A 70,808-nucleotide genomic window follows, 5' to 3' on the forward strand; every position below is an offset into this window, starting at 1 on the left:
CCCCAACACACAGCTCCCACACCACCAGGTGATGGGATGTGGCCACCTCACTGAGACAGCTGCAAGCTCACCCTGCCTCAGGTGCCACCAGGAGCTTCCCAGGATGGCTGAGTGACTTGCTTCTGTCTGATGGGACTGCTGTTCCCTGTTGGCATAGCAAGACAGAAGGTTAGCCAAAGGCCTTTTCACCTGCATACGCTGAAGTCTCCCACCTAGGGTCCATGTAAAAGGCTGCTCCCTACCTTTCCCATCCTATCCTGGCCAGGAGCACACCCCTCTTTGCTGCTCTCACCCCAGCTCCTGTCTCCTGGGCGAATGCCTCTTCCACAGGCCAGCAAGCTCCCTTGGTGGATTTTGAGCCAAATACACGCAGAGGCCTTGAGAGAGGGAGCAGGACCATGAGCATGACTGCTGGGGAAACCTTGGCTGTGGTCTCCAGTGCAGCGAGAATTTGGGCTTTTGTGCAGGATGGGTCTTCTTCAGCAGCAGGGATCCCAGCGTGGACTCATGCACGCAGTTGTACCTGATGCAGTGGTGAATGTGTTCCTGCTCTGCAATGGGAAAGAAGGGGGCAGAAAGGGATTTGTGCATCCCCCCCTTAATGGGGGCATCAGGATCAATAAATGTGTCACTTCCCATGCCTCACACAGGTGCTGACGTTGCAGCCCAGCAGGCACACATCTGAGCACAGAAGACGTAAGGTCACAGCACTGCCGTGACTCTCTCCCCACCCCCTGATGTGGTGGGAATTGTTGCCTGTCCACACTGTTGTGGGATAAGGAATCCTCTTTGGTAAGGGTGCAAAGGAGAAGAAATCTGCTGTGCCTAAGGCAAGGGCTCGGGCTGCTGCAGCCTGCTTGATGAGAGGAGGAGCTTTGCTTTGTGATGTACTGGTGAAGGAGAAGATGTTAGATGGAGGGTCACCTCAAAGAGTGTTTGAACAGAAGTGACTGCTCCCTGGACAGGAGGTTGCTAACATGCCCCTTCTCAGGGCTTCCCCACTGCAAGCCTTTCCCAGCTCCCGCTGACAAACAGGGACTGTTTCCAGAGCAGGGAGCTCATCGGACAAGTTTAATTCTGTTTTCAGGCTGATATCATGCTATTCTTCTCAAATTCTCATTCAGTTACATTAATTCCTGTGGGAGCTCACCATCGTAGAGCAAAATTTGTTCGGATTCGTAAAGAAGGTTTGCTCAGGTTTAAAAATATACCTACATCCATGGCTAGAGGAAGAGAAACTATGGCCATTTAAAGACAGGGTCATCTAATCCTCTACATTCATCAAGAGCTTCAGACTAAAGACTGACACAAGCCAGTTTTAATTCCATGTTGAAAACAACCCTTGCATAAAACCCTTTACTGTGCACCTATACCAGAGAGGCAGAACATATATTGCAGACACACGACAAAGCATTACTATTTGCATCCCATGTCACCCTTTCCTCAGTATGTGCAGACTGGTGGGCATCAAACCTACCAGCACACACGGTGCCAAGGCCAGAAAGGTTTCGACTCTAGTGGGGAGCTCATCAGTCACAAAAATAAAAATAAAAATAATATATAAATAAATAAATAAATAAATAAATAGAACAAGAAAAACTGACTCCTTATAACCACCTTTCAATAAGTGAGTATAGACCCCTCACATATCCTTAAATTATATATCATTTATTGAAATATAGAGATCTTAATTTACAGGATTTTTTTTTTCAAAGACAAAATATCAACAGGGGCATTTTGTAATACATTTTGTGCCTACCATCACTCAGGCCAGTTTGCCCTTCTTCAAACATTTCACAACAGCCACCATTTTGGAAACACTTCCTTTTTTATTATTCTAAAATATAACTTTTGGACATTCAAAGTGCAACAGTTAACGTGCCTGTGGAATATATCACAGTAAAAAAAAAATATAAACAAAGGCAGTGATATAGCTGTCATAAATGTTTTGGCAGTATTCTAGAAGTCTATATAAAAATACTTATATACATATTGATGTATAACATCACCATATCTCACGTCCTTCATCATGAAATAGGACCTTTTTGTACAGTTGAAGACCACACTGTAAGGGATTGGTTGGCCATTCCAAATCAAAAGCTGTGTTTCATAGGCTAATGTTGATTGTCATTATACAATTACCCTAGAAAAAGGTTTGGGAATATCTCTTCCAGTGGCTTCTCAAAAATTAAGCCATAAAAGAAAAAGTCGGTAGTACTGAAAATGTTGTAAAACTAAAGGAATCATCCTCCGCCTCTCATTCTAGTTTCCAGGCCAGCTTATCTGATTCCACTCTGAAATGAACTGGGTTAGGCTAGACCCCTGTCACAGATGAAATTCATGTACACAATATTCATGAGAGGATGGAAAATTATCATTCCCATGCATTGGAAAGTGAGCTGGCTCTGGTTCGCTTCCACTGTTTGGGTCTAGCCCCAAGATGTGTTGTGCGATACAGAATGAAACCAGTGAGGGGAAGGGGAGACCACATGAAAATGTCCTTGTATTCCAGTAACTGGTAAATAAAATGTGCTGGGCCTGATTTTCAAACCCTGAAGAACACTAGGCCATGTGCAAAAATGCAGGTGAAATTGCTTGCCTAATTTGAGCATGTAGTTGTAACGATTACACATGCAAATTAAGGCACGTGTGGTCTCAAGTGGCCATTCAGATATCTGGGATATCCAATAGACAATTTGTGTTTCCTCAAATCATAGTTCATAGCTGGAGGGGGGCTTTACATCATCTTGTGTGTCCTGGCTATATCAAGAGTCTTTATGTTTCACAGTTGTCCCCATACAGAGCTCAGTGGCGTGTTTGGCTAAAGCATAGCTCCCAGAAAGACACTCAGTCTTGGTCTGTTGACTACAGGAAATGGAGGATGCGCCATTGCTCTTGGTTCATTCTGATTGTCAGCCATCACCAGGGTTGGAAATGCAGGTGCCTCGCTTCAGGTCGTGTTTCCACATCTGCAGAACATTTGTACGTGGCCTCAGCCAGGTGACGTTTTGAAACCCAGGTCCAGAATTATTTGCCTTTAACACTGACAATATTACATTTGCTTTCGTTTGATCCACAACCATTCACAAGCGAAGCCAAGGGGAGTTGTGTAGCTTTCCTGAGGGCCATTTCAAGCTAAACTTTAGTTTGTTGTTCAGATCCAGGCAGCATGTGCTGTAGTCACTGCTGGTCCATTTTTCACACTTACTAGGAAAAATGCTGCAACACAGGGATGAACTTACACCACATTTGCATTGATTGTGTCATGCCAGATGCTGAGCACTCCTGTGAGGTGCTTATCACACTGAATTAGGGTTAAGTTTGAAAGCTGAGCACAAGAAAGTATGGGGCCCTTTGCAGTGATGTACCTTTTTTCACATGTAAGTCTTCCAAAACATCATATATCAATAACACATTGTATAGTGATAGCAGTAATCATAATACTTTGTTCATATAAGTGGTGTCAAAAATAACTATTGCAGGCTGAGATCAGGTTCATTTTCATGCACCTTCTTCCAAAAAGCACACTTGGAAGCAATTACCATTTGTAATTAGTCTGCAAAGATAATAAATCAGAGATTTCTGCTCTTGTTTAAACCTGAAAACTAAGACAAGGATACTTGTTGCAAAATTATTTCTGCTTATTTAATCTGGAGCTCGAGGCTGGGAGAGATGTCTTTGTTCCTTGAGCAGTTCAAATATCAAATTGATTCTTCACAGCTAAACCCAGGATAAGATTTCTTTTGAGTACACATGAAATGCTAAACAATGGGAAGTTGCTGGTGGTTTACGATAATTTCCATCCTGGAAATCTGGCATAAATTTAAATTAAAAAAAAAAAAATAACTTCACTTAATTGCAGGACAATAACTGCTTCTAGTACATCTGATTAGAAAAGCTACTCAGTTCATGATAAAAAACTAAATCTTAGTGTACTATAAGATCCAAATTTTTCTCCGTATTAAAGTAGTTTTAGCTAATCAGAGCAATTACCATACTCTGCACAGCCAGATAAAAGGATTGTTTCATAAAATTTTTCAGGTCAGATTTTTTTTTATCGTACTGTATAAAATTTCTTGAGACTGTGCTTTTACTGAAGGACAATGAATTATAAAATACACACTTAGTGTTACTGAAAACAGTAGTAGTATTATCATGAAAACAGCTATCTTCTATAGTTAATAAAGACTTGCTAGGTTTCTAACACCTATTATAGACTGTTTTTTAATTATTATTATTATTATTCCCCTTGCATTAATGGTTAAAAGTAACATGTTTTTAGTACTGGTCAGTTTTTTTGTGGTTTCAGACCCTTTTGGTCCAAAAGTGGTTTTTGCATGTTCTTCAATTCACATGATAGTTCAACAGCAGCTGACATTGAGATTGAGGGAGGAAGTACACAAAATTCATGAGCAATCTCTTCTAAAATCCATGGAGTGTGTTCAATGTGCACCTCAGAAGATCCTTGAGTAGACAGTTATTTACATAATTACAATGGTGAAGTATTGCTGCAGTGGAAATTCTATACATCAAAGTCACAGGAATGCCCTTGAAACACAAAACTGGTCTGTTTGTGGCCTTTTCCTTCTCCCTCCTACCAGTTTGAATGGCAAACAACACTGAGATGCTAATGAAGTACTGCAAGAAGCAACAGTAAAAAAATCCATCTTCAACACGTCTCTCTCATTCACACTCAGGCTGATTCCCGTGCCCATCACTGGGAGTTTCTCTGTACAAATCCATCTTCTCTTCACATCCTTGACATTGCAATAAAGTGGTTTTCTCTGTGGAGCAGAAGTCTGTAGACAGCACGGCAAGCTTCCCCATGTGCAGAGTCAGAGGGTGTCCGTGGGATTACAGGAAGCTGTCCTCTACGAGGTCTGAGGAGTCAATCCCGATGTCATCCATCATGTCAATGTCCTCAATGGTCTCATCCTCTCTCTTGATAAAAGTAGAGCTACTGGAACCAGTTTCAATGGCACTTTCTTCAGATGTCTGGGAACTGGAAGAGACAAACATCTCAGAGTTAAAACATGCAACAAATGTGGCCAGGTAAGTGCCCAATTCCTAGCAGAACTGAACACTACCTCCCTGTGTGCTTTCTGATGTATGGCACAATCTTAGGTGACTCTGACCACCTGTTTCCTAGGTTGTGACACACCTCCTATCTCAAGAGTAATGAACCACCTTGGAATTCAATGGAGGAGGTTGTTAATATATTCCCCCAAGCACTTTCTCTCTAATTAAGAAAATATCATTACGATGATGCTGGGACAGTTAGGTAAATCTAGAGAGGTCAGGTGACAATAAGATAATAAGACTAATAGATTAATACTGAGTATAAAAGATACAGGTAATAAATCTTAATCTCATTGGTGTTTTATTAGAGACTTCATTTGCCCTGTTACTGAAAACAGTGCAAAAATATCTAAAAAATAAGTTTTTACGTTGTTAGTTTTACATGCAATGCTGCTGAAAAGTCAGTGGTGAATTAAGTCACTGTCATTCACAGTTGGGGTTAGACAGTACTGTGCTTTAGTGGAATCATTCATATACATTGATTAAGAAGCAGAAAACAGTCCTGGACAGACTGCTGTCAATGAAAAAATATTGTAAAAGATGACAAAAACTTCTGAATTTTGGAGTTGGTCTCACGCAGAACTAACCAGTCCCTTGAGACCTGAAATGCAGCTCCAAAACATTGAGCTGTAGGGACAAAAATGTGCCCACAGAGCAGACAGCTGCTGTGACTTGGCCAAGCTAGCAAGAGAGTCCCAGTGACACACAGGAGCACCCTGTGTCCCTGGCAGTCACAAAAGAGCCAAAACAAGGTATTTCCCATTGAAAATATTGTGGCTAGTCATATTGCCATAGTTACATGGGACTTTCCTTGTCAGTAACTCCAACCGAGCCGAGGAAACTATTTATGGAACAGGATGCTAAAAAGCATTAATGCACATCACCAGAGAGGACCCAGAATGGTGACGATGGGCCACCTGATCTGAAAATCACACCCACCTGTGCCGGTTCCTCTTGCCAAGCTCATCTTCAGAAACAGGGTCAATATCAGGCAGGGGGATGATGTACCCGCTGTCAGCACTCAGCCTCTGCTCATCAAATCCACTCTCCCTGTCCTTTAACTTGTCTTCGTTCTTGTAGGTGACACCAATGTAAGCATTGTCACAGTCCCCTCTCATGCGTGTGACAGCTGGGTGATCGCTTTTCAGAAAGTCCAGGTGAATCTTCTCATAGCTCTGAAAATATTCATTTCAAACCCCTCATTAGATGTTATTCACTAAGACCGCTTTTCTTCAGCTGGGTAACTGTGATTCATTAACCCACTCATTAATTTATTATTTGCCCTTTGAGCCTGCAACACTGGATGGAGAAGCCCAGCATCTTTAAGTGACTGGGAGTTTGAACTGACAAGTTGATTTTAGAAGATGCAGGAGTGAGCATGGCAACACAAAGCAGTCAAGTAGGTGTGACAGAGGGGTGGGGAGAGAGGGAAGGGATTGAAGGTAGGTTGGGAAATGAAATTAAGAAATGAAGCACTAAAAGATGGAGCAGGCAAAGCTTTTAAAGAGGTGTTAGAAATTTGAGAGAAAATCTTGCTGGTGAATGGTGGCAGGGTCCAAAGAGGGAGAGAGTGAGGTTGTACACATGGGCCAAGTAATTCCTTTTCTGGAATACTTTCACTGCCTAGAAAATCCCGTGAAAATACGTAAAAAAATTCCTCCACTAAAAACCTTGAGTCAGTAGGGTTTCATTGGAAATAGAAAGTTCTGCTTCCCACCTAAAACTGCAGAATTGCTTCTTTTGGTAACCTCAGCTTCATGTCCCCAGGACATGCAATGCCCCTGCCTGAATCACATAATTCATGCAGGTTAGGATGTGTCAGTCCAGTGGTTCTGATGGCTGAACAACAGTCGCATCTCCTCTAAAAATATATGCAGAAAACACAAACCTTTTTGTACTCTCCAGGCAACAAGCTCTCCACAATTTCACTCAAGTGGTAAAAAGAGGGTCTTTTCTCAGGTTCACTGTTCCAGCATTTCACCATGATCTCATACCTGCAGATAAGATGGAAACCAATTTAATCAACTGCGAAGGAAAATGAGTTATCAAGTGAAAATTAAAGCCAAAACTGTCCAGGCTGTCCAGGCATGGGAAAGCCAAATACGCACTTACACTTCATTGGTAGCATGATCGGGTTTTGCCATTCGGTAGCCACTCTTTATCTTATTGTAGAAAGTAGAATCAACCATCATGCCAGGATACGGTGTGCCACCTGCAGACAAAACAGAAGAAAAAATACTATTCTACATTGTGTTAATGCTTGCAACCTTGGAATAAATCACAGCTTATGACATTAAAAATGTTCACAAATCCACAAATACCAATTAGTGGGTGTTTGCTGAACTACATAAACATGCTGACTTGGAGAAAACCGCACAATTCATTTGTCTGGTTAATACTCCACTAGGGTGTATTTTAAATTTTAGAGAGTGCTGAGGACACACAAGAGTTTAGATGAGTGAGAAGCAGCTTGGTTTTAAAGTCTTTTTAAGAACTGCTCAGACACCCATATATCTATTCCAGTTATTGATCATTTTATGTTTTGTGATGTGAGATAAGAACTGTTAATAAAAATGATAGCTAACAAGCCTGGAAGCTGTGTGCAGGCTTGTGTGCCTACATGTACAAAATATTCTTTCCTCTCTGCAAGGGTGTAATTGCATAGAACTGAAGCTTTCTAATTCATTACTTGCAATGTTAAGTGGCTCTAAAGTGGAACCTGCTTATAGAACTGAAACATTGACCTTTTCTCCAAATACTGACTTGCTGCTCAGGCCAAAAAGTGTTAATGCCATGGTTTGACATGCCATTAAAGTTAATGAAAGTAAACTGAAGTAGACAAAAAAAAAAAGAATAACTGAAGTACATTGTGTTGCATCAGCTGCAATCTATTTCTGAAATGGTCTGATGTGAAACATTGGCCAGGAAAGATTGAAGTGGGAACCACTTAAAAAAAATACTTTTGCAGTGTTTCTAAAGCGTATTGACTGGGCACAGAGTCTGAATGACACCCGGATCGGGTCATCAGCCTGCATTTGACAGACCTAAGGTCACTGCTCTGCTCTGCCACTGGCTTTCTGTGTGACTTTGGACAAGTCCCTTGCTTGTGACTGTGTTTTGCTTTCCAAGAAAGAGCAACTTTCTTGGGTGCAGGCATGCATGCTGTAATATTTACTCCAAAGACCTCATCCCTTTCAAAAGCAAGGTTTTCACCTTAAAAATAGGCTTCAGACCCTACCTTACAAGCAGGACAACGAAGCACAGACTTAACTGTGCCTCGGTTCCCCATCTATACAGTGGCATTTCTGTGTCACCCAGGGATGCTGGTGAATGGATAGTACAATGCCCAGAGATTACAGTAATTAATACCATAAGTAGTGGTGCAATTGCTGTGTTGTTTTGTTGTTTTTTGGTGTTGGTGGTTGTTTGTTTGTTTGTTTGTTTGTTTTTTGAGAAGCAGCTACATGACAGCTTATTCTAGAAAATAGCATTAAGCTTGAGATTGCCAAGGGGCAGCAGTAGATACCATATAGGCATGATTAATTCTGCTCTGAGTAAATCTGGGCAAAGCACGCTTGCTGAAGCAGGCCAGCCACCCACCCGGGAGGCTAATTAATCAGCCTGAGTCAAGAGCCAGGCTGTTCCCAGCTGGGAACTGTACATTGTCTCTAACTGCTATACGTTGTCATAACCACTTTACACTGCCATAAACCAACTGTGTGAACAGTGCTGACCTGGAAATGAGAAATCAGTGTCCCAGAAGATTGACATTTGTTTCTGTTCAGTAATGGGGCTAAGACAGGATCTTTTGAAATGTATATGAAGAGACTGCTTCAAAACAGCCACTCGGCTGGGATGCAGCCGAGTCTCCCTGATGCATGGGGGAAGCTTGTTCCTCTGCATTTTGGCGAGAAATTTCATCTTGGCCTGGAGACACCAATATTTTTCCACAAAATCTTTCCAGTCAGTGCTTTCAGTTTTCTAGCAAAAAATGTTTAAAAGTATCTTGCAAAAAAAAAAAGAGAGAAAGTATGGACTTCTTACTTCACACCTAATTCTGGGACCTGAAACCCCATATAGAAGAATAATTAAAAGTTGATTTCATGCATATATTTCTACTGTAGAATTTGAAATGCTTTATGGAACAGCTTGGACTGAAAAAGTTTAATTATGGCACGTAAGAAAGTGTTCACAGTACATACCAAGAGAAAATATTTCCCACAGCAGAATGCCATAAGACCAGACATCACTTAATGTTGTGTACAGATTGTCAAAAATGCTTTCAGGTGCCATCCATTTTACTGGGAGGAAAGTCTGTAGCAAAAAAAATAGACCCCAAAGCACACAGGTTAGTCATTAAATAAATACTTCCCATTACAGTTGTTTGATAGCCAGGATCAGCTTCTCTTTTGTAAGAAAACTTGTGTTAACATGGCTAGTATTTATTTTTAATTCCATGTCACACAGAGGTGCTAGGATTAGAAGCAATTAGAGCTACTCTTTGCTCCCCAAAAGAACTGATTAAGCTGTAACTTAATTAAGCTGTAACTGTATTCGTTTTATTACTAGCGAATGACCAGGCTGATACAGTGCAAAGGGTGGCACTGATGATCTAGATTTGATATGTCATTGACTGATGTGTTACTACTCTACATATCACAGTAACAGTTCCTTAATCCATCCAGTCACAAAACTTGCCAGTTAAAATTTAAGCCTGTGAAGCACTAAGTGTGGCCAAGAGCTTTCCAGCTTTCAAGCAGACTTAGGAAAGTTCTGTGAATTAATGAACTGAAGAAAAATTATTCTCAGGAGTGCTCATCACAACAGTCAATTAGTGTAACCAACACTGCTAACCGACATTTAAGGCTGACACTTCTCATTGCCATTAAAACAGAGCTCGGGAGATTAAGAAGTACATACGCTGCCCTTGGAGACGTAGTTGGAATCATGCATGATGTCTCTAGCCAACCCAAAGTCACAGATCTTCACGATTTTTCCTTGAGCCAGAAGGACATTACGAGCTGCCAAGTCACGGTGTACGCACTGCACGGAGAGAAATTAAGTAGTTCAAGGACGTGCTAATTCCAGGAGGGCCACTTCCCTTGCCTAGCCCTCTAAAAACATCCAGTTCTGTTGGCTTTCTGGGCACGGTCTTAACAAGATCTTCTAATGTACAGACACCAGTCCTGCCCTCTAACAGGGGCATGGAGGCATGAGTCCCCAGAGACAGCAGGGGCTCATGTGGGTTTACTGCAGTGGGGAGGATGCCACTCTTTCCCCCTCCACCCGTCATGTGCTAATGATACGTCTGTGCTTCTGAGCATGCTGGCCTGTGGCTGGATGGATCCTCCACCCAGACCCTGCCTAGGTCCCCCACCTTCTCCAGGACTCTGACTCCACAGATGCCATGGGCTGCAAAGGAGAAAGAGGATGCTCCTTTGATTTTTCTAACAATGGTGATCTCAATTTCCAGGTAAGTGAGAGAGCTGTCCAGAACCCCAGAAGAATATTACACTATGTCATGTTTTCAGAATCTAAATTGAAACTCACAGCTGAAGACATTTTGACACTTTCTTACACGTTTTATTTACTTACATTTTTAGAAGCCAAGAATTCCATTCCCCGTGCAACCTGGTAGGTGAAGCTCAGCAAATCCAATAGGCTGAGGCCCTCTGAACTGTCATCTGAAAGAAGGTTTTTGACTTCTGATTCTATTGAAAAAGAGAGAAAAAAATATGTTTGTGCTGTAGAGTGTGAAAGCAACATTCATTTCCCCCTACCTATCATGATTCTGAGCTGATGACTTTAACAGAGCCATGACCAAAACAGGCTTTTTATAATAACTAAACACGTCTGATGTCTGCATCAGCCACTCACATGCTGCACTGTGTTAAATATAAGGTTTGTTTTTTCTCCTGTCTGCATTTTTTCCACCACAGAATGGCAGAAAAGGGAGAAATTAAAAAGGCCCAGCGAAGTGTTATACAAGTTGTTTGCAATACCGAGCGTGCAGTTCAAAAATATTTATTTAGAGGTGGTACCTCTGTCAGGTTTTTGTGTATGCATGTACATTCTTATCCATTTACTGTTGCTGAACACTGTTATGTTTTCCAGAAAGTATTCACTGGGACAAATCCAATACCAGCAAAATGGGTCAGGAATTCTATGGCAACAAGTTTATTTTTTTATGAAAGGTGTCAGCAAAAAAAACAGTCAAAACTCAGTGATTCATTTATCCCTACTGTCCGAGAGCACAATATGAGTACATTAGTCTGCCTGGTAAATCTGGGACTGGATATGCTTCAGTTCCTGAGGCCTAGGGCCAGAAGTGACTGTGCCTATTTTTAAAGCAAAGCATATTTAGTTTCTGAGAAAAGGGACAGGGAATGGGATGCATTCATTATCTTCATTACATAATTCAGGAAAGTATTTGGGAGTGTTCTGCATTTGGTAAGTGTCAGCTAATGTGAAATGTAAGTGGAAACAGAGCGATATGAATTACTATTGTTATTGCTCATTCCTATTGCTCAAAATCTTGCAGAGTACACAACTAATGAAATCACTGCCTCCAAAGACTGTCGATAGCCCTGCTGCAGAACACGGCCCCTCAGCAATTCAGCACAGAAGGAAATATGCAGCTCTATCCCTTCTGCCCCAGGAGCATGCACTCCTGTCACCAGCAGTGACAGTCTCAGCACCAGCTTTTAGCTTATAGCTGATCCTCACACACTTACAGAACACAGCTGAGTGGTTTATGTCCATATCATAAATGGCAAAAATAAGAAACGTTTATGCAAGAGTTGTTTAAGAGTACATGCAGAAGGGACAATTCTACGTTACCTGACAAAGATTTCTTCTTATATGAAGCCGGCCGATCATACACAGATCTCTGAATATCAGAATATTTAGATCCCTCCTTCCTTTCCAGCATTGGCACGTACTGGGTTGTATCAGCTTGTTTCATGTCCATGTATTCTCCAGTGTTTTCAAATGATAAAATCACATAACTGAAAAAAAAAAAATAAAATAATAATACAGTTGTAACAGTTAGTATTGCCCAGTCTTCCCCACCAGATCCTATGCATCTGACAGTTCTTATGGCATAGAACTTTATTGCTGTGAAATACAAGGGTATAAGAGCTGGCTTCTTGATAGAGAACGTGTAGGGATCCTGTATTACAACACAGCCATGTATTGCCACACATGCATTACCACATATTATTACTACATGTTACCATGGATTACAGTAGTCAAACAAAAGTGCCTCAAACTTGTCCTTTTGTCAACAGTCAGGTATGCAAAAATATATTGTCTAACTTCCAAAAATCCCACTGAATTCAGCTATTACTACCTCAGCTGTTCAGTTCAAGGATTTCCAAAGGATAGATGTAGTTTATTCACTCAGTTTGCATCAAATCCAGTCCAGCTGAGCAATCCCATGCTCGGATGAATGTTTCCGGCTGCATTTGGCTACCAAGTCAGTTGGTCTGTTTGCCTGCATGATTTTTTGAGGGAATCTCTGACACCTTCTAAATCCTGGCTAATGTTATGACATTGCTTGATTGTTGAAAGTACAATGACAAGCTTCCTCCACCATCATCTGGAAAAATCTATTGGAAACTGTTGAGACTAGCTGAGCCTTTGGTAGGTAAAGGAGAATACTTGGAGAGCAAACTTTGCCAGGTTGTTTGAAGGGAAGGAGTTCTAGACAGTGGAAATTCCCCAAACAAGGAAACAGAAACCAAGTAGTGGTGTTTTACTTCTAAAACTTGGATGCGTAGAGGCAAAAGGACATCTATAGAGAAAGGAGGAACACTGGACCATGCTTTCTTAATGAAGATGTTCTTTGGGACCTCAGGATCAGGTAGGGAAGAGGGAATGGGTCTTGAGGAGAGGGGAGACTGACTGTGCTCCAGAGACAATGCTGTAACAAGGCAGCTGTGGGACTGCTGGGGTCCTGTAAGGATGTTAACTTTTTCTCTAGATCCATATATCTCTCACACTACCTTGGGCAGAGTGGAATTTGTTTAAAAGGTCTACAAAATCTGTATGTTGTGCTCTCCCATGAGTACATGAGCATAGTGTTTGGAAGGAAGGTTCTAAGTTGCTGGTGTCAGTGGAGAACACACAGCAATGCTGGGGCTGTGGGCATCTGCACAGAGGAAGCATGGATCTAGGATACATGTCAGGAAGACTGAACAAAAGATGCTGAAACCTTCCCAGATCTATGAAAACTAATAAATGAAAACCCATTGAGAAGAATTAGGGAGAGCTCTGAATCACGGAATGAGAGGAAAGGAATAAGGGTTAGTAATCACATTCCCTTATGTTGCAGGTCATACTTTTTTCCCCCTTTTTTCTACCTTCTTGTGCTTTCATCAGCTGGGTTCATCCCAAAGATATCCAAATCTTTCTTGGGCTTCTCTGGGTGGCGGCTCAGGAAATTGTCCCTGTTCTTGTGCAGATAGTTCACCAAATCACCATAAAAGCAGTATTCGGTGATGATGTAAATAGGACCTGATGAAATTGTGAATTGATTTGAGATTTCAAAGACAGCAGAAAATCAATTCTAAAACATAAAAAGTACTGGGAGTTAATGCATTTCGATTTACTAAGTTATGACTGTAACTCCTGGCAAATAACAAGTAGGTTTATGAAACCTTTCACTTATTTATATTTTATGTTAAAGTACTTTACTTGACATTTGTGCATTTTTTTGTGGAGCAGCAAACCTCCACTCTGTCAGCCAAACTCACCTGATTTTGTACAAGCTCCAAGCAGGTTCACAATATTCAGGTGGGGCCCGAGATGTGTCATTATCTTCAGTTCAGACATGAGCGCCTGTTTTTCACTGGATCTAGCTGTAGCTGTTGAAAAAGCACACCAACCACTTAGCGAGAACAGTCACCTTCTTCACAATAACAACCCATCTTTCTTTGCTTGCCTCGGTAGAACATTTCTCCCATGGTGTCTTGAAGAAGACTGTGTACTTTGCTTGACAAGGAGATCTCTTAAGGCTTGGAGAAGAGTCACAAATCACTAATAAAGGACTCATTTGATCCATCTCAAGAGCTGACACAGTCTATTTGCCCTTTTCCAGGGGTATGGTGGGTTGCCTGGGTGGCACAGAGGCACTTTACAAGCTGCTCTTTTCAACACAAGAAATCTCCTCGTGGTTCCTGGGCAAGTTATGCAAACTGGCTCCACACACACTGTAGGTAGGTTTGAAGTTTCAGATATGGAGAAACTATTTATATACAAGCAGTGTTTAAATAACCCCATGGGAACATGCACTGCCTAGCACGGGAAATGAAACGGTGATAACTTACGTTTCAGCATTTTCACAGCTACTTTCATCACTGGTTGAGAACGGCTCAATCCATACGCAGTCCCTTCAACCACTTTTCCAAATGCACCAGAACCAAGGATTCGACCTGAGCACAAGGGAAAGCATTATTTATTCCAGAGCAAAACAGCAATTAGCCTCATTTCCTGCTGCCATTCCACTTTGGGCTGTGATTCTTATGTGGAATGAGCACGCTCACTTAGCCAGACCACTGGCATTATTATTATCAGCGTTGTTAAGCAGAAAAGGCAAAAATATTTTAAAGAAATGTTGTAATTAAGAACAATTCCTAAATAAAAGCAAACAAGCAAACATCAGGAGCAGATCTGTACAAGGGCACTTGTAGGAAAGAAGCTCTGAGGAATTTCATTTAATTCAAACTTGTCTCCTAACCTTCCCTGCCACCCTCACTTTACCCTTCCTAAACATTGAACTTCCAATGTCTAAGCTGACTTCCTTGCCTCAGTCAGTATCTGACTACAGCACAATTGTGCTCTTTACTTCAAATCTGAACAGGATTCTCTAGCCGTAGTTTCAGGCTGCTGTATCTGTGCTGGATACATCTAGCAGCAAGACAGGCTGAAGAGAATCAGCAGCACGTTTAGGAATAGACAAGCAGGGCCATCAGTGATCTGAAGGAAGCTGAAATACATGTTGATCACATATGAGGGGAAACTCCTCTGAAGTTTAATGTACAAGTGTGCTTCACATGTTTGAATAAATTTTATTGCAAATTTCCAAATGCTATAATGAAACAGCTAATGTTTATACACACTTTACTCTTCCCGCAAATCAATTTAGACAAAAATTTTGGATTATCATATCCTGTCTTATGTTATGGATATAGTGTGCAGAAGAATTGTGTACAGATTGAGCAAGATTTTAGAGAAATATAAACTGCACAAACATGATCCAAAATACTGTATTTCATAGCTTCCATATTGGACAGAAAGCTCATTAAGGCAACGTTTATTCAGTGAACAAACCCGTATATGAACTCCAGATGACACGACATTTTCATATTCCCAATGAGCCTGCTGCTTCATTTCATGTTATTTTTTAACTTCTAACACTGGCAGACTAAGTAGTGGCTTTTACTATGGAGATATATGGCATTTTGTCTTTGACGTTCACTTGCAGTTTGAACTTGCCGCTTTTTACACTTCTGAAGGTGTTATCTGGCATGCAGTACCATATGTTTCTGTTATCCTGTGGCTACAGCCCACACTTTTATTGTATACACACTTTTAGAAGAAAGTTTTCAGCCAAAAAAAAAATATATATCAGCACCATTAACAAGCACAAGAAACAGTTAAAGCATGAGTAGCTGAGTTACCATTGAAGAACTTCTCCAAGATCATGACAGTGTAGTTTGTCACGCACACAAAAACTATCCAATTTCTTTTCAAAATTCCTGTGTTCCAAAGGTTATTTTTCCCTGTCAGGATGTGAGAAAGCTTCCCACTAAATTTCAAACTAATTCAAACAACCCGAGTCTGAAATTTGGCCCCTGAAATTTTTCAGCCCAAAGGTCTGGGAGCCACATGGCAGGATGCAGCCCTTCAGAAAGTGATGGCACTCACTGATGCTCCTTGATCTTCTTGTCTTCACAAGCCAATTCCTCCCCAGACCATATTGTCGACTGAGCTCGAGACGCACATCTCCTTCCCCTGCACCTCGGCCAATCCTGGGCGCATGTGGAGGCAGTGAGAGCACTCCTGGAGCAGCAGGGAGCTATTGCTGCTATTTCCCCTTTTCACCCCTTTCCATATACATCCCATGTGTCTTACACCTGGAACTTGGAGCCAGGTGGGAGCTGACTGCTTACAAGTTGGAGGCGTCTGTAATGCAACCAGCTCTGTCACTTTCTGGATGCCAAGACCTGCACTGGAGCCCAAAATTATATCGTGGATTTACTTTTCTTAGTATAAAGGCATGACGGGGATCTGCCCACTGGAGGAACAGGACTACTTCTCAGCAGCAGCTCAAGGCTCCTCAGACTGGTGGAGGAACTGTACTTGGGGGTGAGAGCTAACTTCAGTTCAACCTTGGCACCCACCCGCAGAGCTTATCTGCCGAGACCAGTGGAGAGATGCCATGTTCTGCTCTAGGGGACACAACTACAAAAGTGAAGTCCCAGACACAGCCTTCTCAACTGGGCTCTCCTTTGGCTGAAATTGAACTGGAAGGATCATCTAACCCCAAACCGAATCATTACTTTCTTAGCATGTACGAAAAGCCAAACAAAGGACAAGCTTTATAATCTATATCCAGCTTCTAGACTCGTAAGAAACTAAGTACCACGCCCCTAAGTGCTGAAAAACTTGAACCTTAACTTGTCTTTTGCAAGCTGCAAGTGGGGATGGGTCTGATTCTATGTGTCAGACCAGCATTTAATTCATCAACTCCACAGTGTCAAATGGGTGTTTTTGGGGAAGCAATGGGAGCAACTCTGCAACCTCTACAGCCATCCCAAAATCCTGAGATCCAGCAGCACTGAGAGCCCTCTTCTTGAAGGGCCCTGCCCTCTGCCGTCTCAGGATGTCCTGCAGGGACAGCTTCTCAGCAGTGCCAAGAGAAAACAGTGGCGCACAAGCAACTCACTGTGTTATCCAATTTCTCATTCTGTTGCACATCCCCTAGTCTTGTGCTGGCTGCTGGCTGCTTTAAACAGAGCACTACCCATATTGTGGAGAGGGGATAACAAAGGGAAATGAGCAGTGTAACCCAAATTTATCAATTGAAACTCCAGCCAGCAAATGTTCAGAGTTGGCATTTAACATAGCTCTGCACTCCAGGCATTACTAGCTCAGGAAAAAAAAAAAAAAGAGAGAGAGAAAAAAATGAATGCCAGCTGGCTTACTCAGCTAGGGTGGGAAGTGCTCATCTGAATGAGCCAAAATGTTTTTGCATCCTCTTTCAGAGCCTCCCTGAGCTAAAGGTGCAGTTCCTTTGCTGCCATCTCCCACTCCAATAAGAGAAAACTCACACAGACCAGAATCATCAAGCCGAGGAACAAAACGGTCCTCGTCAGCTGGAGAGGAAGCATTTAATATGGCAAAACGGCCAGCAGGGAAATGTTAACTGTGTCAAGAAGAATGCTTTGCGCAATCCTGTTTGCTAAAAGGACATATAGCACCCCTGACTGTCGTGAATGTACTTGTAAACAGGAAAGCACTGAAGTAGACTGGTGCTCATGAGTCAGAGGGAGACAAAGTCACAGCGGTGGTCTGTTAACTCAGATCTGACAAATCCTATTTAGGCATATAATTAAAGTCGGGGCTGTTATAAAATAATTCCATTAAATATCCACCCTCGCCTAGTTTTCAATTAGCAAGATGAATTTAATTAAAGGATATCATTCCTGAACCAGAATTTTTTTTTTGCCTCTTCTTTCAAGAATTAATATCAATTCTTTTCCCGCAGTAGGGGTAGGAGAACTACACCAGGGGAATGCATTCCTTAAACAGTATCAAACAAAAAAAAACACCTTTCAGTTTTCTTCTCCTGAATTTTTATATACAGCTTGGTGCACAGATACCACCAAGAGAGGGATGCCTCGTGCATTTAAAGCACTACCTGGACAGAATATTAAAATCACTACAATTTCAACTGATATAAATGACAAATTGGGCCAGCCCTGAAGAAGTAATTGCTAATTGAATTCTGTATGAACACCAATGCAGGAAAAACAAAGCAAGAAAGCAAAGGGGGAAGGAAGAAGGGCAGTAGCCACAAAAATAAGTTATGCAGTTACTCATCAATGATATATGCACATCGTGGATTAATAATTTAAAAAATATTTTAATAAAACTACATAACTACTTGCAGGTTTCCCTTGGCCTCTCCACATAAATAAAGAAATGTCTTGCAAATTAAAACTGCTAATTTGCTCCTTGTGGATGCTTTAGCAGCAGTGAATGTTGGAACTGGAGTTTAACACTGGCAGGGGCCACCTAAGCCACATTGAGGTGGGCACTGCACACAGAGCATGCAGAGCTGGAATGAAGGCGTGGGAGACACTAACATGAGTTGCTCGAGGCTAACACCACTGCAGGAGAAGAGGATGTGGAAGGAGAACCAAAGAGAGCAGATAAAGAAAGACTCTGGAGTTCATGGCTATGAGTTACGTCGCAAATGCTGGTACTGGAGACCTTAAAGTTGTCATTAATTGTCCTCCCAGGAGAAGGATTGGATTAGCCCCTTAGAGGAAACTTACCAAGCACTAACCCATCTCGAGGAAACTCCCATCTGGAGTCATAAGGCAGTTGCATTGGGTCCACATAAATGTATTCATGGCCGTCGGGGCTGATAGACTCAATGACTCTCCATCTTATCTCATACCTTGGCTTCTGCAAAACATATTGAATGCAAAACCAATCATTAGTCCTGTGCCTGACTTGAGATCAAAACCCAGCAGGGCTCAGCATCCAAAGTGAAAGATTTCTTTCTAGGTTACCTGCTTCCAGATGATGACCAGGACAATCAGTGAAATTATCACAATCACTAACAGTACTAAGACTGCAGCAGCCACCGTCAGTTCTGATCGCAAGGCTGTGGAGTAACAAAACAGACCATATTTTCCTCTTGAGACATGAGGAACATGACACATGCACAAGACACCCCTCTCCCGCACCGCCACAGTTCCCATGTCTTGCAGATGTGGCAGGAGCGCTCCCTGGGGCTGGTGACTCTTAAAGCCTTTCCAAGCCCAGAGCTATTCTGCCTTCCTGTGTCAAGACCAAATGTGAAGATTGTCTGGAATAACATCCCATAACCAGTGGTAATAAGATGATTAAATGAATCGCAGAACCACGTAATAAGCAAAAAACAGATGCACCATAAAGACCTGTAAAATGCCTCATCTTCAGATGTCCCAGGGTGAATAAAATCAATTTTCATTTATCTTTATTTGCAGTAATTTATGTTTTTATCTATTAAGCATTCTTCCAAACTGAATTGATGTGTGTTAAAGAGAGTTCAGACTGGCTGCTGTAATCTCACAGAAGGACAAAGCAAACTCACTGGGAGCCACAAGTTTCAGTTCCCGAGTAACAGCACCGAGGTCGTTTCTTGCCACACATCGCACAGCCAGGGTTTCCTCTACTTTCTGGAAGGTCACCTGGCTTTCCACCATGTTCTTCTCATCCAGATGGGCTTCCATGTGTATATCAGAGATGTTATTAGTCAGAAGAGTCCATGAAGTGTCATTGCTGCATCTGCAGAGAAGAATAACAGTGGAAACAGGGGCTGGGTGTAGATGTGGATAAAGAAGAGTGAACACAACAGGAATCACCTTTCTCTATAATCTTCTTCTGACAATGATTATTTTAAAGACCAGAAGTACTTAGGACCACCTTGGTGAAAAGCCTGCATCTTTCTTCCATCAGAATAATTGGCCTTCTGATGCTCATTACTGCTGCCACTTTGAAGGCCTGATAATGCAGCCCAGAAGGTCCAGTGTAGATAGATCTTGGTGTTGCTAAGTATCGTGCATAGTTACAGTAGTGGATGGATCTCTACATCTCCCTGAATCCTTCATGGTCTGCAAGGCTTCTTGGGGCAGGGCTATGAGGTCAACTATCCCACCAGGCAGGAGGAGACTTTAGCACAATGAGAGCAGAGCACAGCTGGGCTATGCCCAGGGCTCCCAGCATCCTTCCATGTGTGGTCTCCTTCTGCCTGGTGTACAACCTCCCAGGGACAGCCCAGCCCCCCAGCAGCTACAGCAGGAATCAGTCTAGAACCAGCAAGATAATTGCTACATGTCTAGAATACTTTGAAGGTGAAAATTATAATTTTGGGGAGAAATAATTACAAGTGAAAATTTAGAAGCACACAAGAGTGTTAATGAGGCAGACTGAGCTAACTGTGAAATGATAGGAACTCCCTGAATGGAAGGGCAGGTACTCTTCAAGATCTGCTACATTCACTTATTGAACACAAAGCTTTTATCAGAGCTAAATCAAGGCATCATGTATTCTCCTACAGGATATAATCACTAGGAAAGGTACTGACAACCTCTCAAAACATAAGCAATATGCCTCTGAGAAGACAGATCGGATTTATAGCTTACTGGGCCTTGATGAGGACAGTGTGGTATAGTAACTAGTAATGGTAAGCTAGTCAGTGAGAAAAACAGTCATATTTTAGATCACAAAGCACCCTGTCTTACCTTTTAATGTCCTTGCAAACCAGCCATTCCACATCAGGAAGCGGGGTCCCCTCTGCCAAGCACCTCACTGTCTGTCCCCCTGCAGAGCCATGGTGGTCATCCACAAGGTCTAAGATCAAGGCTGGAACTGGAAAGCAGTCAGAAGTTTGTTAAAATATTCAGCAAGGTCTAGAAAAGAGTTTAAAATTTCAAATAAAGCAGGGCAGGTATTATTTGGCCAACAAATTAATTGGCAGCTAGAGACTGGGACTTGGCCAAGGAGGTCCTTGTCTCCTGAAGGGCAGAAGGGATCCCAGGCTAGAGCCATGAAAAGGAAGTGTGGCGGGTATGCCACGTCCTCATGTCATGTTAAATGAGCTATCGTCCCCGCTGTCAGCTGGAATAACTTAGGCAGGAGGATAAAGTTTCTTTCTGGCACAATGCCAGTGCAGAAGTCAAAGCCAGGATCAGCGTACAAGAGCTCCAAGGGCTCGGCAGGCACACATGCACTCCTCCGGACACCCTAATTCACGCTTTTCTTATCTCAATAGTCTAGGCAATCCAGTGCTCAGTGTTGACCCTGTGTGTAAGTGGATCAAATCTTTGCTGTGGGCCATCAGTTGTGGTGAGCTAGGCTTTGGGACTCCTTACCTTGTATTAGCAGTGAGAAGGTGTATCTTTTAATCTCATCTTCATTTTCAGCAACCAAAGTATAAGATCCACTATCTTCTTCCTTGGCCCGGATCAATTTTAGTATACTTTGAAACCTGCAGAAATGGGAGGTCTGGCTTGTAAATTTCTGTTTGTATTTTGCTTGTATTTTTAAAGGAGGCATAAAAAAAAATGTGTTTCTATGCAACATGTAATCTGGGTATGTGGAGATTATAATGTGCTGACATTTGGCATTTCTAGCATGCCTTTGCACTAAAATCATTTTTCATACAACAAATATCTACCAAAATACAACTGAGTAACAAGTGGACATTATTATATTCTGCATGGCTCTGACAAAGACTCTGATATTATTGGAAGTAGCTAGAGATTACTGGAGTGAAGATTTCTTGGAGGGACTGAAGAGGGCTAGTGCCCAGAAACCAAGGTTTGTATGTTTTGGAGATGTTAATGTTATCAAGGGAACAAAAAAGGCAGAGTAGATAACAAAGTAGATAACCACTAAGTAGATAGAGTAGATAACAAAGGCTTTTTAAACATTACTTTAGAAGAAGTAACGAACTGAAGTAGAAAGATAGAGCAGGAGTAGTTCTCAAGTTTCTAGGGGAGATGGCAAAGTAAGATTCATGAGAGTATTTTTACCTTGTTTCCTGAACTCTGCTTGAACTAGTAACAATCTCAGTAAGATTTTCAATCAGAGTCACATTATCCTTCAACCAGTACATTTTTGGAGCTGGGTACGCCTGCACATCGACGACAAAATTTTTGACTTCATGTAGATTGACAGCTTCCAAAGGGCTAAACTGAGGCTCTAGATGAATGAACCCTTTGTCTGCAAATGAAAAAGCCATGCATGAACAATGCTGTGCAGCATTTTTCAAGAGTAGTGTTTTCAAACACGTTAATAATTTTTGGACACTGAAATCAGACTATACCATGAACTGTAATGACTACTTTCTTATTTTCCTTAACCTCCTTGGTTGCATGCCGAGCAGTACATTCATAATCCCCTGTGTCTTTCACTGATGCCTCAGGAATGGTCAAGGTGTAAACCAGCTTCTGCGATGGGACTTTGATATCATCAAGTTTTATCACACCTTTTTCTTTCTGTAGTTTGGAGAAGGAAAAAAAAAACCTTACTTAAGTAACTAAGCTGAAAGTAGACCATTGAGGATTTATGATGCCACTGGAGTGAGAGTAACCATCTAAACCCTGTATGGCAGAAGACTTGTTTATTCAGTCAAGGATATATTTTCAAGCCACAGGCACAAAAGATGTGTCTATAAAAATACATCCTTCTGGGGGAAGTCACAGAAGGGTGAGGAGATTTAGAGCTCATATTTTGTTCACTTGAAACAAAATACCATTCAAAATTTGGGTGAGCAGTCTGAAAGTGCATTTCACTGCTTATGCTACCTTCTCCTCGGACAGAAAACCTGTGGGGCTTTATTTTGAATTTTCTTTGTTCAGTTCCCATGAAGTATAGGGTGAAATTTTATCCCCTCTACCAGACAAAAAGTAACCAGTTACTAGATGATTTGTTCTCTGTGCTCTAAAACAAGAATAATTTATCAGCAAGGAGAAGACTCTTGCAAGAGTAAGGATGGTGAGAATGGTCAACCATGTTATGAGAAGCTGGAATAAAAAATACGTTGGAGATAGTTTGGAAAGATGGCATATAGCAGGGGCTTTAACGTGTAAAATAGAAAATAGATCAAAATCTCAAATCATTTTTTTCACTTGGGCTCTTAATTTGCTTAAATAAATCTGCAATTTGGGGTCACAATTAGGCAGTCACTTCAACTACTCCATGCCCTCAGTTACCAGACATTTTAGATGGGATATTCTGAAAATTTGTTTTGTCAGGATGCTAACCTATTTTCACTGAATAATTTTTTTTTTACTGCAGAAGGATGTTATGCAGGTTTGAAAAGTTCTGAGGTTCTCTGAAAGTTTTAAGGTTTTCTTACAACTTTTTTTTCTTATATGTTCTTTTTTTTTTTTCTTTGAAGTTCTCATTAGTGAGTAATTATATTGATTGCAAGAGTCATTTTAATTTACACCTGCACATCTAGGAACAACTAAGACTCTGAACCTCATTCTCCATCATCCTTTATTATGCCAAAGAAGCCAGGGTTTAAGAGAGCCATCTTTGAGGTTCATACCCTCAGCAGTAGCACTATGCACAGATGTCCAACACATTCCTAGACCTTTCTATTTCCACAACATTTCTTTTTTTGAACTGGCAAAAGACCTGAGAGGCAGCATTCCTCCCTCAGTGCGTGGACTCCCAGTCACACCTCACCTTCCTCTCATGCTTTGCATACTTACTAACAACAAAGTCTAACTTTTGGTACTGACTTTCTTTTGTGTTACCTTAGAAGTAAAAGAAATTACTTTGTTTTTTCTCCTCAGCTGTCCTCATTCGGAGAAGAGATGAATATTTCACAACCCCACCTTCTTCCCCAACGAGTAACTACAAACATGCAGACCGAGAAAGAGAGAGAGATTTACCACTTTCCCAGGATAATTCCACTGTAAATTAACCACCTCGTTGTCAAAGACCACACAAGTTACTACGATGGTCTCGCCTGTTTTGTAGACAGTTTTAAGAGCTTCAATTTCAACCGGCAGCTGTGAAGTAGCTAAAGAGAGAGAGAGAGAGAGAGAGTACAGATTTAGTTTAAAACTGTATGCAATTTTCACATTGTGTAATTTCAGGGGGAGATTTCTATTTCACTTCCTCTGTTGAGGAATTACCTGGAAAATTCAGTGAAAGTACTGCTGATTTATACTGATATAAACATGTGTATTTAAAGGATGATATGTGCAGGAATTGAGTTTAATCAATTCAATTAAGGAAAGATCCATGCATAAAATTTCAATTAACAGTTCCTATCTCAAATGCCCCTTTGAGATATTTTACTCACTGCGCTTGGGATAAAAGTAATTTTCCATTTTGCTAATCAGTGGCTGTCTTTGAAAATCCACTACTGGTCAATAAAACCTTGTTCTCAAAATATTTGAATTATGTTGTTTTTTCCAACTAACCAAAGTTCTATCATTTGAATCCACTAGGGAACGCCAGGCTTTTAAGTTCTGTTTCAACAAACAGGATGAAAACAAATGGATTACAAAAGACTTTTGCAACCATTTGAGAGAGGAGGTAAAGTTAAGGGCATTTTATTCTCATCAGAATTGTATACAAGGTAGTTTGCTAGGCAAACTAGCAACTAACTGACTAGCAATATTGCCACAGGATCAAGGAGCTCATCATCGGGGTAATATCTGATATAACCCCATGATGCTGGTGTTAATATGACTCTACAGTATGAGAAAAGAACTAGGCTGCACATTACTGCTTTTTTTTATTAATGAAAATAAATAAATACCTCTTAAAATATAGATGAGGAACACATCAGACTTGAACTCCACACCTTTAACTGTTGTTTTGCATGTGTATGATCCCGCAAGGAAGTTTCCTATGAAGCCTTGCTTGTTGTCATAGAAAGCATACACAGCCTTGTCTAAACTGTTAATTAAAGTCACTTGAGCATTTGGGTCACTCGTCCGACATGGGATAATGGTGGGATCACCTTCTTCTACTAGGATGAACTGATCTTCTGGTATGGAAGGAACAAAAGGCATGTCTGGGTCTGTAAAAAACAAGAGGTACGTTTACACTACCTTGTTTGTAGGAAGTCCATATGCAAGAACTGGATATCAATGACCACCTACAAGTCTTAACTGAAATCAGTACAGTTCATGACTCCGCTTGTTCAGAGACTGCAGGTGAGGCATGCTAACAGCATCTTGGTTTTGCTTTCTGGTGTGTCATGTAGTGAGACATTTGACCTAAGCACAAAAGAGGAAAGGTCTCTGGCTCCTTCCTGACAATTCAGGATGCAGAATTGGAAATGCAAAGGACTCCAAGAGAAAAAAAGCTAAATATTATTCTTCCCATTAGACCTGGTTCTGATATATTCCTACAGTGAGGCAAAAGGCTATTAAGTGACACAAAGCATGAAAAATAACTAATGGGTATGAAAACATTTATGCAGTTTCTAGGGATTAAAGATGACTTCTCTTTCTCTGTCATAAACAACTCTATCAAGACATATATACAGCAAAGATCTTAGGGATGAATTTGGACTTACACATCTAACTTTTAGGACAAAAGATTTTGTGCTCAAGTGCAACTTTCACTGAAATAAAAAGAAATATAATAAAAATAAAATAAAATGAATGTACCGATAATATTTTATTGGAACAAATCACTCATCTTTTTCAGTTGGATTTTTTTCCTTCTGTAATAGTAGCTGCCCCATAACCAATACACAAAGAAAAGAAAAAAAGAAAAAAGAAAAAAAAAAGAAAAAAGAAAACACTCTTAATCACAAAAAGTAGAAATCAATTTTGGTGTTGCTTATGGCTAACACCATTAAAGCCACATTTCATCAAAAATAATTCAGGATACTTATCTTTATGCATATCTAACATGTCCAACATTGCAGTTATGAGACATAGTTAATTATGGTCACAACATGTGGTTTCCAGACTATGGTATTTGACCATAAAAAAGCAAACAAACACCTGGTAGTTTTAGTTCTTCAAAGTCAACAAAATGCATGCCAACTTTCCTATCCAGCCAATCCAAAGTCTGAGTTCAAAACATAATTGCATAACATATCAAACATAAAAAGCAAAGCCCTTAAATTATCTACACTTGGCCATTTGGAATAAACAAATAATCTCTGCTAGCCTGAAGCTTCTGTGCAAAGCTTTATAATGAAATTTAATAAATAGCAATACAAATCCCTCCAACAATAGAATTTATGCTGCACTGGCAGGCTCTTTGTAGCAATAGTCCAAACACAGTCCTCTATCCCAAACACGCTGCCAACTCCATGTATTCATTTTCCCAATTTAATTTAAAACAGAAACGGGATTCACCTAGTTTGGTTTTCTCTGTGCTTTTAGTGAAACTGGGGTATTGCGTGAAGTCTCAGAGTAACCCTCCTTGGCCAAAGTGGGTTGCTGCCACCCATTGCCCTCCTAATTCATTGCAGGAAAAACAATTGTAAAGACAAAATTTATAGTGGAAACAGAAACATTCTCTATAATTTGGAGAAAAGGATATGTTTCTGCATTTATGACATCCTAATGTTTAGTGAGTGGAAAAAATTACAGGGTGTCTCTGCTTTGCAAATGTGGTAGGCTGAAATCTAGAGGCATTTCAAAATCAAAACAAAATGCCCTCTTCTTGAAGAAATCTTCTACCTTTTGCCCTTCTATCCTTTTTCTGAGTAAGTTACAAGCCCGTTTAACAGCAAGAAAATCTTTTGGTGATTTGGCTAGAGCTGGTTGGAAATTGACATATGTGTGCCAAAGCCTCTGCTGAAACCTCTTAGTGCTTCAAGAATGAATACAAATGCATTAAATTTGTTGTGGGAAATGTAGAGAAAGTCTTGGAAGAATCACCGTACTTGAATCACACATCATGAACTGCAAAGAATTAATAACACCGTAAAATAGCCTTTAAAAAAGCCTCATTAGTCCTTCCTGCCCTTTTCCCCTTCCACAATCCTCCTTGCAGTTCCAGACATCATCTCCTTCACAACTTATTTCAGTTTTGCAGGATGATTTACAATCCCTTCTTTTCTCCTTCATTTCCTGCTCAGACTATTTACTGCAAATGTCATGGCTTGGTCTTCTCTGGCCCTGCCATTCTGCCACTTATCCCCTGAACACCGAGGAAACATCCAGACAGCGCTTTGCCAACGCAGCCAGCTGTGGCTCAGTCTGTGGTGCCTATTTCAGCCACAGAAAAATAAATAAATAAATAACTTGATGGATAACATGGGAATCCTTTAAAGGAATTTTCAGCCAGAACAAGGGGGTGGGAGGGCAAAGCTGGTGATAGGAACTTCTGAAAAGAAGGGATATCATTTCTTCTGCGTCCAGCAGATTTTCCACCACTACAGAGAAAGGTGGCACGGGGACTGGGAAGGCTGTGTTTACTTTGAAAATTATAGGGCAGTGCAAGAAACGCTGCGTAGAAACACCATATTTTTAATCTTGCCTCAGACTGGTCAGCAGTAGCATTTCTCGTTTCATCCTTCCTTGTAACAGCCACCTCAGGACAACTCTGCTGCTTCCTGCTTCCCAGGCCCTCTGCACATGTGAGCTTTTCCCCTTTCTGTTTAAATCAGGTTAAAAACAAGACCTGGCCTTCCCCAGCTGGCAACTGCTTTAGTGTCAGACGTGGCACTGGTTTGGGCAACACGTGTCCCAAAACATCCCTCACAGTCACCCTGGAAAGGGGGTCAGTCACCCTGTGGCACCCCCACTTACCAGGCACATAGATGTAGATGTCCTTCCCCTCCACTTCCCCATCCTCCACTTGAGTGTGGTTGTAATAGCAAACATACAGGCCCGTGTGAGCAGCTGAGGCATTTCCTACTTCCAGCACTGTCACGAAGAGGCCACTGTTGTTCTCTTCATGTCTGATGTCTATCCTGTGGCTTCCCTCGGTCACTGGGTACTGCCAGCTCACTTCGCTGTCTCCAGAGCATTTGAGTGTGAAATTGGAATTGAGCTGTACAACCATTTCATTTCTGTTGGGAACAATAGTCGGCAGAGGAAGCTGGCAAAATGTTAGGAACGGGCCTGGAAAAAGACACAAATAAAGAGCACATGAACACACAGCCCCTCCTCAGCACAGGGACGGGAGAGGGTGCGGAGTGGATCCAGAGCAGGCATCTTTATGGCCATTTCAGATGTGCTGACATCCCAGGAAATTTGCCCTTGTTAAAAGCCAGAGCTGTTCCCAGTGGAGGGCAAATGGCCTCCCTTTGAAATGCTAAGCAGAGAAGTGTTTGCTCGCTGAGCCCTGTTTGACAAATCCAGAGGTGAAAGACGGAGGTGAAGTTAGGGATGGCTCCCAGTCCACACCTCAGCTTCTGGGCCCCAAGTCCCAGCCCCAGCCCCTGGCTCCTGGTTCATGGGCACCCTACAAGCCGGGCTGCAGGTCCTTGCAGCAATGGCCGGGAAGTCAGCAGGCCTGTCAATTTTCGAGGAAGCTCACCACTGAAAGTTAGAAACCACTTTCCAAGGCCAACACCTGCACTTTACATCTGGCTTCTATTTCGGCAAAGGGCCGTGGAAGGGGCCTAGATCCAAAATTTGTGCATTGGGTCTACCTCTGGCCAAAATGTACAGAAAGTTTATGGCCAAATAAAACTGTAATTCACTGAACTAGATGTTGTAGATGGCACCACTTTTCAGATGCAGTCTACATTTATGGGGTCAGACTTGCAAGCCTAGGTAATTTGTAGGTGGGCTGGTGCAGGTCCAAGTCCCAGAAGGAAAATGAGAGGGCCCACACCCTAAGCTCCCGAACAAGAAAATGGGGAATTCACCAGGAAAACAGTGTGAAAGTGGGCCCTGCACAACAAATCAGCAGTAGGAACCCAGGCTTTCTCTGAAACCAGTTTCTCACGTCTGCACGTGTTATCTCAGCCTGCAGGGCCCTTTCTATATTTGGCAGCCCTGTGGCAAACTCTGCCCTCCCCTCCCAGCGCCATTCGTTCTGCAGATGTGGGCAGCCCGGCGAGTGCGGTTATGTGGTGGGAAGGGGGAGGATGCTGGAGCCCACACAGGCAGCCCAGCTTGCTCCATGCTGCCGGAGGTGCTCCAGCGTGCCAAGGGTGGGACAGCTGTAGGTAGGCCTTGTGTTGGCCTACCAAAGGGAAGGACGGAAAAATAGAGGCTGGAGGCAGCTGGCCAACCATTTGTTATTGTGGACACGACGAAAGGAAACTTAAATACAGGTTTGTGAAGGAGCAGAGATGAGGAGGCTTAGAGGACTGAGGAATATTACCTGTGAGGAAACATCCCAGGATCAGGAATGTCCCTGGGGAAGTACCCATCGCTACCGACAACTGAAACAGAAAGAGGGCAACACGGAGCCAGTTAATAAGCTGACAACAGATACAAGAGCTCACAGGACCACTCTCCAACAGTGCCCTTTGCTTGCACCCTGCCGAGGGCAGGAGCACCCCCAGGACCCCATCTCACACCCTCATCCTGGTGAGACACCCACCCACACCACCCACACGGCACGTGAGGCCACAGGCAGACCACCAGCATGGGGAACACAACCAAGGGACCACAACCTCTTCTCCTCGCTAAGTTCTGGCCCACTCTGCTTCTGAATTTTAGAAGTTACACAGAGCACAAAGCTGGCACATGCAGCAAAGAGCCTGCGAACAGCCCTGGTGCCCGCTGCAGCACCCAGGACTGAGCCCACGCTCCTACTTGGATGCTGTATTGAAGTCAGTGGGGGTGCAACGGCTATATGCAGTAAGTTCTGACCTTTTAGCTGCTTGCAGGGTTTTTTTGGAAGGAGAAACAGCATATTTAAAAGCTACTTTTATTATAAATCACACAATTGTGAGTGATATTTTTGTTTTGCCATTGTACGTATTTATATATATAGCTTACTGAGCACAATACAATACAATAGTGTTTATTGCTTATTTAGCAAGAATTCCCTTGATCAAGAGACATGCTATTTAAAACATATGCTGAAATTTTCTAATGGAATAAATACATGACAGACTGTAGGCCAGCACTGTTGTTCACCGATCGCCTCTTTTCCCCAACAGTGTGAAAATCATAGGCTATTTGTGATAATTTCAGCTTTCAAACAAATAATCAGAAGGTATATAATAATAATCAGTTGTGAAGAGGCAGCAATGGCAATAAACAACTCTGAATCTTTATGCTATCTAATCACATTTCTACTTAAAACCCTCAAGCAACCTGCTAGGTAATTTCCAAAAGAGAAGCTCCTACAACCCCTGCTCCCAATGAGATCAATGAACATTTTCTGTTGACTTTAATAGCAACTGGATTTGGCCCAGAGCCAACATAGACTAAAAAAGGACCGTACAGAAGAACTCGTAATCTGAAACACAGGCTAAGGAGTAAAATAAAGAATGATGTGCCAAAACAGAGACTAGTTTTTCAAAGGTTCTGGAGAGTTTCTATTCACCCTCTGCTCCCGATTCTGAGATAGGAAAGCACGTAGGTGCATCCAGTTATGAAGACTATGCCGATGCCATATGGGAGCTAAATGATTACAACATGCCATGGGGTGCTTCTGAACCCGTCCCTCTTTCCTCCTGTGACGTGTGGAACAGACGGTGCTCCTTTGCAAAGCGAAAAGTATTTGATACTCCAATCAAACAAAAGGTCTCAGAAGAGTTACAAACTACCAGCCCCAAAACTTGTACAAACAACCTTGGAAATTCAGCTGACAACTTTCCAGCAGAGACAAACCATTTTGCCTGATTCTTCAATTAGCAATAATTGCCACGTGTTTATGTATCTGTCTCCTGTTGATAACAGACTCTCAGACATCAAAGAAGTCCATTTGTTTCAGCCTCCTTATTCATTTTTATCACATTTATATCCTGCAATATTTTTTCCGATAAAGTGACCCACGTTGCAAATCTTTAAAGAATTCCCATCATCTGCTTTATTTATCTGAATCCTAAGCTCCCAAGATCCACAAGACAATGTTCCCCACTGCCCACCAAATTTCCTTCAGCCTTTTCCATTTGAAAATAGGGTCTCTACCCCTATTGTGTTGTTTTCCAGACTATTCTATGCAAGTGACGCAATGCATAAAGAGAAAACACAAAGCTAATATCTTTTACACACCAGACTGTAGAAGCTCTGCTGAAGTGAACTTACACTGTTGCAAAGCTGTGTGAGGACTGAAGCCTAGTGAATAAACTGATGTAAATGGAGGTGATGGCATTTCCAAAGTGTTATTTGGAATTTGTTGCCTTAGTTGGTCTGCCATAGCAATCAGTAAGAGCTGAGTGCCTCAGCCTACCCTTGCAGTTTAAAAAATCACAAGGATTTTCTAAATCTGCATTTCCCAACTGGCTATTCTTTCAGAATCCATAGCTTTGATCTTTCCTCAATGACCTGTTAATCTCAGCAAGACCCAGAGCAACATTTACACACTGTGAAAAACAGAATAATGTACTAAGGACTCATCATCATTCATACTCAAAATCTGTTTGAACTGGATTTAATTACATCGTGCATCTGACTTTGGCATGCTGGAGTCAAGGTTTAACACAGAATTTAACACCTCTGTTCTGGGCAAAAGATAGTTTACTCATTCCCAAAACACCAAGCATTTGCTGTTTATTTACCATCACCTGTTTTTTTATGCACTTACTTTGCTTTTTAAACTTCTTTGTGGCAGAAAAGCCCTCTTTGTCCTAAAACACCCACATCTCAGCCCTGAATAAATACACCAAGTTCAGTTTCTAGCATCACTACATCAAACTGAAAATTGGTGTAACCTCTGTGAAGCCAGTAGATTTATACAAGTATTGATAGCGTGATTGGAGCCAACCTTAATTCCTTGCATACCTTGAACAGTGCTAGTTAGAATAGAAACATGGGAGTGCATAGTGAAAACTAGATGATGCCACAGGGGTGTTGCCAAACTCTCTGCAGTGGAGGTTGATTGCCCAGGGTAAAACAATCATCACATCTGCTCTAATCACTGGGTTTTGAAAGGAACTGACTGAAAATTCGGTACCTCTGTTGTGTGCTTTAATGATAAAAAAATCAGGAAAAGAACATCAGAAGAACTTTTATCAACAAGGAGCCAGTCTTCCAAACACTCACTGCCAAGCACTGGCATCCAGCCAAGAGGGGTTTCATTGACTGCAGAGTAGGAGAGACAAAGTAAAATCAATATCCAAAAAGCTGATGGAAATGTGTGTTTAGAAGATGATGATATTCCTAGGCGATTGCGTGATCTAGACAGAAAGCATGGTGGTGGGGTAAAAAGAGCCATCCGTATATATTTTTCGTACTGCTGTAAATCAAAGAACTCTTTCAAGATAGAAAACCGTCCCATCCACCAGCAGCCTGGAGACTGACAAACTCGTTTCCTGCCAGCTACCTAGTCACTGCACTTCATCCTCTTGGCCACAGGATGGCAATGTTGATCCACAGCAATAAGCCAGCTCCCTTGTCCAGCAGAAGGAACGGCTGGTCTCCAGCGCGGCAGCTGGAATCTAAGCTAGGTCTCCTAAATCAACTTAAAATAAAATTTCTTATGTCTTAACTTCATGCGAATTTGCTGGGTTTTCTTCTTTGGGGAAAAAAAAAGTCCCTATTGCTCTGTATTTATATAAATTATACGATAGTAGGTGGATTGCAAATCTTGGCACATAATGATGTGATTATCCTTGTTATGAGAGGGCTGGATAATTTCAGTGGAGGTTTTGTCTGAGTGGCAATCCATCCTTCTGGGAAAGCTGATCTTTTCCAGCAAGAGTGAAGGCTAGCCCAAGAGCAGAGAACAACTCTTCCTCCTTGTGGTACATGTCACCAGTTGAATGCAAATGTTCAGTCAGGACCTCCTGAAACATTTATTGGTTTGCAGCTCCCAAATTACAAACTCAGTTCTCCACAAGAGCAGAGTGAACAGGAGAGTGTCTGACGGTTTTGCTGGGGAAAGGCACAAATGGCACGAGAATATTTCTTCTTTGAAAAGTCCAGCATAAATGTTCTCCTAAAGAGCCGTTTGTTCCACGTCCCTTTGCGAGTGTTTGCATCTAGCATAGCCTGTACATCTCTTCTGGGTTGTGCAGGAATAACTACGCAGCAAGCCAAGCTGTTTGGGGCTCCTGCAGTGGCTTCAGGCTCTGCAGGGCACCTAGTGATGGCTGCCACCCGTCAGCCTTCCAGTCAGCTCCAATTCTTCAGCCTAACCCATCAGGACAGACCACGGAACTAGGAAATTAGAGGAATTACAGGTAGAGGGCAATCTACAAAGTCTAAATTTACTTAAAGGACTTCCTAGTCTATCCCAGCAGACAGACAACACAATGGGTACATCCAAGGGTGCATCTCACTTTGGTTCTCAGGATCAGGTCAGGAACTTCAGAGAACACCTCAAATCCCAACTTAGGTGCTCAGAAGTGGTGGATGGAAAAAAACACTCCATTTCTGTTGACCACAGGAGCTAGAAAGCTCAGCCATTGCAATCTGTTCCCTTGGGTGCCTACGCGAAGCATTATTGACTTGAAAGAGATGAGTCAATCAGGAGAGCAAGGCAAGAGGGAGAGAAAGGATCGCTTGCTTACTTGCTTGCTTCTTTTAAATTATCAGCAATTCTTGCCAGCACCAAAAAAATGACGTCTCAGAAATCATTCTAGTCTTTAAAACAAATGAAGCAAACATGTTCGAACAGAATTTTCAGTGTTCACATGCAAGAGTAATGCCATTGCGGCCATCATGATATAAAGATACAAGCAAGGCGAGGTTTCTATAGGGTTATCCATTTCACCCCTTTTCAGACCAATTGCTGCTGTTGGAAATAACCAACAGTAGGTCAGTTACAAAAATTAAAGGTCTGGGCTATGCAAGTCTTTTCTGTCTATATGAATTGGACTCAAAATCTAGCTTGATACTGCAGTACTGCAGAGCGGTATTTTATTAAAATATTTATTACTTCCTGCTTTCTTGAAACCTAATACCTATGTATTTCTCTCCCAGCCACATGAAGATCCCCCATACATCAATAAGCAAATAAGAGCAGAGATGGCCCCAGTGCCCATCGCAGTCCTGCTGGCACACCTTCCGCCTGGCCCTGCCTGGGGAGGAGTACCAGAACAAGGGGGCTCATTTTAAGGCAGCGGGAGACTGCCTGCAGGCTGGGAGAGCTGCTTTGCTTGCAGACTCCTATGTCCCAGTGCTTTGTGCGGTCTCATTTTTCTTCAAACTTTTTTTTTTTTTTTCCCCCAAGCTTTGAGGTTGGCTAAACTGCTGTTTCGCTGAGGGCTCCACAATGCTCTTTGTTAAGTGGAAACTGAAAACGAAGAGCCTTGCTGCGAGATCTTTCTCTGTCTCCTCTAGAAGTAAAAGCCAGATATCCACAGCTCAGATTTTGAGCCACTGATGGCAGAGGGACCTTTGACGCCTCTCTCCTTGCTTTGATCCTGTCTCTGGCCCCATCTGGGGACACTGAGTTAATGCAGCCTAGCTGGGCCCCCGGCTGGGCCCTGAGATGCTGAGGGCAGCACCCCCAGCATCCCCCTGCTGGCTGCCCCTGCCTCACCTCTCCCCCGGGCAGCAAAAACCATCGGGGGGGCTTTAGCGAAAGGAGACACAGTGGGGACCCCGTCGGGGAGGCAGTGGGGACCCCAGTGGGGACCCCATAACCAGACAGGACGTGGCTGGGGATGGAGGAGGGAGGAGAGGGGCACATTGCCACTCTCCAGCCCCCATCCTAAGGGTTTTCCTCCCTGCTGCAGGGAGCCCAAGCTGGCGTCCCCGAGGGAGCAGGAAGAGGGGTGACCCCGAAGCCCCTCCAGACTCCCCAGCTTGGTTTTCGGCTGCTAGAGCCGCTGCGGATCAGAGGCTGCCCGGGACACCGAGCAAACCTAGCAGAGACGGCAGCTCCCAGACACTCCGCTGTTTGTCTAGGAAACAATAGGAAAGCCTTTGCCAAGCTGGAGCAAATTTTTTTCTTTAAACGCGAGGTAACCGAAAAAAAAATAAAAAAAGAAAAAAAAAAGAAAAAAAAAAAAGCGGGATGGGAGGGGATGGGGCAAAGCAAAGCCGTGTTTCCCTGCAGGGCTGCTCCCCGACGTGGGCTCCGGGCTTCTTCTCCTGCCCGCTCCGCCGGGCGAGGCACGGAGCGCTCTGTGCCCCCCGAGGGGGCGGCCACCCGCGGGGGGACAGCGGCTGTGCCCCGTCCGGGGCTGTGACAGCGACGTGCCCGCAGCCCCGGGGACGGCTCCGTCTGTCCCGAATGCCCTGGGCGTGTGGTTTCGGGCCCCAGAGGCTCGCCGGGAAGCCGGAGCGTTTGCGAGATGCCGAAATGCCGTCGAGGGCGCTGGGTGCGTGCCCCCGGCGAGGGAGGGGGCCAGGGCAGCGGCCCCCGCAGCCCGTCGGGGCGTGGGCAAGCCCCCGGGGGTGGCTGCTGCTGCCTCGCTGGATCCGCCGCTGCTCGCATAGAAAAAAAACTCTCCAAGTCCTGTTCTCTGGAACGGCTCCTGGGCCGCTGGGTCCCCGTCCAAAAATGTTGAGCAACGCCGCAGCCAGCCAAAAAGCCATTTCCTACTTGCTCCTAGGACTTTTCCAGGGGACTCCAGCCTGGCAGAGGCTGGCGAGTTTACAGCCTCCGCTCTTGACCAAATCCAAACGGTGGCCGCGAAGACTTCAGGCCCCCCCCGGGGGGCGAGGCGGCGGGCTCCAGGCGTCCGGTGGGGCGGGCGGCGCTCCCGGTGCGCGAAGGGGGCTGTAAGCTGGAGAGGCTCCAGGTACCAGTCCTGCCCGAGTTCAGCATCTTCTCTTTCCGCTGAGACGTGGAAATAAAGCAAAAGAGCGGGGGGGGGGGGGGGGGGGGGGCGGGGGGGGGGGCTGCAGGGATGGAGATGGGGTCGCCCGCGCAAAGCGGGGGTCGTGCGTGTCCCGTCTGGGCTCTCGGGGCGGGGGGGGGGGGGGGGGGGGTTAAGGTGGGGAAGTGGACCTGAAAAGGGGAAGGTGGCGAAAAACAAAGGGTGGGGGAAGGGAGCGGAGAGCGGCGGGGTGAAGGAAGCGAGGGCAGAAGGTGGGGATGCGAGAAGAGGGGGAGCCGCCGGGTGCCACCCTGCCCTGCTTCCCATCCTCGCTGCGCGTCCCCCCCGCGCCCTCCGGGCGGGCACCGGCGCTGCTCTCGGAGCCCCGGCGGGGCAGGAATGCGGCCCGGTGGCCCCCGCCGTCCCAATGTGTTTGTCATTAGCGCTGCCCGAGCTGCTCCCCGCCGCCGCCGCCGCAGCCGCCGCCGCCGCGCCCCGACGGCCCGCGGAGAGCCTGGTCCCAGCTCCCCGCCGCCTCCGGGGGCCGCCAGCCCCCGGCACCCCCGCGGGAAGGCGCCCCCGGAGCGGCTCAGCCGGGGGGGGAATAAAAAAAAAAAAAAAATAAAATAAAAAGAAAAAGAAAAGAAATACAAACAAATGAATAAAGGGAGAGAAAATTTAAAAAAAAAAATGGGAAAAGAAAAAAAATAATGGGAAAAAGAAACAGGGGAAAAGGAAGGAAAAAAAAATGGGGAAAGTGCCCCTCACCTCTTACCTTCTCCACTCCAATCCGCAGCTATAGTCCCGCAGATTGTAAAATATCCAAAATATGTCCACGTCTTTTGTGACTTTCCCCGCTCAGCCGCGCTCCTTCCCTCCCGCTCGCCCTCCCTCCAGACCCGACTGCAACGGGCTCACAACCCGCGCCCCGTAATTGATTCAATGTTATAGTCCATCCTTCCAAAACTAATCATTTGCTTTAAGTAAATAGCTGTCAGGAAATGAAGCCCCCCTCCGGCCCCTTCGCAATAAGAGCCGCCCTGGCTCGCCCGGCGCCCCCAGCCCCGCGGCCGGAGGCGGGCGCAGGAGGGAGGCTCTTACGGAGGCAGGGGGGCCAGTCTCAGCCTCCAGATTTCAGCAGCCTCGCAGGGGAGGGGGAGGCTGGCCATATGGCAGAGGGAGGAAAAGGGGGGAATCGGAGAGTTTTGCACTGCGGGGGGAAGGAAAAAAAAAATAAAGGGGAAAAAAAAAAAAAAAAAAACCTTTGGTGAAAAGTCAGAGGGCTCCCAATTTCGTGAATGAGCCTCCTCCCTCAGCCCCTCCAGGACGGTGGGTTACGGTGTGAGGTTATGGACGGGGAGCTGGAGCTGGAAACGAATTGGCGGCTTCCTCGTGTCCTTTGTGCGCTCCTGAGCGCGGGCACGGGACGCAGAGCAGCACGGAGGGCTGCGAGGCAGCCAGAAGCAGGAGGCACCGGGCGAGAGGGGCAGAGCCGCACCGCTCGGGTTTATGAATGAAAGCCACAACGAAAGGCAGCCGTCGCCGGGAGCCGGCCGCCCCAAAACCTGCTGCTGTGCCGAGACCGGGGAAGCTCTTCTCATCCTCTGTGCCCTCGGCCCGGGAGCCCGGTCTGAGCTCGCCCGGAGCCCCGACGGCTTTAGCCGGGGACCTCCGCCTCGCCGTGGCGACCAGCGCTGGCCGGGAGAGGTGGCGGGGGCTGCCCCCGTCGCCGCGCTGCGGGGTCCCGGAGCCGAGCCCGGCGAGCGGGGCGATGCTGCGGCCGCGGGAGAGGGGGCAGTGCAGCCCCAGGAACCGAGCGGGGACGGAGGCCCCTGACTCCAGGGAGGGCTCCGGCCTCGGAGCCGAGCCCCCGGGCTTCTCCCGCTTCCTCCCTTCCCGCTCCGGCCCGCCTCCCTCCCTTTTTTCTTTTTATTATTATTTTTTTCCGTTTAGGGCTAAACAAAAGTTTTGTCCTCAAAGTCAAGCGACAGGATGCGGTGGCTTTTCTCCCTCCCTAAACCAAGGAGAGCTGAGCCTCCGGAGCGAAGATGCCCCGAAGGGAGTGAGGGCAGGCAGGAGAAGAACAGCGTGCTCAGGCCGAGGGCCCTGTGGCGAGGCTCGCAGGGTCCCCAGCCTTTTTGCACGCTCTCCGCTAGTGCATCCTCAGCTCGGGTGAGTGCACAACCCCGCTATTGCTTCCACATGTTCCTGCAGGAAACCAGCGGAGTCAGATCCCTGGTCGGAATGCTAACAGGATACCATAATGCTTGTGAATAAACAACAGGCTGCGAGTGAGTCAAAAGCACAATGAGGGAAAAAAAATAATAATAAAAAAAATGGGTACACCCGGGTGTTCTCCACCTGGGGGGTGAGCACAGGCAGCAGCCCGGCCCCCCGAGGTTGTGCAGGACGAGCCCCGACGGGACGGGAGGGCTTCGGGCAGGGTTCAGCACCGCGAAGATGTGCGGGTGTAGAAAGTGCGTGAGCTTGAGGCCGTGCGGGGCTCGGGCTGGCACCCAGGAACCTGCTTTGACGGGTTTAAGGATGGAGGCGATGCCTGGCGAGGGACCGCCAGCATCAGCCGTGACGCCTGCTCAAGGAAAAGAGCAAAAGGAAGGGGAGAAGGCGCTCTGTTTGCAATTACCTGCCTCATTTGAATAATGCCTTCGTCGTGATCATTATCGAGCATTCGTTAACGGCTTCCACGTGGGATCTCACAAGAACGAGCACAGAATAAAACCAAATCGCGGGCTCGGGACGGGCAAAAAGCTGCGGGCAGGGACCCCGGCGGCTCCTGCGGGGCCGGGCCGCGGGCAGCGGGGCCGCTTTCCCCGACGTGGCTCCCCCTTCCCCGCCCCGACGGCAGGGGACGAGGGGCCCCCTGCCCGCGGGAGGAGCCCGGGAGCCTTCTCGGGGCCGGTCCCCCCCTCCCGGTGCCGGCGCTGCCTGGGGGGTGTTTGAAATAACCCCTCCGGGACGGCTCCCGAGCGCTCCCCCCGCCCCGTGTGGCGCAGGGGGGTCCCGTCCAGGGGCTTGGGGTTAGCGAGAGGACAGGCTGGGGGTGGGGGGATTTACACCACGGCAGCCCCCTCCCCTCCCAGACCCTCTCCCCTCCCCCGGAGTGCTGCAGCATAAGGCATCCTGCCTGTTTATGTGGCAACAGATGGAAGCCGCACGTCTTAAACAACCCGGGCTGAATGGAGCCGCTGCCGCCTGTTTACTCTCCCAATCTGCAGGCCCCCAACACCCCCCCAACACCCCCGGGGGGGCGGTCGCAGTCCCGGCCCCCTCCCCGGTTCCGCAGCGCCCGCAGGCTCCGGGCGGCGGGCACCGACGGGGCGGCTCGCTGTGGCCCCGGGAGCTTGCGGGGGGGCTGGGAGCTGGGATTTTGGGTTGGGAGGGAGGGCAGGGATGGGGCCGAGCGCCGTCGGCCACGTTTTAGGGATGCCCGGTGCCGGCTGAGCTCTCCCGTAGGCACAGCGCCGCTCAGGAGGACCGCGACACCCCTGGATGCACACCTCTCTGCTCATTAGTATTTTTCTATTTTTCTATTTTTTTTATTTATTTTTTTTATTTATTTTTCTAAATATCCATTCAATGGATATTTCCATTCTCGGGCCCGCCCGTTTCCCGAGCAAAACACCGGCCTAAGCCACAACCCCTGCACCGAGAAGGGCAGCTCCGGGCCGGAGCAGAGCCCCGACGAACCCCGAGAGAGGGAGAAAACCGAGCGGCCTCTCCTCACTTGCCTCTGTAAATCTGTGCCCCCGTCTGTCGCGGAGGGAGGAGAACACAGCAGCGGGACAGACGGGGACAGACGGGGGGCACAGCCGGGCTCCGCCGAGCCCAGCCCCGCCGAGGGAGATCCTCGGCCTCTGCAGACGTGTCGCGTCTACAGCCACGGCGGGCATCTTTTGATTTTTTCCCTTTTTCCACAACTCCCTCGTTCTGTTTGTCCAACATCGGCTGTCCCCGTGTCGGTGGGCGAGCAGGGAGCCAGACAAAAGAAATTAACGGCTGCTCCCCGCCGCCAGCCTCCCCTCCCCTACCTTTATTTTCATTCACCCCCGGCTGGTTTAAGGCAGTGCCCCGTGCCCGTCCTGTTCCCTCTAAGGCCTCTGCTGCCCCAACATCGAGTTGTTTTGCTCTCGTTGTCACATTTGGCTCTTGACGTTAAAAGATGCCAGAACAAGCGTGGCAGCCTTATTCTTTGCGGTGGGTTAAAAAAAAAAAAAAAAAAAAAAAAAAAAAAAAAAAAGCAGCTTTGTTTTTCCTGATTTTTTTTTTTTTGGGGGGGGGAGGGGGACTGGGGCAGCACAAACAGGCTGCTCCGGTCCTAACCCGGTTTAGGGGTGGGGTAATGGGGCGGGAGCGGAGGCTGCGGGGGCAGCGGGCGGGACGCTAGAGGGCACCGCAGCCCGCGGGAGGAGCTGCCGGGCAGCGCCAGCCACCGGGGGGAGCGGGCACACGGCTCCCCCCCTGCACCGGAGGAGCTCTCCTTACATAGATCCCCCCCCCCCAAAAAAAAAAAAAAAAAAATTGGCAGCCGCCCTCCCCGTTAGCCAGCGGGAGAGGGCAGCGCTGGGTGCGTGCCTGTGTCTTGCAGCCGGGGGGGATGGTTTTCTTTCCTAAATATAACCAGAGAGCCCTAGGAGGAGTTCAGTGGGGCAAGGCACACCCCGCAGACGCTTGGTTTCGCTGTTCGCAGTTAAAGTATCGGCAGGGTTTTGGGGAGGATGGGGAAGCGAGGATCCGAGCACTGCATCCCTGTGGGTCCAGCAGCAGCCCCGTGGCGAGCAGAGCTGCGAGAGCAGGTCCTCCCTGCCACAAACGTGGGGTTTTCCCCCCAGAAAATCAAAGGACCTCCTCTGCTGATTCAGCCCAGGTTTGATTTCGATCCGTAACTCCTCAGACCATTATCTTCGCCTTTGTTCTTCCAAACCGCAGCAATTAATGGATTACAGCAGGACACAGACACAGCCAAGCCAGGCGGCTCTGTTCCTCTGTCTAGTTACTGTTGGTGCCAGCTTTACCCCTTCGGGCTGCTGTGCTCAGGGGCCCTGAGATCTGCACAGGGCAGATGGCTGGTCCCTGGGCCACCCAGGAAACAGAGGTCACCATCACCCGTGGTATGGTGGCCACAGCCAGATCCATGTCAGTGTTGATCCCTACCTATGCACGGGCTGGCCATGTCCACAACACATCACTGCCATGGGCAAGGAAGAGCCAAGGTAGGCTGAGCATCATGAGGTGCCCAGCTCTGGAGGGACCCCACAGGTCTGTCCGGTGACCTGAATCACCCATGCTCCAGACACAGGTTGTCTGTTTTCTGCTTCATCCCATGATAGGTTTTCCTCTGGTGCTTAACATTTTGACAACACATCCCTTTGGAACAATCTGCTGTAGAATAACTGAAGCTAAGGACAAGGTTTCAGAGATGTAATTGACTTTGCAAACAGATCCCTCTCTTCCCTGGAAGTTTTATGCTCTGAAATACCATGACAAACAAAGCACTGTCCCTCTGTTTTCGTGGCATGGAGAGATCCTGAGCAGGGGTCTCACTCATCCCGCGATTAAACTCGTGTGATCAGTTTCTTTCTTTAGTCGGGAGATAGGAGGGACCGACACACTGAACAGCCAGGGGAAATTGTTCTTCTCTTTTCTGTCGCTTCTATAAATGACTAATTGGGCTTTTCCTTTTGTCTGAGGTCAACAGGTTTTAGCCTGTACCTCATCTCATTCTCCAGGGAGTACTTGCTGCTTCAGTTACATGTTTATTTGCCTGTCCATTGTCGAGAGTCCTTTAGGGTACTCAGTTATTTGCACTTCACTTGAGTGGGGTGGCCGCAGAGGGAGAAACGAGAAAGTGAAATGAGAGGAAAATACAGGCACAGGTCAGTTCCCAGCAGCTGTGGACAAGAAATGACGGCTCAGGATCGGCTCAGACCGGGGAGATCCAGCGTGACTCAAGAACAGGGCTCGTGGCAGCATCGGGGTGGGTTTGGGTCCTTGGACTGCTGGCTGTTGTACTCAGACAGCCCTGGTCTTAACCTAAATTATCTTACAAAAAAAGGGTCTAGTGTGGAAACCGGGACAGATTCTGCATCGTGTAAATCTGGTGTAATTCCAACTTCAAGGGAAATATTCCAGATTGAATCTGGTATAATTAAGATTAAAAATTGGCTCTGGAAGTCTTTTCTTTGGCAATAAAGTTAGAGAAGTACTGTGAAGAAAAATAATTCAAACCAGAACATTGTTTCAGTGCTCTTTTAAATAACATATGCTATAGGCGCTTTGAAGGCATTTGTTCTCCATGGCAGCAGTATTTTAAAACTTTCACTTTGGCTCCACTGAGTTAACCCTTGAGAACCAAGTGTGTTTAAAATAGGCTACGTACACAAACACCATTTTGCAGGACATTCTCCAAATAACAGTAATTTTAAAATATCTTTTAGAGTGATATGATTGCTGCTGTGGCAGTAGCAAGCTTCCTAGTGCAGGTGAAGCCGTGCGCTTCACAAAGCAGGCAATGCAATGAGTCTGAATTTATACCTTACTTGTCATAGTGTTGTTTTTTCTTTTTTCATGGTGAAAACTTTGTTATCAGAATATTAAACTCAACACACCAAGAAGGAGCAATTTCAGAAGGCAGTTTAGTGTCTCTGGGAAGCAAACTCTGAATGGTGTACCTAAAGGAATGGAGGAAAACTAAAGAGCCATAAATTACTCGGCATTTTTCTAGCTCCCATGAATAAGATGACAAGCTCTCCTCTAAGAGTCACTGTGTCCAGTGCCACCTCATTTGTGAGGCCTGTGTCCCCGGTAGAAATGATTTCACCATAACTTTATTGCAATTGCTGAGGAGATGCTGGTGCTTGCCTTGTGTAGCTGGGCAATTTTTCCAGGTCTGGCGTTCAGCCCCAATGAAATCACGAGGTCTGTCATTCCTATAGTGGTCCCAGATTTTCACCACAGGTTAATCAGATCTTTCTTCAGGGTGTGGAAAAAAAAAAAAAAAGGGGGAAAAATAAGAATCAGCTGTGCCTGTCTTTGATTCCTTGTGGCACAGAAATAATATGGTCTTGGAAAACGTGTTTTCCACTTTTTAAGTGGGGTGGGGAAGTAGGAGGGGTTAAATCTTTCAAAAGCACAGGAACACTGAGCCTTGTCACCCCTGTTTTTTGCCAGAGGACCCCTTGCTGAACCAGCAAACGAGGATCTCACAATAACACTGACTCTTTCACTGGGCAACCTTTCAAGCTGCTTGATGAGCAGGTTCTTAGAGCTAGGGAGCGGTGAGACACGTCCTGCCACAAACCTGCTGCTGCGAGGAGCTTAGCATCCATCCTCCCAGTGCCCTGCGTGGGTGCTCCGGAGGGAGGCAGGGAGATGGGAAACAAGCACAGGAGAGACCAGACGGAGCCCCAAATGCAACTGCAGACGGGGCCCATCTGAGGTTTCTTTCAGAGAAAGTGAATTGTGGAATAATCCCTCACCTTTCTGGCCCCTGCTCCCATCCGTGTTTTGCTTCCTTTGTCCCAAGATAACAGGCTAAGTGCTGAAGGAATAGTAGTAATGACACAAAAAAATGCCTAAATAAGAGCAGTGCTCTTTGCTGGCTCTCTTTGTCTGCCAGTCGAGGACACCACAGAAAAGGAGTAGGGTAGGAACAGGTCGCTTCACCCCTATTTTCTATTTTCACAGTCAAAGGGAACAGAAACGTGCTCTCCTCAGTGTCAAGAGAATTCAGAATTTCCTTTCCCTCTCGTTTTGTGATGGGAGAAAACATTTGTGCAGCCAAAGTAAATCCAAATAAATTCTTGCAATTCCTATCCGTCACTGAACTTCTATTTTCTCTTCTTAGTTATTTTTCTCCCAATGTGCTCTACACTACTATAAGAAAAAGGTGTTATTTAAATCCACACCTCTATGAAACTTTGCTGGGAACATCTCATTAAGAAAGCTACAAGTAGAGTCTCAGGAGGTCCGAATGAACCTATGATGCCTGCTACGATTACTCTTTTCCGAAACATAGTAGGCTTTAGTCAACTTGACAACATGAAGGGTTCGAGGAAATGCTTTCCTCCTGAAACATCAGCAGCTGTACAGCTGGGGGCTGATCAGAACAGCACTCGGAAGTGTCACTGCAGCCTCTGCCGTGAACGGGGAAGTCAGCGGCACGCAGTTCTGCTTACGGGAGGTTAAAATATATAGGTAGTTAGACAGCTTGGGTGGACAGAAGCCATTGTAAATATCTGAAGAGTCGAGTGCCTTTTTTTTTCTGGGAGACAAATGGTCCCACAGCCCACTTAGCACCTGCCAGTGCCCCCCGGCTGCCCTTTGCCCCGTGGGGCTGCTTGTTCTGACGGCTTCTAAAGCTCTCCCGGCTTCAAATTCCTTCTCCGTATGTTGGCTTTTTTCATTGCTGCCTATCCCAATATTGACTTAGGAAAGAAGGAGAGTTTAAAGTAGCCAGCTCCCGTGCTGCCTATAGACCTTCTGCCTAGCTTTGCTTTAGGCCCCGAATCACAAACATTGGCTTAAGCTACCATTAGCATCTGAATGGAGATAAGGGTTGCAGGAGAAGCTAAGGTAGGCAGCTACCTTGTGCAAGCATCATCCCTCAATTATTTTGAGGAGTAGGAGAGAAGCAGGATCACAGCAGAGAATGTTTGTGTCCCATTTCAGCAGCAAGGGATTACTTGGAATTAAGGAAGTAACAAATTTGCTTTAAAAAAAAAAAAAAAAAAAGTTACATTCCTCAAGGAGACCACTGGAGCCTGAGAGAAGCCTGCTGTTGGTGACAGGTAGCTTCAGCTCCTGGACTCTCCTTGTCCTTGCCCCTGTGCTGCTCTGCCTGGCCAAGCCCAGGGAATCGGGGGGGAAAAGGAGGATGTGGGGCATGCACGGGTGACACAGTTTTACGAAGGTCAGTAAGCTTGGGCTCCATCAGACCACCAGAGAGAGTGGGTTTCCCAGCTGGAAGCACTCAGACATGTTGCCCTGCACAGAAAAACACCCTCACTCCAGCCTCCAGGAATGCATCTCTGCCACGGTTAGTAAAAGTGTCCCAGAATATCTCAGCATCGCAGCGTTACACAAGAAGACAGCCAGACTCTGTGTTCAGATTCGGGATTAAAAACAACTGCTGGATTCCCACCCAGAAGCAAAAATAAAACAAGTGGAGGCTGTGAGCACAGGCACCATGGGCTCCCTCTGCCCAGCTCTGCAGCTTCTGTGGCATCTGCAGTAACCACAGCAGAAAGGAGACACGGCAAAAGCCAAACCCAAAGTAGACTGCAGTGACGTGTCCTCCAGGCAGAAAAGTTTTTGGATCTCTACAAATATTAAAACATGCCAGGAATGGCTGTTTTGACCCTGCTTTGATTCTGAGAGCAGGTGGTGGATCCCAAAATATCCTGGTGCTGGGGCTTTCTTTGGCAAGGCGTCAACACCAAGAGAGATCTGATGTCATCTTGATGTCAGAGCTTGAATATGATACATGGATACGTCAACACGATGACCCACCCCCTGGGACGTGGGCCTCTATGGTTTGCAAAGGAGACCTGAGGACCGGCCCAGCCATGCAGTGAGCCTGCAGGGGTGGCCATGGAGGGAGGACGGTGACATGTTCAGGGATGTGCTTGATGGCATGCCCTGGCAGCAGCTGGGCAGTCCTTGAGGAAACACACAAGTGCCATCAAACACTCCCTGTAAACAGAGGGGCATCTCCAAAGGCTAGCTTTGGTGGGGAAGCTCTGGGCACAGTCTGTGCTCCTGTCTCCAGGAGCTACATAGGTGCCTGGAACCTGAACAGGACCACAAGAGATACCCCTTACAGAGGGTACAAGCAGAACTTGTATGGTCTGAGTGGTAAAGACCACTTGTTTGGTCTTCACAGTGGTGGTGACAGGTCCCCAGGCTTATTAAAATGTGTCGTCAGTCCTCAAATTCTTTGGACAGATGGGGGATGTTTTTTGCTGGCAATTAGAGCAAACACAGTGATTAGGTCTGCATTAGGAGGAGGATTTAGTCAGGGGCAGAGAAAACTCAGGGTAGAAGGAAGATTTAAGCCTGTGGGGAAAGCATGGGCAGAGGCTTGTGTCCTCTTGCAGGGATTCAAGTTAATTATGCACTCAGTAATTTGCTAAAGCAGCTATGAGGCTACAAAGGTGCAAATTCAGACTACCTGTCATTGTGTTCGTAGTAGGCTAGAAAACCTTTAGGTGTCTGAGAGTTACAGTTCAGGAGACCACGTCTGACCAACTACATGAAATCAGTCAGCTAACTATGTAGGGAAAAGAAGACCACATGCTCCAAAAATGCAGTGAATTCGCTGTGATGTGTAAATGAGGGGCAACCGTTGAAATCCACAGCATTACAGCATTGTGTTACAGGGACGAGAACTGGACCAAGAAGATTAATATTTTCCTTGAATCCACCGTGATCACTAATGATGTTTGTCACATTTGGAAAATGCAAGAAAACATAAAATCCTTAAGGATAACATTATGTGCAACAAGCTGTTACCTGCAGGAATCTGCTAGATGTCTCTGAGAAAAATCTGTGTCTGAAAGGTGGGATTCTAAGGAAAGTTTCTAGTGTTTTCATTTCGCTCATTCGATCTATGTTAAGAACACCACTGAAAGGGCTTTGCTTTGGAAACACAGAAAACAGAGCCAACTTTCCACTTCCAGCATCTCCCATTCAGAAGGAATGTGCAGAAGACCTTGATATGATATGAATTAAAACGATTATGTCTTTGCCAGCCCTAAATTCCAGGAAGCGAAGCACACCATCCTCATCTGCCATTCCAGGCAACATTTGCTTTTACTCTAGCCTAAATACCAGACTGTTTCCTAAATCCCCAGAAGCTGACCGTTCGCTCAGATTCCTCAAGCTCTCCCAGCAGAGCAGCATGCTCTCCAGGCATTTCAGGCACTCTTGCATGTCATCCAAAATCGTTTTCTGCCCCCTGGGGTTTTAGAGGCGCCTCTTCAAGAAAAACAATGGGCTTCCACGGCACATGGGGCTGGTAGGACGCACTGCCTGCACAGAGACCCCTCGGTGGTACCTCCTGATGGGGCCAGGAGAGCCTTTGTTGTTTGAACGCATGCTAGCTCGCAGCCCTGTAGGGGAGTGGGTTTCATAAAGGAGATTCAGAGCTTCATGAAATCCTTCCATAGGATAACTGCTTGCACTTATTGCTTCTTTGATTCATCTCTAACCTCTTCCACTATGCTACTTCCTATGCATAAGCACGTCCTCCCAAGGAGATGTAGAAATCCTCTGGCCTTGAGTAGACGTTTCCTGTGTAGATCTGAGTGCTCTGCCACCTCTGTGACACCATGGGTGCCTCACCTTCAAATCTTACTTCTTGGTCCAGGGAATCTGTAGGGAAGATGATAGGCATTGGAAGGATTGAAGCAAAGTGATAGGGTTTGTAGAAGATGAAATAAAACATGTCTCATCTGACTCCCATAATAACCATGCAACACGAGCATCCCAGGAGGATTTTCTTTTCCTCAAAACTCAAGGAAAGCTCCATATAGGCAGGACAATCTCTCAGCACATAATCCTACTATGCTTCACCTGGCCAGGGAGTCAGGAAGGGGAGAGGTGACAAGGTCTGGGGGTTAGTCCCAGGGATATGAACTCTGGCACAGCCAAAGCAGCATGTTTGGTGAGATGACCCATTTGGGGATTTCCTCCTGCCCAGCCCTCGGCCCTGGTGGGTATTGCCTAGCCAGTCCCTGGCTCTGCAGAGGAACTGGGCTGATGCTCTCCGAGTGTGGAATGCATCATGCCAGCAACATCTGATGCTCTTCAAAGAGATTACAGACTACATCTGGCGGAGGCGCTGGATTTGCTGCTGTCATGTAGAGGAAGGATGTAGATAGAGAGGCTCATGCAGTAGCCAGACAGCTATTAAAATGTACAGATTTTGATCCAGGGGACAATAAGGTCAATTAAAACCTTAAAGTTGTTGGGATTCCTATGCCTGCTGTATGCTGGTAAATCACCACTCTGCCTGCTTCCCCCTCCTGTCACCAAAACCTGCCGGCTTTGGTGTCCCAGAAGTGCAGGCCTGTAGCAGAGCAAACAGTAAAGCATGCCGAAGTGTGTGGGGTTCCTACTAGTTTCTACTGAAGTAAGATTTTAGAAAAAATCACAGAAAAAGATGTAACACTAAGTACTTTACTAAGTATTTTCTGAAGTTGCTGAGGGATTTAAGTAGTGAATAACCAATGATGTTACTCAGAGGTAGTGTAGTAACTTTTAGTCTTGAAAAAATAATTAGACAAAATAGCATATTTTGACAAGCATTGTTCTTTCCAAAATATAAAAATAATGTTATTATTGCACCAAATACATAAGAACTATTCAAGGACTCTGTAAGCATTTGGTCAAAAACTGTCCCTCTGTGTATATTATATAAAAGTTTTTCTATAAAAGACCATACTGCCTGTGTTAGTATCCATGGTCCCAAATGCTCTATAAGGTGACTAAAAAAATTTCAGCATGGTACACATATCACCTCATGTCAGAAGTCATCTTTCTGCATCACAGTGGGAGGAACTCAGGACAGGGAGTGTAGCTGAGCAGGACGGCTTCAGCCCAACATCCCTCTGCAGCCAAGCAGTGCGAAATCACTGCTCGAAGCGGGCTCCTGGCAGCTGCTAACGTAAACGGAAAAATTTCAGCTAGCCAAAACAGATCGCTACTTTCTCCTGGAAATTTGTAAAAAGGTTTTAGTAGGAGTTTTTAGTTTTCTCTGAGAAATCTCTTCTCTCTTTTTTTTTTTTTTTTTGACAAAATTATGAAGGCCCAAATCCTTAAAACAGAAAGATCCATTTAATGCACACACATCTGCATTTTTTTATGATTTTCTTTTTCTCTTTCTCTCTTTTTATTTTTTTCTTTTCCCCAGAACATATAAAAGAAGAAGAAAAAACAACCAAGAGAATGACAGAAGTCCCCCTGGAGGTGTGACTCTCCTTACAAATGCCAGGGCTATCTGAGCCCCGTGCTCTGACTGCGCCTGTTTACTTCTCTGTGCAGCGATGCTGTCCTGCTGGCTCACCTTCCAGCTGTTGCAACAGAGCCACATCCTGAGACTCTTCCTCCATCTGTCTTACTTCAGACTGAAGCACTTTCCCACTTACTGGAGTGGGGACAGGGGAAAACTGGGTCAAGAGAAAGTGCAAAGGCTTCGAGCTGTGCTGGCGACACAGGCAGACCAAATGCAGGGTGTAGCTCTGGACTGAGAAAGGGGTACACACCCGAGAGAGAAGGAGATCATGATGGGTTTGGTCAATATATGGGTCCAAGACTTCTCTAAGCAGTTTTGAAAACAGAGAATGGTGAAATACAGAGATGAGGCCAAAGAAATGCAAATAGCTCCTTTCCAGCTCCTCTTCCTTCTGACACCTCCTCATCTGGTCAAAGCTGATGTGCAGGACAAGTCTTCAACAGGCAGTGACTGTAACCCTAAGTGTTTCTAAGGTACATCAAAAGAGAGGAGAATTTGAAAAAAATAATAATAAAAAATAAATAAATAGAAAACATAATTTCATTAAAATATTGAGGAGTGCACAGTATGCTGTCTCAAGAAAATGAGATACGCAGTATTTCCAGTAAATCAGATAACATTCATACAAGAACAACTTAGAAGAATGTGACTACACTAGATATTTAGGCTGATTTTTACCATGTTTGACAACTGCTTTAAAGAGAAATCAGAATTTTAGGAAGATTTTTTCATTTCCTATATGCAGAGCAAAAGGATTTTGAGGTGCAGAGGTCAGTCATTTTTTTAAAGGGTGTGGTGCTATAGATCAAAATGTTATATCACGGCATTAAATTTGTTTCATTACAAACTCTACTCACTATCAGGTTGTTATGATTCCTACTGGAGAACAACTTTGAAAAATAAACCAAGTCCTGATAGCACAGTTTTGAAATACTATCTCTGGCATTTCATTTGAAAACCTTTTGAAATGTTTTTTTCACATTATTTGCTTTTACTAGTTTGTTTTCCTAATCTGTGAGTTTTATATTATAATTAGGGTATTTTTAGCAAAGAAAAATCTGAATAGCTTCCTCAGAGAAAATAATACACCAAGTTTGTATAGCATACTATATAGTGCTTGTCACTTTGCTGATGACATGTTTTGCAGGTACAGGTATAATTTCAAGTTGGCAGTGCAACCTTAAACTTCAATTTCAAGAACGCTATTTTATTAACACGACCTGCCAGATTCCCATAAACTAACAGTGTTGTACAGTGCTTCTTCCACGCTGCCATCCCTTAGCACAGATCTTTTTTTTTTTTTTTTTTTTCCTCCAGAACAGAAGAGCATTGCAGCATTTCTGGAGCAATGTAGGTAATTTTACAAAACACATCTTCTAGAGAAAGATTACCATAATCCATTATTTCCTTCTATAACTAATCCAGGAAGTGCCAAAAGCAGCTTGATTTACTGCTTAGAACAAATGAATGAAAAAATAATACACAGAAAACCATATGAGTAAGCTGCACACAGAAGTCAGTCATTATTGTACTTTCTGTAGACTATGTGCAAGCATACTTTTTCCTGCAACTTTCTTAATTTCTCTAGATCTTCATTTACAATTGTTTTGTTGATTGTTTTTTTGTTTCCAAAATTGTTTGTTTCTTTGTAATATTTTGCCATTTATTTTTTACTGTGGTAAGAAAGAAGATTAGGGCTAGAACCAAAATAATAGACAGAGCTTGTCCCACAGCCTGCAGACACATGCCCCCCTAGCTCCTGTCCCTACCCTCTGTCCCAGGAGAAGACAGCAGAGCCAGGTCTGGTTCAATCATTGTGCAGAGGTGAGGTTGCTCTGGCCCTGGTTTTGGTCAAGGATTGGGTGCTGCTGGACCATGAGAATCAAGGGACTCTGCTCATGCAGTGGTGGTGGGTCTGCACAGGAGGATGCTACAAAGGACATGATGGGATTCACAAGGAGACATCTCGGTTAAATGAGAAGTTTCTCAAAGTGTTAAACTTAAAAAAGAAATGGAAAAAAAAAATCTGGGATTTGTGGCCAAGATAAGAATGGAAGAACAGCTGTACTGAGTCAGATCATAGGCTCATCCTGTCTTTGACCATGTCCACTAAAAAGTAACAGACTAGTAAAGGCAAATATGTAAAGGTGCTTTCTTAGAGTATCAATCTAGACTACAATGATTTGCATCTCAGAGACTGCTGGAGCCAAGGGTTTGTTTTTTCATGTTTAATAGTTCTCTATGTCCATGATTTTTTCCAGTTGCACTTTGAACCCAAGCAGTTTTTTAGCCTCTGGTACCAAGGATTTCCCTGGACATAAGCATCAGCAGACCCTCAGGAGGGATAAATACCACTGACAACATTATAGACACTGGCAAGGTTGGAGATGCTCAAAAGCAAAGTCAAAATGGGGAAATCAGGCTTTAGAGATGCCACTGAAGAGAATCATAAATTACAGCAGGCAATAAATAACAAGGAAATTAATAGGAAAGGTCATCATAAATTTTATAAAGTAAAGTACAAAAAGTTTAAAACAAACAGCAAGGGATTCTTCACCTAAAGAAAGAGGGTTTCCTGGAAAGAATTGGGGGCCCACTGGATCATGAGGGGTGAAAGGAAATATTCAAAATAAACACACTATTGAGAAGCTGAGTAATTTTCCTTCATCTCTGTCTATCATCAGAAATGTGGAAATATGCCTGCCCTGAACTCAGTCACTTCCTTTGAGGAACACTAGATCTTCTTGGAGATGAGAATCTCAGAAGAAACCAGAGTTTGCAGGGAGTAAAGTCGCCAGTTCCAGATGTTGCCTATCTGAAAGCTGTGACCAAGCTCAAGGTTGGAGGAGCTGAGCAGCCAGTAAAAACACAGTCCAAAAAGCCTCTCCAGAGCAGCACAGTGAAGAAGAGTCTGGTAATAAAGTGTATTGGCATCAAGTTGGGAAGCATCACTGATTGATAAGTAAGGGGACCAGGACATCAGGCAAAAAGGAAGAAGTCAAGGACTGAAGTTAGAAATGAGATTAAATCCATGATAAGAAAGTGCAAGGTCATATAACAGTGGACTTTTAACGGTTTTTATTGTGGAAGAAGAAAGACTGTAGACACATGATAATTTTATGCTCCTAGGTGTGTAAAGGCCAGAAGAAAATAAAAGGCAAACAGATAACAGGATTTATCAGGATACGAGTTTACAGCAGAGAAATGAAAGAATAAGAGAAAGCACAAAAATAAATGGTTTAACATATATTGGTAAATAAAATAACTGTATAGAAGAAAATATCGATCATGCACATATTCCATGGTACTTTGGCTGATAATCAAAAGGTTTCCAACCACCAGAAAGAAGAGGCTAGCCCTCTCAGATGGTGGGCTGGTCAAACCAGGTGACAGCCCAAGAGGCGAGGACAGAACACCTAGCTTTGCCATGGGAAGAAAGGACCTCTCATGGCCTTCATCTCAAAAGACCAAGCTCTGTATAATCCCGAAGACCATGTATTTTACCAGAAAGTTGGGACAGCAGAGACAAGTGGGCATTGGAGCTATTATATCCTGTTCCCAGCTTGTTATATCCTGTTCCCAGCTTGAGGAACCAAGCTATGAGCCATTGGCTTCTGTTATGGAGTGGAAGCATATCCTTCACCAGTAACATCCTCCCTATAGACACTGGTTCTTCCCTTGCTGGTGGGAACTGAAGTCTGATTTTCCAGAGCTTTTGGATCCATGGAACAGGCAGAGATTTGCCTATACTGGGAATTAAAGTTGAATTCTGACACTCCAAAAACCACTGCAGTTCAGAGAGAAAGTAATCTCTTTGTTATGACATCTAAAGGTCCTAAATAAAAGGAAACCATTAATTACCCCAATGGTCCATCAGTTTGTTTGCTAGAAGTCCAGAATCTGCTCAGGGTTTTCTAGTTTACTGGGCAGGTCATCAGAAAGACTGAGGGAAGGGGCAGAAAAAGAACAGGATTGCAACCAAGACTGCAACCTGTTAACTTCGCTGAGATCTGGCACGCTTCTCCGAGAGCAGCTCAGCACGGTGTTAGGGTGTCAGCTTGTGAATCCTCCCTTCTCACCATACAACCCTCCAGAAGCTGGCTGGAGATGACAGCATACCGCAAAATACTTTGGCTACGTGCTGAATTGTCTTATTACATTACCAAGAGTAAAGGGAAGATATTAAGGCAGGCATAGCTAGAAGCTGTATTTGTGAGAGTGATCCGGACCTCATGTTATTTATATCTGTAAAGCGATTAACCCTTGCACTCTTCTTTCAACACATCGGCTCTATTTTCTTTTTAAAATGATACAGAGAACTAAGTCTGGGGGTATTTCCTAAGTAACTCTGTATGTGGCTGCCATCGTTGCTTGCTCTTGGGGGTTTCTCTCTCTTCAGCACTCACATCTAAATTTCTTCAAATAAGTGCATATAGGGGCTGGGGCTGTGCCAATCTCCTCTCACTTGTGTATGCTCGCTGCCTCCTGGTTGCTGAGAGACACAGAAGCGAGATTTCCCCAAGGTGCTGGGAAATATTTCCTTCTGTTTGCTCAGACACACAGGGCAAATGCTACCCTTACTCTGTGAGTTTACCTTCTCATCTCTCCATCTCTCCTTTTTCCCTGCTGCTTCCACAAATCAAAACATTTTGCCATATCCCAAACTTTTTGCTCTCCACTGTTACTTCTTGCAGATGCTGTAAGGGAAACGCCTGCTTTCGTTTTCTCTAGCAATCAGCCAGATTATTATTATTTTTTTTTAATAAATCTTTGTTACCTGGACTGGGATGCTGATTCACATTTGCAGGTGTGTGATTCACCCCCCCAAATCTGGGGAGACAGTCTGTGGTTCAGGGGGCAGAGACCTGTACTTTGAAGCTGAAGGATGAGACGATTTCTAAACCTCAGTTTTGTGGGGTTTAGAAATAGTTTATGTCAACTCTGCCCTCAGTCTGTGCCGCATGGCTCCGTTAACACCCCCCCAAAATCTATTAGAAAAATACACTGGTTGATTGCATCAATTTAAAATGTTGCATGTTTCCTGTGGAGTGACAAATTCCAGTGTGAACCAATGGAAAATGAGGTCTCTGTATCAGCACACATGGAGGCAGGAGGGGATTAGAGTCCTTTCAATAATCAAAAATGTGTAAAGTTGGGGCTTGGTTCAAAGCCTGAATCAGAACCTATTGAATTGGCTGGAATGTTTCCAAAGGCTGCAGTCGGCTTTGGACCACTTCCAGGCTGCAGAAAATAAATAGGTGAAATGTAATATCCCGAGATATATGGGAGCACACTTTGGATGAGCTTGTAATTTCATTTTGGACTTCATCTCTGTGCTACTTGTCAAGTCTGGGGCTTTTTTAGCCACTTAAAAAACAGTTCTAGCATGAAGAAAACACAAAGTAGACATCTACACTAAGCGGCGGGGCATGATACAGGGATCCCAGAGCCACTGCTGCCTGCACGCTGTCCCTTCAGCTGCATGGCACTGTGCCCAGGCTAATAAGACCTGCTGAGCAACAGAATTTGTTAGCATCAGAGTAGCTTGGCCTTTAGAGTTTCTCATCTCCTCTGCTCCTTGCACCCATCTCCACATGGGCACTCTGTTAGCTTCTGTCCCGTCTGCTGAGCTGCTTGTAGGGTTCTGATTTTTCTCACAAAATGGGCCAGGTTAACAAAAAAAAAATGTTCTTTAAATAAATTCAGTTAACCTGGTCCATCTCTGCCAACTGTAAAAAGGGAAGGACTTTGTGGCAGCAACTCCAGGGACAAACGCAAGCAGCAGGGAGATGGTGGGAAGGTAAGGACAAAAGCTGCACCAAGACCTCTTCAGGCACCCTGATGCCACCAAAATGTTGAGCCCAAAGAGTTTACCCAGGAAGAATCACTGTGGTGGGTTGTCTGAAAATGTCTGTGCCTTTCACTCTCTCAAAAACACTATAGCAAAGCTTGAATATCTTATTCTGTAATTCTTATATCTATTACTTTTACTGAATTCTTGTTATTCTTTAACTTTTACAGGAGAGACAGCAAATGTAGAAGGAGAATAGCATTGTTCCACCTGTTACTGGTTTTAAAACAAAAACTTTCCTATCACCATAAACAGAGACAACAACACATTTTTCCCAGACTTCTGTTTTGTCAAGAGCCTTATTCCCTCTTGAAACAGTTCATTATGCTTCTACGAAAAAAAAAAAAAAGGGCTATGACTGCATCATTTCTGTTAGTGTTGCACATTCTAAATATTAAAAGCCAGCAGTGGCAATCTCACTGCAAGGAGATGTGGTATGTAACATTTTCCCATCATACATTAAAGCTGCTTTTAAAGTGGAGCGAATCAGCACTGTTTTCCAAATTATGCCAGAAAGAGACTATAACTCTTAAGAACTCTGGAGGAATGGAAAAAACAGTTGGTCTTTTTACTGAGGAAAACAGTATTACTCCAATAATGAATCATTTGAAACATTCACACAGCCTATTATAACAATATTTTAAATCAAACTGTAAGGGAGTTAACCCCATAAATCTGAAAACGGGGTAAGCCCTCTGGGAACTACATTACTGTCTTGATAGGCCAGATTCTGCACCACTGAAAGCAAGAAATAGTTTTACTTCCCTGGGAAAAAAAAAAAAAATATATATATATATATATGAAGAATTTATGCTGTGGAAGTTTACCCTATTGTTTTAGATAGTAGGAAACCCAGATGAAAATATTGAGTGTTGTATTATAGGCATTTTCTCTCATCAGTCAAAATATTTTCCTGAGTAGGAAAATATTTACCTACAGAGGTGCAGATCAGGATGGGTGCCATGGCACTAGTACCATGTCACTGCATGCCTGCCGTACGAGAGTAGAATCGGATAAGAGAATGAAGCAGGTCTATGTTACCTGCTGTGTAACATAAACTGCTCCAGGAAGTTCTTATTCATTCAAGAGACTCCTGAAACTAAACATCTGTTCACATTAATTTTATTCAGTCATAGTATATATAGTTGAAAAAAAATATATATATATATTTATATATGTGTACATTTGGCATTTTAAGATACAGTTCCCTTTCCATTTAAAAAGGCATCAGTCTTTCTTAACCATCACAAGAAAGGTTCTCTTGTCATTCCAGCCCTGATTTCTGGTGCACAATACGGGTTTCCCAACCCTGCGGTACTGCAGAAGTGCTATATGGAATAGCAGTGTTTAGGAAGAGGAAGCAAAGAAGGCCAAGAAATCTACCTAGTCTGGAAAATACACCAATAGATCAACTGTAGGACCTCGTACAGAAACTGACAAAGATGACCTTACACTGAGGTCAACATGAACATAAAGAAGCATTGACACTAATAAAACTGCATTTAGCATTTTATGCCCTGTGTGGCTACCTCTATCTAGAGCTGCTCTGTATCATGTGAGAAGGTAAAACCTCACAGAAGTTAATGTGTAGTTATAAATATTACATTATTATGGTACTACCCCCTCTTTTTTCTTATAAAGCTGTCAAAGTAATATAATAGATATAAATCAAATTTCTATGGTTTTAGCCCAGTCCTGGCCTCTTTGCTGAGGCTGCTTGAGCAGTGTTCCTGCAGCAGCACTTGCTTCTTTGACAGGGTGAGCAGAGAATCCCATCCACTACTCTTCCATCACACACCTGCCATACAGCAACCTAACATAGCTGCCCTATGAACTTGCTCTGAAGCACACCCCACGCTCTGACAGGCACTGCAGAGGTGGGACAGGGAGGGAAGAAATGGGAAGAGCAAGGGGCTTGACCTCATATTTCCCATGTTTGCCTATGAGTGCATTTCATTTTTGTCTATCCAAGGACTAAAGTCAAGTTATGCCTATGCGTCTGTCCAGATTTGCTATTCTTAAGTCAAAAGTATTTCTGACCTCATGCTAGAACCCCTGATTCAAAATAAAGCCCCTGTCCACTGTAAGGAATAATCTTTCCTAAGAAGAAGCATAAAAAGTTAATGAGCAGGGGTGATGATAAAGATATGGAACAAAGGGAGGGAAGGACTAGGAACTGGGACTTCCATCCACATCAAAAAAAAAAAAAAATCAATCCAGCCATATTTTAGAGCTATACCCAGCAAGAAGGAAGCTAGAGCAGCCAGCTCAATCCATCTACACGCAGGTACCCAGGCTGAGCCAGCTGCCTCTCCACTCAGAGGAAAGGGAGAGGTGTCTCCAGGGAGCGATTTAGGAAAACACTTAATCACATGCTTAACCTTTGAAGTGTGTATTGAATTCTGTAATTAAAAGCCTGGGTACTTTTCCAGTGTATAGCCACAGTGACAAGAGACAAATCAATGAACACGAAATACTAGGAGCATCAATCTAGCCTTCCCTTATGTTGTGTATTCATTGCAAGACCTCTCTTGAGAGCAGATGCATGCAGTGTTCAGCTAAACACAGACTGCTTCTGGACTACTGCAGAAGTGGCAGGCAGGGCATCTCATGGAGGAGAAGCAGGACCAGGTCTGCACAGAGGAATTCAACCCAGAAAGTCTTCTGATTCAAAGTGATGTTGGACTTGGTTCCCAAGGGGAAATCCCTGTCTACGGAGTGGGATTAACAACACCGCCTTCATGTCTTCTTCCAAAATGCTTCACTTGAAACACTACAAATGAGATGGCTCTTTCTGCTCCAAGCAAGAGAACTGTTCGCTTATCGTGAAGTGCGTGTGTGTGGTGTCTCCCTCTCTCCCTTTTTGGAGTACTTCAAGCTGAAATCTCTGTGCAGCATAAGGATGGTGTTTCTCAAAGAATTTGAGTACACTGCTGGGTATTCTAGGCACCTTCAAAAATAATATAATATATTCCCTTGACAATGTCATATACTTGATTGCAACACCTATGTATTATAGATATATATATATGTATTTAAAAGTTACGTGTAGATGCTTAGACATGTTTATATTTCATAATCATTATTTGGAGCAGAGGATGGGAGGTTGCCTTGTCTTTCATGGGTCTCACATTTCTGTAATCTGGGTAAATGTGAAGCAACAGGAAGCTCTGACACCCTGTAAAATATATAGCACAGCCAATTCTTGAACTTTTGCTTTTTTCTGGCCAGGGAGGGATTCATCTTGCCTTGCTTCAGGCATGCAGTCTAAGCTATTTATTTAAGCAAGCTGTGACACAGTCCGCAGAGAAAGATAAGTGTGCTGAAGTGGCTAGAGACTGTATTTTATATATGTTATTTCACTTGTCCTTAAGTTGTCGTGCTTACAGTAAAATTGTTTTCAGATGTGTGCTTTAATTATTACTATTAAATATTAACCAAAAATAGTGTGTGTACATATCTTCATCCGGGAAAAGAAAAAAAAATAAAAATTGAAAAGTGGTGGAAAGTCTCCTGCATTGCTTTCACTGTTGGGTTGCCCACAACATTGCTGATGACTCAATGTAGCTGGACTATGAATGCTGCAGCTCCATTACCTGCAAGGCAGCTAAAAGCAATGCAAGCATCAACCTCTTCAGATTTGCATTCGAGTATAAACTTCACAGAGAATTCATTTCAGTTAGACAACAAATTGACACCTCCCGCCATTTTATAATCTGTGTACAGAGAATTATTTTGCCCTAATGTTGTTGAACAGCATGAATGCATTATGATCCATTCAAATAAACAGCTGCATTTTTTTTTCAGTCCATAGCTATTCCTTTTATTCCAAATCTATTCCTTTAACCCAGAATACTGATAATAGATTGAAGATGAGATCACTGACTATACATACATGGTGGGCGGTTTCCAAATACCACACTAGCAGAAGGACAATAGGGTCCTAAAAAAGGCAGCATTTTTTGTTTATTAAGTACCAGAAAGTATTAAAAAATGCAAATGAGGGAAAAGAGCTAATTCCTCTGGCATGGATAATTAAAACAGAATTATACAAATAGCTTTTGAGTTGGACTGAAAACTTAATTAAGTCCTAAATTTGAAGCCATCACCCACCCCTTTTTCTTATCTGTACTATGAATCTTTATTAAAAACAGTATATATTACTCCACAAACTTAGTCTGGCCATATTTCCCCCCGTAAGTATCTCTCAAAGTTGTCATTTATTTAATAAATGGCACACCATGCTGGAATTCCCTAAGTGTCCTTTTAAGGTGCCAAATGCACCTATAGGAATCACATATCTTTTAACCAAATTTTAACAAACTGTTTACAAATTTGGATGTGCTACAGAAATATACCATAAAGAGCTAGAAAATCACCTAACTGGAGAGCCTTGGCTTGCATCCTAGTTCCTACTTTCTCCCAGTGCTGCTCCAGTCCTACTCTGTCTTTGGCTTTGAGACTTTGCAGCCCTCTAATAGTCCCCAGGAGCTTTTCCCACACGGACCTATCTGACTCTCGCTGTCACTTACTCCTGGATTCGCGTCCCGCTTCTCTTCCAGCTGGATGCAAAACAAGCAGGCTCTATCTACAGACCAACAAACCCTTCCCAGTGCTTTCCCAGGAGGGCGGGAAGTGGATAACAGCATGAAATGTTCCAGGCAAATATTACCATCCTGCTTCACTTTCTACAACAATTAAAACAACATTTTCATGCTGTTTTCTGCTCCAGCTAGTCAGTGTGTGTGAGCAAACTATGGTTTGCACATACAGACCCTGCTTTGCATGTGCAAACACACTGCTGCTTGGAGACTCTAGGGTTTGTTTGTTTGTGAGTACAATTGTGTTTGCACGAGTCTTAGCCAAGGCACAGTTTGATATATTTGTCCCCGGACTTTTTCTGCTGAGAATAAACACAACACATCTTAGACAAAAGTCTACTTTTTAGAGCTTGAAGCGACTGGAAGAGGTTGATAGAGCAAACGTTTCCTTAACCACTGTCACATCACTTTCATGATGCTATAGAAAGGCTCAAAGATGTTTATTGATCAGACTCGATGTAATTACAGTGGAAGCTTCTGCTCTCCAAAGATGAGTATTTGTTAACGTGCTGCTCCAGAGCTATGAGCGTGCAGTCTAGCAAAGAAATCAAATTCCACAAAGTAAAGAGCCAAAGGGTGTCAGGACCACACCGAGTGTACCTTGTTAAGACTGTAATGGGTCACGTTTGTGCCATTCCCATTCTCATGTACAACCATAGCCACTGGAATGGATTTGTGGTGTGCCATTTGCTGTTCTGGCTGAGTGAAGTTTTCAAATCCCCGTCAGTTCTTTGATTTGATGGCCATTCCTCTTCCCCCTGTTGTACAGTTTGGCAGCTTGAACAGTAAAGTTGCCAATGAATCCATGTGTTCCCGTTCACAGGGAAAGCTTTTGTTCTCCACTTCGTCTTCCTAAATTTCACCTTGTGCCTTCACCACACCTTCCAGAGAAGGTCGAGGAAGGAACCAACAACCAGCTGCCTTGCCCTAACCCTGAACACCGATCCTCTCTGGGGGTGACCTGGGGTGTGGTTGGGTTTCTCCATCAGGTGGCGTTCATTCAAGGTCCCTCTTGCATGGCCAATGCTGTGCTCCTCACCCACGTCCCTCCTGGAGCTGGCCAGACCATGGCTCCTCTCACTTCTCGTCCCAGCCCTGGATGTCTCCCACCCCCAGAGCTGCTAATTTGTAATTCTTGCCAGCACCCCCTGCCAAAAACTTGTCATTTGCAAATATATACATTTTTTGTGTGTAAATAATCTTTTAAAGCACACAATTTGCTGCGATTTGCTGTAACTACTTACTGGGTGTAGAAAGAACTGTGCGTGCACTTCTGTGTTTAATAGAAAGCACATGTACAAAACCAACCAGCGAGCTATAAACTAAAGTGTCCAACATTATTCTACTTGCTTTCAAAGGGGAAAAGTGTTAGAAGGTGAAAGGGAAGCAAGTGCTTCCTTATCTCCTTCCCAAATGAACCCCCAAATAGCAAAAGGGAATAAAGCAAATCAGCAAAACATTTTTTTTCCCTTGTAGAGTGCTGTTAGTCCTATGAAAAGCAGTGTTACATAGCAGAAAGTCTAGGGCATAATGCAGCCTGCTTTCTCCTGAAAAAAAAAATATATATATATATATATTTTTTTTTTCTTTCTGCGAAAGATGACCTGGGGGATGCTCAAGTTCCCTCAAGATAAACTGAAATGGGAAATCCGAGGTGTGTGAAGACAGACAGACATGTTGGCGAGGAGCACAGCTTGCCACAGCGCCTGGGGAAGCTGAGTGTTCAAAATTAATGTAAAACAGGAATAATTCTCTAACATTTGTGTCTCGTGTTTACTTTTTACACAGAAATTGCTCTTTAATTTCAAGCACCAGTTTTCTTCATATGCCCTTGAGCTTGCCTTAGGGGAAAAGCTTTTAAAAAGGGGGAAAAACAAAAAACAGTAAATCTCTTCCACTTCCATTCAGAGTTATAGGAATAACTAAACACAAAGTTAACAGGGGAAAAGACAATTATGAAAACAGAAGATACGTGCTGTCCTTTTCTCTAAATAAACACTGTATTTACTTTCTCCTCTTCCTGAGGTTTTTATGCAAGCTTTTTCTTTGCAGGTCAGAATCCCCTAGCTCTGTGGGTAAAGGACCCACAAAATTTTTCAGCTTTATGGCTTCAGGCATGACACGTTTCTGCTGATATTCCTGTACCTCCAGCGTGGTAAGAGTCTTCTACCAGAAAAGCCTCTTACAAAAGCTGCATTTACCATGAAGATTTTTTAAGTGATTTCAACTTTGACCTAGCAACTCTGGGAGTGCAGCTTCTGCCAGCAGCTGATACTGTAAACCTCATTTTCTAGGGAGGTTAAATTTATGAGAGCAGTCTGCCTGTTCCTCCCTCCGTCTGTCTGTCTCACGGGCTTGTCCCACCCACTCAGCTCCTCCTGGATCTGTTAGCCAACATCAGGAAAGGAGCAGAAGTCTTAAGGAGATGCTGATGCTCTGTCCTCCCCTGTGGGTGCAGAGCTGTAAACGGGATGACCCAGCTGCAGCCTCTGTTTCCATGTGCTTCTCAAGAAACCATATGAGGGCAAGGGCACCAGTTTCCATAGGAAAGAAACAGGAGTAAAGGATGGTACAGCCCAGAGAGCAAGCGATGGGGAATGACAGGAGTCAAGAGCCATCTTTGCCAGCAACTATACTGCCTTCCTTCATGAACCTCCAACAGCCTACGCTGCTCATGATTCACTTTCATTTACTTTCACAGGGTGTCCCTCAAAATAAAAAGTAGCATTTTCCCCTTTGCTTTTCTGTCCAGTGCCCTCTGGATGGGGAGCCCCAGCACTGCTGCTCCCATCTCAGCAGCATCCATGTGGCCACTGAGGTCAGCCCCAGGTAGGACCCATGTGGAAACAAACATCTCTTGCCCCGTATATACCAACGGCATATGCCATACAGATGCACTCCAACTAGCAAGGTGACTTTCTCAGCCTCATTCCCAAATATTTCTAAGAACATGAAGTCACAAATTGAGCTGTTCAAAGGACTATGTACCAATTTTTGAAAAGTCAAAACTTGAGAGCTACCTCCTGCGCAGGCAAGCACTTGCTTACATTTAATAGCAATTGTGAAAGAGGGGAGGCAAAATCCCACCTTGACAACTTTACTGTAATTTGACAGCTTTTGCTGAAAACCCAATGGACTAAACTGCCACAATCTATTAAACTGTACCTTGCCTAAGACCACTCAGTCTTGCATTAATTACAGAAGACAAATCTGACTTTGAAAAACATTTTCAGTCAAGAAAAAAAAACATGGTAAAAAACAGAACAAAAGAAAACAAAACAAAACTTCTGTCTTGTGATCTTTCCTAAATGGCATTTTAATACAATGAGTTTAGAGATGGTATCTTTTGCCTGTGAAAAACTGACAGGTCCTGCTACCTGGGAAAAAAATAAAATAAATTACTGATTGCTGTCCATTGCCTCATTAAAATTCAACTTTCAGTTGACTGAATAAAAAAAATTACAATCAAACAAACCAAACAGGTAGGAAAACAGGACAAAGATGACAGCAACATGAAAATTGATGCTGTTTGCATCAAGGATTCTCTTTCCTTGTTACTGTCCCAGCTGCCCCTTGGAGGTATTACAGTTTTTACACAAGCAAGACTGACTTAAAGTCACAGTTCATCTGAACTTGCTGGAGTCACTCACGTGCCTAAGGTTTACCTGCTGTCTTTACCATTATTAGTTTAACTAAATCCAACATAGTAACCCTGTCCATCTATTCCAGAATATGCCTCAAAAGGCAGGCCTGATCTTTTAGGGGAATTGAATTACAAAGCATCTCGTTTACAGTACCCACTGGAGGTGTCTACTTGTTTTTCTGTGGTCACTCTGAGAATCTTAAGCGATGTCTGGTCTGACTACTTCTCTAGGAGAACGGGATAACAGTGGTAAGTTAGTTAAAATCCAAGGTTACTAGTGAAAATTTGGAATACTAAATTTTCTTTGAAATGCCCCACACATGTCTTATGCTAAGCGTGCTTCTTGACTCAGTGCAATTTGCATCTTCCACGTCCGTGGCTGACCACATTCTGGCCTAAGCTTCTTGCTATTTTGAAAAGATCAGGGGCACTCGCAACATAAAGACATCTTGAACTCTCGCCACCATTGCAGCCTTCTACAGAAGAAGAGGGATAGCTCTTGCGTTTGTGACCAGGGCTGCTTTGCTGGTGTCTTAAGCCAGAGTTTCTGTCGGTTACCTACAGCCTGGCAGGGCTGGGGCTGTGACACCTACATAAATAATTAACGGGGGCCGACGCACACACCAACCAACCAACCCAAACCCACGTACCGTCCCCAAAAGGGTTTGTTGCTTCTTTTTTTTTTTTTGTTACATTTCCCCCCCCTCCCTTCTCTTTTCACCGCCCCTTCGCATAATTAATATATTCGCGTTTCCTCCCATCCTCCCAATGGGCTTACCAGCTGCAGGGCCCCTGAATAGCAAGCTTAATTGTGCTTTGTCATGCAGAAGACCTCCCTTTTCTATAGCAGGTTACAAAAGGGGCCCGGCGGCGGCCGGGCTGCCCCGCACCGCGCAGGTAGCGCCCTCCGCCCAGGGACCTCCACCAGGGCGCAGGATCCGACCTGGGGCCTCGCTCCTGCTCGGGAGCAAATGGGGGTGATAGGGGTTAATTGGCACCGCCCGGGCTCAAAGGGGCTTTGCCATTATAGGCTAATCAGGCGCCCTCCACCAGGTATAAATAGCAGGGGCCGGGGGGTGTAGATATTCACCGCGAATTACGGCTAATTATTATTTGGGTCCTGAGCTGCTACTTCTGCCCATTGATTGGCACCGTCGTCTTCAGAGTATCTTCACCCCCCCACACACACACCCTTGTTTCTTGTTTTGACGGTTTAAATCCAGGTCTACGCGACATAGAAGGCTAATAAAATCCTCATTTCATTGTTAATCTGATTTCATCGCAGCATAGGTTTTTTACCCTCACACCTGCGTAGCGGGGTGTAATTCCATTAATAATAAAAAAAAATCAACATATTCATTGCGTGTCTTTTCCCCGATGATATATTGTGAGCAGTGTGAGTTGAAAAAGAGCCATTTATTCTCACCGTGAATGAGTCTGCCTGGAACTGAAGACTTCACCTGCCTCCTCAGTCAATTAGGAATGTATCGAAAATTCTACCAGAAAACGAGTTAAATTAACCGTTAGCTAATTTCCTTGTGTCCCTCCTACATAATCCCCCCTTTTCAGCTTGCCCCAGAAATTACCACATGTTGCAAGGTTCAAATAGTGCCTAATGAAACAGTGACTAAATGGTGCGCTCCAACCCACAGCGAAGCCCTTTCGCTGTGCCTTCAAAGCCTGGGGGTCTGCAACGGTCGGGGGTCCCTAGCTTAAAAAAAAAGACAGAGAGACTGGGAAAAAAAAAAGAAAAAGGAAAAAAGAAAAAAAAAAAGGAAAAATCCTTGGTTTTGGCAGAAAACCCTGCCCCGGGAGCTCTTGGGACGGGCTGCAGCATCCTGGGCTGGGGACATGGGGAAGGTGTCGCCACCCCCGGCGGAGCGCAGCAAGGTGGGGAGATCCGAGAGAGTCCCAGATCTGTCGCCCTGCGTGGGCACGGACATGCGTGGCACCTGCCGGGGGGGGGGGCGGGGAGGCAGCTGTGCGTGAACCCCCGGGGCTGGAAACCTCCCCCCGGGTGCGTGCGGGTCCCCTCGGGGCAATTCTTCCCCGTGGGATGTGGCACGGAGCCGAGCCGGTCTTTTTTGAGCTGAGGGGCCACGGAAACGGTAAACCTGGATTATTTTTATTTTTTTTTGGAGCTTGTTTAGCGTGGGCCGGGCTGCAAAGCACGCTCGGAGCCCAGAAGATCCGTGTTGAGAGTTTTGGCCCGTGGTTACGGGCTGTAGTCACCGCCCAAAGCAGCCCCAGTGAAGTGTCAGCTACTCAACCCCGGTGAATTCCGTAAAGAGAGCAGAGTCACTTATTCGAAACGGTGAGGCTAATACAAAGTCATCAAAGCACTATGGTTCTTGTCTTTAAGTGACAACCCTCTTTATTGAACTGTTTGAAATACGCCTCCCGCTTTTCAATGTCTCTCTATCCATCTTTGTCTGCCCCGCAGAAAAGCAGACAATATAAAGCAAAGCCTGGCGAGCTCCCCACGCTCTGGCTTGGGCAGTGCCAACGTTAGCCTTGAAATTGTCACTCCTTCATTAATCTGCAACTACTTATTTTTTTTTTCTTTGCAGAGCACACAGCGCACGCTTTCCGTCACATCCCTCGGGGCTCCCTGCGGCAGCTGCCCGCGGTTTTCCACGAGGGATCCCCGTGGGGCCGCGGGCTCCCCACGGGTCTGGGGTCCCTCCACGGGTCTGGGGTCCCCCCATGGGTCTGGGGTCTCCCCGGGCACCCCCGGGCTGTGGCTGCGAGTCCTGCAGCTCGGGAGTTTCTCCCGAGCATCTCCCCGGGGGATGCGAGGAGACTGGCGCTCCCGCTGAGCCTGAGGAGCTCAATCCTTATCTTTAAATCCTTAAAACCGGACCCTTTTCGAGCAGTCTCCAAGGCTTACATAAATAAATAATAATATACATATATATTTTTTTTTCTGGCACCACTGAGCCGCCTCCCCCATTCATGTCCACGGGGGGCACACGGCCGCTCCCGGGCAGTGCCCCAGCAGGGCCGGGGGAGGAAATTAGGAGAAGTTAGAGATGACCCACAGACACCTCTTTCAGGGAGCTGTGCCAAGGCAAGGTTTCAGGCTCCCGCCCTGGGGGGACTCGCCTTGTCCCCGTTTCGCACCCCGAGCAGCCTACACGCGGCTGCCCGCAGCGGGACACATGTGGTGGGGATGCCGAGCGCCGGATCTGCAGCTGGAGCGTGTCGGGGCCGTGCCGGGGTCGTATCCGGTGCTAAAAAGCGGAATAAGGCTGGGAAATCGTCTTGAGGCTCGCGATGCTGGGGCACGGCAGCAGCGGCGGTCTGCTCCTTTCTGAGGCTCCGTTCTCGGTTTCTAAAGAGAAGCTAATTCATTGCTCCCACGGGAGCGCTAAAGAGAAGCTCAGTCATGTTTCCAGCGCTCCCAAGCATCGTCGTGACAAGTGCCAAAGGAAAAGAAGAGGGTAGCATTTGTTTCTTATTCACCGCACTTGCAACAAATAAGGCTTGGGATCGCACTGAGTCGTAAAAGGGACAAGCTGATTTCTGGGTGCTGTCCTATGTCCCCCAGCCCTCCAGCCACCTCTGTCGCTGCTGTGCCTTCCCCTGTTGCTGTCGCTCCCCTCCCTGCCGGGTTATTTCCCCTGGAGCCGTCCTCTTTCAGTGGGCTGCTGGGCCAAACAACTCGCACGTAGCTGTCCCCGGATAGGTGTTCCCTGATTGCTGCCCCCCGTGGATGGCAGCTGAGCTCTCTGCTTCACCTTTCCCTCGGTGATAACCCCTCCAGCCTGATGTAAAACTCAAAAGAGCTAAACATCTCTGAGACCCCAGCACCCTGGCACAGCCGGCTGGTTGGCTGTGGTCACAGGGTCTAAGGGTGAGGAGGGAATGAGGAGAAGAAACAGGCAGATAAGAAGTGCAATGAATAATTCTCCCTGCCTTAGAAAGTCCATGGTAAGAAGAATAATAGGTGGTTGAACACCACCTGTGCACTGAATGGGGCAAGGACTTCGTGGGGAATGAGTAGAAAAGGCTAGCACAGGGGAAAAAAATAAAATAACAATAATAATTAAGTCAGAGCACAAGCTGAATAAAACAATTTTTCATTTTGTTTTGTTTTTGTTTTCTAGCTGTTGGATGCTGGACATTAAAAACCATCCATTAACTAACTGCAAGTTAGGGCACACCCAACTTCCAGCACTGCTCCTGTCACACTGCTCCTGTCCTCTCCAGAGCTTTGTTCAGGTCAAGTCTTTTACCAGCCTTCTGAGAAGTGTCAGGGCAAACCATCGCGTTGTACCTCTATTACTAGATGGGAACGGTGCAACCTCTTTTTACATGATTTTTTTACCCTGAAAAAAAAAGAAAAAAAAAAAAAGGAAAGAAAAAAATCTGGTTATGACACCAACTGCCTCAGTGGCATAGCTTGTATGCTTGAATTGTATGTCACTACTTCCATTCACCCCTTGAATGGTGCATACAGGCAAACATTCATTACTATGAGTAATAGCAACTCATTTCACTTCCATTTCATTTTTAGGAAATTGTTAAATCCTGCAACGAAGAGATCCCTTCCCACAGATCTCTAGAGGAGGTGAATTCCTGAAGCAGAGAAAATTACCCGTTTATTCCTGAGTTATTTCCACAGCATTACACTGAGAACAGGTACACTAGCTAGCAATGGCTTTCAGTTTTGGTTGCAGGGCCAGCCAGGTTTCGATTTGGAAAAGTGTGATGCCTTCCCCCCCCAGCAAGGCTCTGCATCCCCAGGCTGCTGCAGGCCTGCGGACTCACTGCAGGTACCAGACTGGGATGGCACTGCTGAGGGGGCAGTTGGGATTTCCATGGTGCTAACTTCTCCCAGAGCTTCCAGCAAGGAAAAGCCTCAGTGGGATTTTAGGAGCCATGAGGTTCCCCATGAGGATGTCACAAGGGCCATGAGCAGGCAGACAGGCAGCTGGGGGCAGCCTGGGCAATTTGGGGTCTGCCGCTCAGGGAAGTGACATACCCATCTCTTGTCCCAGCTGCTGGCCTCTGCTGTGTAATAGTTGTGAAACAAGAGCGAGATTTTGTGGTTGCTTTCCAAGCCCAGGCTAGAAACTTCCCTCCTGCCCGTGCTATCCCATCCTCACAGGCTCTGCCCCAAGCTGCTGCAGGCTGTGGCCGGCTCCAGGTCCTCTCCTTCCCACCCCAGCCCTGCCCACGGGCCTGGTGTCCCCTCCTGTGGCTGTGTCGGGGCTGCTCGCAGTCCCAGCACCCCGGGCACTGGGGTAGCTGACGTTGAGGAGCAGCAGGCTTATTGCTTGTCTCCTGATGAGGGAAGATATGGGGCTGACCAGCTCCATCCCACTGTGCCTCAGCCCTCTGCAGGGAGCTCAGGCCGTGCTGCTTGAGGCAGAGGCAGGATGGGGCCTGCGGCCAGGTGCTGCCCAGCGCAGTCTGTAGAGTGCTTCCAGCCCAGCAGCGACCAACACAAACTCAACACTGAAAAGACTGAACATATCTCCCTGGGGTCTGAGGAAAAAAAAAAAAAAAAAGAAAGTTTTCCCTGCTCCCTGATTAACACCACCCAGCTCAGCACGGGATAAAATAAGCGGGCTTTCTGCGTGCTCCCCTCGGTAGGGAAGGAGGGGGGTGTCCAAAGTGCAGCCCCTCGCCTCCCGTCCCGTCCCTGTCTCATCCCTGTCCCCGTGGCGGTGTCGCCGGTCGGAAGCCGCCAGCCTGCGCTGCCCCCGGCTGCGGTAACACAAAGCTTCATTTGCATTCCCCGCCCGAGTCGGAGAGGAACAGAAAACGTGTAGGGGCAGGAGCCGGTGGCGTGGATTTGGGGTCCGTACGGGGGTCGGACACACGAACCTGCCCCGTACAAAGCGCTGCGAAGGAGTTCGCCCTGCCCCAGCTTGGGCTGGGCTGGCACTTGGGGCAGAAAGAAAAAATAAATAAATAAAAGAAAAAAAAAAAAATTATCGTCTGATCTCATTTATTTAAATAAATATAAATATAAATTTTATATAAAACTATTCACAAACAAACCGACGTCCCAAACCCAAACGACTTGAGCTTTATTGCTTTTCTTATTCGCGTTAAGGAGTCCGTCCGGGCGGCTGTCAGCCCTACAAGTTTTCTGTTTAATTTCAGGTTCCGAATACGCTTGTTCCTTTCCTTCCTTCTTTCCTTCTCCCTTCAGACTGCCCCGGGAGGACCCCTGGGCAGTGCGGGTCCCGTCCCGCGGTGCAAGCTCGGAGGAGCAGGTGCCTGCTGCCGGGCTCACGGGGTGGCTGGAGCATCCCCAGGGGAGCACCGGCGCCCCAAAAGACGGCTGCTGCCACGGAGGGGGAGCTGAGCGGCCCCAGGTGTGCCGCCCTGCACCCCGGGGGCTGCGGGGGGCTCATAGCGGGGAGATCTCCTTCTCCTCGGTAGCCGATGAGGGGGATAAAGACTCCTCGTCCTCCGACCTGGGGTAGTGCCCCTGGCCGGTGCTGCACTTGCAGCCCCCGTGGGAGTTTCGCTGAGTGCCTTTGCCTTCTTTCTTGTGCTTCACCCGCCGGTTCTGGAACCAGATCTTCACCTGCTTCTCGGAGAGGTTCAGGTAGGTGGCTATCTCGATCCGCCGCAGGCGGGACAGGTACATGTTGGAGGAGAACTCCCGCTCCAGCTCCAGGAGCTGGGTGCTAGTGAAAGCCGTCCTCATCCTCTTCCCGTTTTGCATTTGGCTGGCGTCGGACCCTCCTTGACGGGAGAAGAAGCGAGAATTGGGGAAAAGGGGAAAAGAGAGAGACAAGCGGCAAGACACCCTCGCCGGAGGAGCATCCTACGCCTGTCTACCCGGGGGTCAGCGGATCCCCTTGGGGACCCCCCCCTTGTCCCACCGCCCCCCTCCCGGCCTTCCCGGTGGCCGCAGGGCCCCTACCCATGCCGAGGCAGTGAAACCTCCGGGGGTCGCTGACGCTGTAGGCGGTGGCGGCGCAGGCAGGTGGGTGATGCGCTGGGTGCCCCAGGGCGGCGGCGGGCACTGCGGGCGGTGGGTGCTGAGGAGGGTGCTGAGCGTGGCCGGCCCTCGGGCAGCACTGCGCCTCGGGGGAGCCGGAGGCGGCGGGGAACTGGCCCTTGAGCAGGGGGATGGCCCCGCCACCTCCTCCTCCTCCTCCGCCGCCGCCACCGCCACCAGCACCGCGGGAGGAGTGCAGGTGCGAGGTGACACAGAGCGGGCAGACGCAGAAAGCGCCGCTCTTGCGGGACGGGCAGCCCGGCCCCGCCACCGACATGACGAGAGGGGAAGGCACGCCGAGGGGGATGAAGAAATCCTGGCCGTGGTGGTGATGCTCGGGCAGGGACGGAGCCGGCCTCGACGAGTCCTTGATGATGAGGGAGTCCACGTAGAAGGAGCGGGACATCGCGGCGGGGCTCGCCGGTGCCGCTCGGCCAAAGTTGCCGCTGAAGTCCCGGCGAGGCGAAGAAGGTGCTTATGTTCGAGAGCCGAACAAAAGGGTCCCTGGAGAGGGCTGGTCTTAAAGTCCCCCCGCCTGGCTCCCCTGCGCTGGGGTTTTATATCAACTATTTAAACACGTGATGGCTGAAAGCCTCGCAGATCTAAATCTCCCCGGCTTCCCAGGCCGGCAGGAGAGGCTGCCGGGGGCGGGGAGGGGGCAGAGAGGGGGGGGGGGGGAGCACAAAATGTGCGTGCTCTTTCGCTGCCCGCCGACTTCATCCCTGAGCCTCGGCCCCAGATAAATTCTAGGAGCGGGGAAGCGGGGGGGGGGAACACACCCAGGGTGCCCCTACCCTCGGTGGCACCTCCTTACCCGCAGGTGATGCTCTGGAAGAAGCGGGGCATGGCTGCGCCGCCCCGTCCCGTGCAAAGCCGGGGGGCTGAGGGGCGCAGGGAGGGGGGGACTCGAGCATCTCCCCGCCGGGGGTGTCCTTTGGCACCAGAGAAGCGGATAGAAAGTTAGGGATGGTTAGGGATGGGGTGCTCGCATCTGCACCTAGGGCTTTTTTCGCCCTCTCCATCCCGGCCGAACTGGAGATCAGAGGGCGGACAAAGCCTCCAAATCTCTGCGCCC

General features: G+C 45.6%; 2 protein-coding genes across 5 annotated transcripts in view; both read right to left on the minus strand.

Annotated features, from left to right (window-relative positions):
* Positions 1–1,652: 1,652 nt before the first annotated feature.
* On the minus strand, positions 1,653–38,359 carry PDGFRA (platelet derived growth factor receptor alpha). Of its 4 annotated transcripts, XM_040555817.1 has the most exons (24): positions 36,414–36,772; positions 31,882–32,009; positions 29,134–29,194; positions 27,606–27,920; positions 24,644–24,907; positions 23,766–23,896; positions 22,187–22,358; positions 21,894–22,083; positions 21,231–21,346; positions 20,601–20,727; positions 19,451–19,644; positions 18,885–18,979; positions 18,645–18,777; positions 14,409–14,513; positions 13,836–13,946; positions 13,443–13,596; positions 11,920–12,086; positions 10,675–10,790; positions 10,000–10,122; positions 9,282–9,393; positions 7,192–7,291; positions 6,968–7,073; positions 6,019–6,254; positions 1,653–5,002 (listed from the first exon to the last, which is right to left on the minus strand). In XM_040555817.1, exons 2-24 carry the CDS (start codon positions 31,984–31,986, stop codon positions 4,855–4,857), a joined length of 3,381 nt encoding a protein of 1,126 aa, XP_040411751.1. In that variant the 5' UTR covers positions 31,987–32,009; positions 36,414–36,772; the 3' UTR covers positions 1,653–4,854. The 4 variants fall into 4 exon arrangements, with proteins under 4 accessions (XP_040411751.1, XP_040411752.1, XP_040411754.1 ...); XM_040555818.1 differs by lacking the exons at positions 31,882–32,009; positions 36,414–36,772 and adding an exon at positions 38,283–38,359; XM_040555820.1 differs by lacking the exon at positions 31,882–32,009 and having other exon boundaries at positions 36,407–36,772.
* A 30,360-nt stretch (positions 38,360–68,719) lies between these two features.
* GSX2 (GS homeobox 2) overlaps positions 68,720–70,808 on the minus strand; it is a 2,734-nt gene continuing 645 nt past the window's right edge. The window contains exons 1-2 of the mRNA XM_040555840.1: positions 69,656–70,808; positions 68,720–69,474 (exon numbers count right to left, since the gene is read on the minus strand). The exon at positions 69,656–70,808 is cut by the window's right edge and continues 645 nt beyond it. Of these exons, the coding sequence (XP_040411774.1) occupies positions 69,134–69,474; positions 69,656–70,139 (825 nt within the window). The 5' untranslated portion in view covers positions 70,140–70,808 and the 3' untranslated portion in view covers positions 68,720–69,133. The remainder of the gene's footprint in view (positions 69,475–69,655) is intronic.

This window comes from Cygnus olor, chromosome 4 (assembly GCF_009769625.2).
Source record: "Cygnus olor isolate bCygOlo1 chromosome 4, bCygOlo1.pri.v2, whole genome shotgun sequence".
In the NCBI taxonomy this organism is placed as follows: Eukaryota; Metazoa; Chordata; class Aves; order Anseriformes; family Anatidae; genus Cygnus; species Cygnus olor.

What these genes read in the sequence shown, in the direction of transcription:
- PDGFRA (XM_040555817.1), bottom strand. Translation starts at nt 31,986, where the DNA reads ATGCCAGTGCTTGGCAGTGAGTGTTTGGAAGACTGGCTCCTTGTTGAT. An exon ending in AGTAGTCATTACAGTTCATG is followed by an intron (nt 22,084 to 22,186) that starts GTATAGTCTGAT and finishes TTTCATTTGCAG; the next exon opens with ACAAAGGGTTCATTCATCTA. An exon ending in TGCCTGGAGAGTACAAAAAG is followed by an intron (nt 6,255 to 6,967) that starts GTTTGTGTTTTC and finishes GAATATTTTCAG; the next exon opens with AGCTATGAGAAGATTCACCT.